The 72,089-nt window shown below is 40.5% G+C and overlaps 3 protein-coding genes across 6 annotated transcripts in view; 2 read left to right on the forward strand and 1 right to left on the reverse strand.

Annotated features, from left to right (window-relative positions):
* The first annotated feature begins 7,208 nt into the window (after positions 1 to 7,208).
* On the forward strand, positions 7,209 to 21,535 carry LOC105896865 (D-amino-acid oxidase). Of its 3 annotated transcripts, XM_042708186.1 has the most exons (12): positions 7,219 to 7,337; positions 7,586 to 7,732; positions 9,602 to 9,797; positions 10,185 to 10,299; positions 11,343 to 11,419; positions 15,489 to 15,554; positions 15,723 to 15,777; positions 17,700 to 17,804; positions 17,918 to 18,000; positions 18,110 to 18,227; positions 19,243 to 19,341; positions 20,948 to 21,535. In XM_042708186.1, exons 3-12 carry the CDS (start codon positions 9,604 to 9,606, stop codon positions 21,071 to 21,073), a joined length of 1,038 nt encoding a protein of 345 aa, XP_042564120.1. In that variant the 5' UTR covers positions 7,219 to 7,337; positions 7,586 to 7,732; positions 9,602 to 9,603; the 3' UTR covers positions 21,074 to 21,535. The 3 variants fall into 3 exon arrangements, with proteins under 3 accessions (XP_012679127.1, XP_042564120.1, XP_031425903.1); XM_012823673.3 differs by lacking the exon at positions 7,586 to 7,732 and having other exon boundaries at positions 7,209 to 7,337; XM_031570043.2 differs by lacking the exon at positions 7,219 to 7,337 and having other exon boundaries at positions 7,379 to 7,732.
* A 2,062-nt stretch (positions 21,536 to 23,597) lies between these two features.
* Positions 23,598 to 55,789, reverse strand: svopa (SV2 related protein a). Of its 2 annotated transcripts, XM_031570044.2 has the most exons (16): positions 55,221 to 55,786; positions 54,267 to 54,427; positions 53,861 to 53,946; positions 53,490 to 53,588; positions 53,227 to 53,298; positions 52,948 to 53,072; positions 44,646 to 44,709; positions 44,299 to 44,424; positions 40,607 to 40,735; positions 37,535 to 37,608; positions 26,529 to 26,608; positions 26,315 to 26,416; positions 26,120 to 26,231; positions 25,259 to 25,340; positions 24,769 to 24,858; positions 23,598 to 23,997 (listed from the first exon to the last, which is right to left on the reverse strand). In XM_031570044.2, exons 1-16 carry the CDS (start codon positions 55,253 to 55,255, stop codon positions 23,770 to 23,772), a joined length of 1,665 nt encoding a protein of 554 aa, XP_031425904.1. In that variant the 5' UTR covers positions 55,256 to 55,786; the 3' UTR covers positions 23,598 to 23,769. The 2 variants fall into 2 exon arrangements, with proteins under 2 accessions (XP_031425904.1, XP_031425905.1); XM_031570045.2 differs by lacking the exons at positions 23,598 to 23,997; positions 24,769 to 24,858 and adding an exon at positions 24,923 to 24,967 and having other exon boundaries at positions 55,221 to 55,789.
* A 2,486-nt stretch (positions 55,790 to 58,275) lies between these two features.
* usp30 (ubiquitin specific peptidase 30) overlaps positions 58,276 to 72,089 on the forward strand; it is a 16,711-nt gene continuing 2,897 nt past the window's right edge. The window contains exons 1-11 of the mRNA XM_031570046.2: positions 58,276 to 58,594; positions 61,151 to 61,260; positions 62,988 to 63,161; positions 64,611 to 64,714; positions 68,239 to 68,337; positions 68,422 to 68,467; positions 68,556 to 68,650; positions 70,353 to 70,412; positions 70,524 to 70,610; positions 70,755 to 70,835; positions 71,807 to 71,993. Coding sequence (XP_031425906.1) covers positions 61,158 to 61,260; positions 62,988 to 63,161; positions 64,611 to 64,714; positions 68,239 to 68,337; positions 68,422 to 68,467; positions 68,556 to 68,650; positions 70,353 to 70,412; positions 70,524 to 70,610; positions 70,755 to 70,835; positions 71,807 to 71,993 — 1,036 coding nt within the window. The 5' untranslated portion in view covers positions 58,276 to 58,594; positions 61,151 to 61,157. The remainder of the gene's footprint in view (positions 58,595 to 61,150; positions 61,261 to 62,987; positions 63,162 to 64,610; positions 64,715 to 68,238; positions 68,338 to 68,421; positions 68,468 to 68,555; positions 68,651 to 70,352; positions 70,413 to 70,523; positions 70,611 to 70,754; positions 70,836 to 71,806; positions 71,994 to 72,089) is intronic.

Raw genomic sequence — 72,089 nt, forward strand, 5'->3', positions numbered from 1 at the left:
CCGGATGCACACCCGCTGCCTTGATGTTCGGCCACGAGCTCCGGACGCCTGTGGATCTGGCGTTCGGACCACCCCCAGAGCCAGCAGTCGAGGGCGCAGCAGGACTGAGTTACTACTACCTGCTGCGCGATCAACTCCGGAAAGCGCATGAGCTCAACCGGGAGGCGCTGCACACGGCGGGTAGACGGCAGAAGCTCGCCTATGACAACCGCTCTACTGGACAAAACTTTGCCACTGGCGACCAGGTGTGGGTTTGGGGCCATGTGGCCATGTGTTGTGTTAGATAAACTGTCGGATGTGGTGTACCGGGTGCAGCTAACAGGGCGTAGAAGAACTGTAGTCCTTCACCGTGACCGCCTAGCACCCTACCGGCCTTTAGCTCGCCTCAGTGGGGAAATAGAGACTGTGGGGGAATCGTCCACTGGGACTGTAACACCTCCGCCTGCAATGAGGACGCCATCAAACCACTCAGGGCGTACCCGCAGGGCCCCTGCTCGTCTTCAGGACTTTGTAATGCAGGCTTGGGTTCATGAGGATATGTAACCCGCCTGGAGGGGGCTATGTAGCGTAGCTCGGATTCCGCTACACGGACTGGTGGTGTTGTTATGCCGCGGTGTATTGTGGGAGTACTACACCGCAGCTGTTAGCTTAGCCACAGTGCTATCTGTTGTGTATGTCCCATTGTTGTGTGTGTGGTTGATGTAGAATTGTTCCTGTTCTGTATTGATGTGTTTTGTATATATGACTGAAGTGTCAACCGTGTTTATGTGTTATAGATGTTGTGAATATAATCCTGTGTATTTAGTGTTAATCTTTGTACGAGTATGAATGAGTGTTCGAGAACCAGTAAAAAGTTCTAAAACCATTCAAACGTCTCGAGCCCATTCTTATCTTCGCCACAATATTTAGCTAGACGGATAGTTTGAGAGTTGAAAGTAGTGCCAATGATAATAACAATCGCATAAATAGACAAGGATATGTAAACAAATCACATATTCATTTATTTTTTCTTGATTAATGTCATGCGTGGCCTGTCCTATAGTCCATTCTGCAATGAAGGGAAAGATTACATTTCCCAGGATGGCTTGCGAACACCTTGGTAACCGACTGACTCCAAACATTTTGAAGAAAGATGGCTGCCAGTGCAGAAGAAGAAGTTTACAAAAGTAGTATATCTTCGCAAATAACACATCGGGATATCTAGCTGATCATTATGCAAAATAATATTCCTTACAGTTGAGTAGAATATGATTGTTAGAAAAAAATCGCTATTTCACAAATGCAATGCGTTTACTAGCTAGTTATCGATAGCTAGTATAACTTAGCTATGCTACCTCATAGTTAGCTAACGTTAGCTAGCTAAACGTTTTGGAACTCATTTGCCAAGCCAAACGGGAGGTTTCAATCGAAAATGACTAGCTAGTTATCCAAGCTGACACAACCTATACACTCAACTGCCCCTTTGAAGTTAACTTAACGTTGGCTAATATATTCTAATAACTAGTTAACATTAGCTAATTATCATTGACAGTTACTAGCTAATTTACCTTGGCATAAATTGCAGGGTTGTAATTGTGCGCTTTCAGGTGCCTCTTGTTGTGTTATTCCCACCTATTTTGAAGCCACAAGGTTTCTCGCCGGTTATTGCGGTGCATTGTGTTTTATTTTCTGTCAAGTTATAATTAAAGACTGTCCAGATATCTATTCTTATTTTTCTTCCAGTAGCCTACCGAGTGCCTGAACTTCAGCCATCATGACGTTTGTTAGGGCGTCACTTGCATGTCTGTCTGGGCATCTCAGGGAGTGGAGGAGGGATAGATACAGGACCGGGCAACATTCAACCAATGATGTGCATACAAGTTTAGAAAAAAAAAACGATTGTGACTTAGTCAACCACCAACATTTTCGTCTCGTCTCGTCAACGAGAGTTAAAATAGATTTAGTCATAGTTTTTATTTTTAAAGATCAGTTTTCGTCACGTGAAAAAGGTCGTTAACGAATATTTTTCGTCATAGTTTTCGTCAACGAAATTAACACTGCTTTAACACCAACAATCTCCCCGTCTGAAGATGGCAGTGCTCTGTTTGCCAAGACTTCCCACGGTACGCGTGGAGCTGAGGGAGTCTTCACCTACAGCATGAAAAATAAATCTACAGGAATAGATGATAAGATATTGGCCGTCATGTTCAGTGATCCTTTTGGCGCTTACCTTCCCGCTAACTCGCACGCAGTGGGAATCTTTTGCAACGATACAACGTGCAATAAGTCTCTCTTTGAAGAGATGAAAAAAGACAACCCGAAAGGGTGTATCGGAGGTAGAGCTAGTGGCCCTCCTTTGATTTACAAAGAAGGTGATGTTGCCATTGAGAGCACAATGTCAGCCGATTTCAAATGGGACCTGACGGTAAAAGTAAGCAGTGAAGGAGAATAAGTTGCACATGTATATTATTACACTAGATGTAGGACTAAATGAACTGGGTATTTAAAGTGAAGGTAGTCAAAGGACTTTCGAATATTGTTTAGCCAGAGACTCACACACTCTATGTGTGTAGCTATCATCCTCTGAGCAACCAGATATGTTCATTCATTCATACTATCTGAATGTTTGGATGTTTCATGTCTTCTCTCATGTATTTGTTACTTTAGATTGTCCACTTTAGCCTTGTTTGAATGTGTAACTGAATGTGTAACTTGCACCTGACAAATAAATTGTGAAGCTCTGATCCACTGTGGCCTCTCAAGAAATTCTTTACAAGAGAAGTTTTACTAGGTAATGGTGTTTCCGCAACGACTGGCTAGGATAAGTTTCAAACCAAAAAAGCAGTGATGTAAGTCTTGAGGTATCTGGCTAATCACCTGGGTTGGACACGCTGCAGCAGAACTGTTACATTGTATTACACAGCGGTGGGTTGCTGACCAGCCTCTGCACTGGACTGAATGGTTATAATGAGGTCGTACAGCAGCCTAACACTCAGTCCCTGAACCGGTTGGGTCTAACATGCTGGTAAGCCCTGTGGCAGCACTGTAGCCTCTGAGCTATTCTCCAGAACTAGTAACAGGATGTGTCCGTGGAATATGCCCAAATATAGAAAAACGACCGTGGCAATATCCCGAGCAACACTAATCCTAGAAGAAATGCAAAATGTTGTGGCCACAACCAAGACCAAGGCTCGGAACAGATTAACAGCAACCCTTTGACTCAAATTTGATCATTATTCTAGTTTTATTTACTTGCTTGTTTGCTGTGCACAAATGTCTTTGTTTCAAAGCTCTTTTGGATAATAAATCCATTTTGACAAAAAAATGCTCTGTGTGGTTTTATGTTGTTTTCTGGTGCACAATACAATTTTGATGCAATATCTAGAGTTCGATTTTCTTGTATTCATTTTTAGGCTTCCACCTGTAGCATGTGCTGATGTTGCTTTTTGTGACACATAGCAATCGCTTATTAATTAGAATGAATGGATTATAGATTAAATTATCCTAATGGAATATAGATTAGCTTAAATAAGCGGGGTGTCTGTTGGGCCCCGACCTGTTACAAATACGAAAAGTTGGGCCTCAGAGCCGAAAAGGTTGGGAACCCCTGGTGTAGAATACATCTGTGTTTTCATCACGCACACCTACGGACTAAAGTCCTTTCTGTGGAAGATACAGGCAATTGTAAGAATTGCACTATCTGAACCACAAGTTTAAATATGCACTGTCAAGTTGGTCAACTCCTATCCATAGTCAAGTTCGAAGTCAGCCCATCTTGACCCATGGCCCAAACACCCCTAGGCTACACTTGACCCTGTGACCCCAAGCCGTTGCCATTACCTTAGCGTTTGACTCTTGCATCAGAGCTACTCAGCACTAAACAAGAGAACGGCACTGTGAGGGACCGTGTCTGTGTGTGTTTGTGTGTGTGTGTGTGTGTGTGTGTGTGTGTGTGTGTATGTGTGTGTTTGTGTATATGTGTCTGTGTGTGACAGTGAGTCTGTGAGGGAAACAGGGAAACTGAGAATCTTCCAAACAATGAGTGTGTCTGTGTGTGTCTCGTGGAATAACAAGGTGCCAAACAGTCAACCGAACTGAGACAAAGCAATCCTCAACACAACCAAATCTGATCAGCATGAGGACAACAGGAGAAAAGAACAAATGAGGGCCAATGAACTCCACAGGTCCCTCATCACAAATGAGAAGATTGCAAGTTCTTGGGTCTTGGACAAGATTTCAAATGTTATTTTCAGACAGAGAGGTAGAGGGAGAAATGAAAATGAAAGATAGAAAGAGAGACATTGAGTTAGACAGTTGAGTTGCATACAAAGCAAACAGAAGCAGAGACGATGCCATCTCCAACCTGCTACACACCACTCTTACTCACCTGGATGGTGGGGGGGGGAACTATGTGAGGATGCTGTTCATTGATTACAGTTCAGCTTTCAACACCATTGTCCCCCTCCGCCTGATTGTCAAGATGAGGTCGCTGGGGATCAACACCCAAATGTGCAACTGGGTGCTCAGCTTACTCACTGACCGCCCCCAGGTGGTGAGAGTAGAGGGTGGTGTAACCTCTGGGCCGCTGACCCTCTACATAGGTTTCCCCCAGGGGTGCGTTCTTCTACACCTATGACTGCACAGCCTCCGGAAGCTCAACCTCCATCATTAAATTTGCCGACGACACTGTGGTGCTGGGTCTAATCTCCGATAACAACGAGCAGCCCTACCAGAACCAAGTGGCAGACCTGGCACTGTGGTGTCAGTCCAACAATTTGGCCCTAAACATCAAAAAGACAAAGGAAATGGTGGTGGACTTCCGGCGAAAGCAGGACAGCGGGTACACCCCCCTCACCATCAGCGGGGAGCCTGTGGAGAGGGTCCCTAGTTTTAAGTACCTGGGGGTGCACCTCACTGAAGACCTAACCTGGACCCTCCACACACAACACGTGACAAAGTCATCTAGGCAGTGGCTGTACTTCCTCCGTAAGCTTAAGAAATTCAAGGTCTCCCCTCCCATCCTAAGGACCTTCTACTCCTCAGCTGTGGAGAGCGTCCTCACAGGATGCATCTCCGTCTGGTACGGAAACTGTACCGCCCAAGATCAGGCCAACCTTCAAAGGGTAGTGCGCTCAGCCGAGCGGTCTATCAGAGCGTCCCTACCCAACTTGTATGAAATTTACCATAAGAGGGTGGAGTCGAGGGCCAGAAACATTATGAGGGATGACACACACCCCAATGCCAGCCTCTTCACCCTGTTGCCGTCGGGTAGACGCCTACGTAGCCTCAATTCAAGGACTGAGAGACTAAGGAGGAGTTTCTACCCTCAGGCAGTAAAACACTTAATCTCAATTTTTTTTATTCAGCACCTTTTTTTAATTTATTTATTTAAATTTAATTAAATTACATTTATTTTGTTTGATTTTATTTTATTTTTGCGCAGTGTGGAGCGTAGACCCTTTTACGCTAGCTGTGACAGTCACTGCACATGATAGAAGCAGTGCTATAGCTCCCCCTGGATTAGCCATAGCACCCCCATGAAAATAATGGTTTATTTATTATTTTTATTTAATTTCATTCTGTGTTATTTATTATGTGATAATAATATTTCACTCACAAAAGAAAATAATAACCGAGATGATTGAGAACAGGATAAATCGGTTCGTCCACTGCTGATCCGCGGTCTAACCGTGTCGTTAATTTGAACCAGACTAAATTTATCAGGGCAAGTGCGCGTGCCCGTCCTACTTCAAAAGGGGGCAGGGTCGATCACCATGAATTTTTTAAAGGTACAATGGCTACTAAATTTAAAGAAAGAGGCTCTTTTTTTCTCCGCTGGTGAGCAGGAGATGATCATAAACGCTTATGAAGTATACAAGATCATAACCATGGCAAAATCCAACACCACCACCGCTGCGAGAGCAAGACAAGAAGCTGTGTATGGGGCTGTGTATGGGTGGATATCTATGTATGTATAAATTACAAGTGTGATCTGGTACAGTGGGTAGCGTTGTCGGTTAGTAGTTGCAAGGTTGCGAGTTTGATTCCCCTCACCTCCTTACTAAGTGTAGTTTTACATTTCCTTGTAAGTCGCTTTGAATAAAAGCATCTGTTAAATGACTAAATGTAAATGTATTAATAAGAAATGCAATAAATTGAAGCAGTGAAAAGAAATTGTGTGTATTTCTCTCTATTCTTATCATGAGTCCACCTTAATCATTTTCTACAATAATGATATGCTATGGTGTACTAATAACACTGTCATATAATTACGAGTGCTTTGTTCTCCACATCGCCTACACTACAAAAATGTACCACTCGCAAAAAAGCGCAAGACAGTTAATGCTCGGCTGTGGTGTTTGTAATAAATGGCTCGAGAAGGTCTTGTAAGTAAATGATTCCTTGTCGGCTGAATCTGTAGCGCTCATACAAGAACTCATCATTATGGAATAATGGATCTTGGCGATCGCAAAGAACTCTCTCACTATGAAGCGCCAATCTAACTAATATCGCTCCTTGGTCAATGGGATCTCTCCTTTTTCCGGGGGTGTGGCAAGCTTATCAAGCTTCGCCTAAATTAGCCTGCGCTGGAGCAGGTTGGAGCTAATTGATGTGTTGCTATGGTGATTTATCCAAAGATGCTTCCACGAACCGAAAGGAGGGACTTATATTATCTCATCCTGAAAATTATCTCGGTAACCTGTTAAATGAGCTACGACGAACGGAGCCCAGGTTGGTCCGAGAAGACCAATACTCCAGAAATATCCACCTTGCATGTTTGTGATTATTGATGATTGTGAACTGAAATAATATATACTTTTTGAACGCATTTCTGACTCTGACTTTTTTTGTTAATTATATCTGCTATTTAATTTGCCCTCTTTAGTCTAAAATGAATTGAACTATTTGTGTTTAGTTTAAGTCTAGTTTAATTTCAGTCTGTCTGACATGGTAGTGGTCACCTGGCGCCCAACTTTAACCCCCACTCACTGAAGTAAGTGAAGTATTTGGGATAGCGGAATCTATAACATGCTGCATGCATTTTGTCAGTGACCGTCGCAAATGAACGCGGCCATGTGCACGTCCGTCGGAAGTAGCCTAATGATAATAAAAATCGATTTGTATAGCACTTTTCATGGACCCCAATGACGCTTTTGAGAGCAAACATGTAAACAAATGACAGACGATATGGTGGGGAGGTGCTGTAGTGGAGAACCATGTGACACATAGGCTATCACCCACATTTCATAGCGCTGAGCTCCCCATAGCACCTGCAGAAAAAAATCTCTGGCGCGGCCACCGGATAGAAGTCGGATTCTGCCAGGGAATTGTCATTCAGCGCCACAGTTTAGCTGATGGTAGGTATTTCCTCTGATTTTAAACTCTCACGTGCGAGCTGGGTAGCCTCCTTGTCGAGGGGTGGACGCACGTCATACATTAGAATGATCGCTACGTTGTGACTGGTCAGTCGTAGCCTACATTCCATGTTACATTCGTGAAGCAAGTCACTGAAGTGGAAACTCCGAACTGGATCATGAGTCCTTTCCCACCAAGTAATGTTGCTTTGGTCCCTGAACACTCCTTACAGAGTTGTTTTTTCCCTAAGGAATCATCTAACTTCTACGGCTGGACTTTGATGTCCAGAACGGACTTTGCCCCAGTAAATTATGCTGTAAACTAGCCGACTTATGAACTTAATCATTTGATCGCCTACACTTTACACTTCTACTTCACCACTTTACTAAACGCACTGGTAAGTAATAAAACAGCTTATGTTATGTATATTCCTTATTTGACTCCTTTTTCCTGCGTCCTCCATTCTCCATTCCACACTTAAATTGTGTGACAGGCGCTGCGCTGACACGGTCGCTAACGTTTGATATTCAGAATCAGAATCAGAATCAGGTTTTATTGGCCAAGTAAGTTTTCACAAACAAGGAATTTGACTTGGTAAAGTGGCTCTCAATGTGCTTACACAAAATATACATTACAACACAATACAAAACAAACAGTGCAACGGTCTAAGAAGTTTGAGAAAGTATATACAAGGCGGAATGGCTATATACAGTAGCTGTGAATTGTTACACAACAATAGTGCAAAGAAGAGGTGGAGAGTGCAAGAAGTGCAGGGATAAATATATATGCTACAGTGGGTTAGCTGTTGATATTAAAGGGTAATTATCGTTTAGGGCCCATAGTGTTTTGTCAGGTTTCAGAGTATTAGCCACTGAAACACGATATAGGCTTAAATGTCTTGATGAGGATGTAGTAGGCCTAGGTGAAGTATGTAAATTGTAGATTTGTGTATATTTGGATCTGTAATGTGGAGGGGGTGGGGGCTCTGTTGTTTCAGGGTTGACATGGGTGCACACGCAACAGTCAGCAACAGTGACGGGCTAAATATTTTTGCACACAAAAGCCTACTTTTGAATGTAAAAAACCCCCACACAAATCCTTACTTTAAATATAATTTAAACTATTTTATAGACATTAAATAGCAGGCCTATGATTGCAAATATTTGACAGACTTGTTGGCCTACAAAAAATATATCAAGGTGTGCTCTGCACTGCCAAACCTCTGCTGTGAATGTGGTAGTGCGTGAAACTATGACAATAAAACTCTTTCTGTAAGTGCATTCTCCTGTCGATCAGTATCATATGTAGGAATGGCGGTGTTAGTGCGCTAAACTATGACAATAAAACTCTTTCTGTAAGTGCATTCTCCTGTCTATCAGTATCATATGTAGGAATGGCGGTGTTAGTGCGCTAAACTATGACAATAAAACCCTTTCTGTAAGTGCATTCTCCTGTTTATCAGTATCATATGTAGGAATGGCGGTGTTAGGCAAGCCTACGACCAGAGGAGCATATTAATACGAAATTATTCATATGAACGGACCAGTCTTTTAAATAATGAAATTAAAAGGGAATTAATTTACATCCAATTTACAAAATTAAAATACACACAGACACCAATTAATGGTGCCACAGCTAGGAAATAATCAACTAGCTTGCATTTCCTACCCATGATGAAATTTGCATTGCCTTTGTATTCTGCTCAACCATTAATGTAATTAGTTAGCTAGCTTGCGAAGATTCCTCTCTGGCATCTGCGCTGTCTGACAAAAGAGAGGGTTAATCTGCAAGGTGTCTTTTGGGGAGATCTGTCGACAGTTTGAAGGGAAACCCCTTGAAACCTATGATGTTGCTGCATAGCAATCTCTGCCAATAATCTATGGTTACTAGACCTAATGTAAACAGTGAAAACGTGTTTTAAATGATTGCAGTCATAAAGTCTTAAGTCTCGGACAGCCCCGTCCCAATGTAACCCCTTGTTATAGACATGCTTAAGCCTTGTTCTCAGTGGACATGTGCAGTTGGCAGACCACATCAGAAAAACGTTTTTGGCTGTGAAGCATTAGGCCTCCTAAATGTCAGAACCTGATGAGAAATTGTTGTCTCTTTGAAAAACAGCTTTACAAATACCCTTTGGGTGAGTTTAGTGTCGTCCCTATGGAGGATTTCTCTCTGTGGCTAGTGACCGGGCTTTGTTGCCATCTTATCCTTGCAGGATGTGTAATGAACATGCTGATAATGCCATGTATTTATTTGTCTTTTTCAGACATGCGTGTGGCAGTTATTGGTGCAGGGGTCATTGGCCTGTCAACCGCTCAGAGCATCTATGAGCAGTACCATGAGCGGGTTGCTTCGCTGACCATAGAGGTGTATGCCGACTGCTTCACCCCTCTAACAACCAGCGATGGAGCCGCTGGCTTCTGGCAGCCATACCTCTATGACAAGGGCAACCATCAGGAGACGTGAGAACATTTGATCCGAATATTGTAAAATTCAGTAACAGAATATGTTCTGCAGAAGAGTTGATCAAAAATCATAATGCCTCATCAAAAATGTCACGTGTTTTGAAGTAGTAGAAGTATCCCTACTATATTTATTTTTATCACACAAGTCATTATTATTTTTTCTGTGAAGCCACTGATAAACCGCCCCATATGGAAAAGGTTTGTTAAACATACAGGAATCACACTTGTAATGTACAGCATTGTAATGTACAGCACTTACAGACTGTTTCCATATGAGACATTTTGTTTTCAAAGAGGTTGCCGTTTTGCCTTGTATGTACTGCACTGTTTATCCAAGAGGCATCTCCATGGATTTAAAACATGTTTTTGGTAAATATTTTCCAGGAAGTGGAATAAGGAGACCTTTGATTATCTGCTGAACTGTCTGCGCTCGCCAGATGCCATCAGAATGGGAGTCTTCCTTCAGTCTGGCTACAATCTGTGCACGGAGTCAGCCCCTGTGAGTGCTACTATCTAGTTCCTGTGGCTCTTGTGTAAATTAATAGATCATTAGATCTTCTGAGCTAAGGTGCAGTTGACTACAGGGTGTTAGCATGCGTAGTGTGGGGCATATTGGCAGTATATCAAATATGGCTTAAAGATAAACTTTCATAAATCCCCTTAGGGATTAATCTTCAACTGGCCCTATTTAAACCAGTGGCACGGCCAGAGGAGTGTCAGGGTGTACCTGGCAGCTACACTTGAACAGACGAGAGCAACAAGCAGAGGTTTTATGGCAAAAAAGAATCCTGAAGAGAGATGCATGAGACTGCTAACTCTAACTCACTGAATAGGACCGGAGAATGAAAGCAGTGCAGATATGTGTTGTTTTAGTACTTTGTTGTGTTTGTCACACACATTCAGCCTTAAGATGAGACGCCAATAAATACACCTTTATACAGCAGAGATCAACGTGCACATATCACACTGTACCCTCACATCAATCTAAAACATGAAAAGAACACAGAACACAAACCCCTTATTTAGGACACAACCATTAGTGCTGTGCAGCATTGATGTCAACCATGAACACAAAGAACGCATTAGTGTATTAACTGATGAATCACATGAGTCTAACACAACCATTTAACACTGTATTTCATAAACCTTACATTTCTGTGGCAGTTTCCTAACCCTTTCTAGAGGTGTCCAGTGTCCTGCAGTTACTGAAGTGAGATCACTTCAGTGGAGTAGAGTCCATAGACACGCTCAACTCCTCCTGACACATTGATTTCTTTGTTGGCGGTATGGTCTCTCAGACGTCTTATTGTAGTCAGTAATGTCAGGTTTATGGTCCTGCCACTTAGGCCCATAAGAGTTGAGATTGGTGTGAGCATTTGAAAGAGTATGCTGTTCTTGGCGAATCTTTGATGAAAGATGAAACGCCAAAGTTGGTAGCTGTTACCTTTGATTCTTGTTCATACGTCAATCAATTTACCTTAATGGGATATACGTATATCAAGTTACATTTGTGTTTTGTGTGGTTTTTTTTTTTCTTCTCAGGACCCTTCGTTTAAAGACATTGTGCTGGGTTTTCGTCAGTTAACAGAGCGAGAGTTGGAGATGTTTCCTGGCTATAGGTATGGCATTATCTTATTCCTACCACATCCATACTCACAGTGCGTCTGTGAGAATAGTGCATCAAAGCTGCTAGAAACACCCAAAGGCCTAGAAACACCACAATTTTACACTCAATATTCGAATTTTCACCCATTCAGGTAATACTTTAAAATATTTCAAATAAGCTGTATCTCTGCTTCGAGGGGTTTTAGAAATTGTCAAATTTGGCAACTTTTTTTCCAACAATTATTTTTGACATTTTGATCAGGAAAACTTTCCCAATATTTTAAGTTTTTCATAAAATTCCAATACGTCAAGGCTTTTTTTAATCAAAATGCCTAAGGACAGCAGATGTTTTGTATCTTGAGAAGGCATCGTCACAAAAGTTTGCATATTCGGTTTTCACGATATTCTGTGGATGATACAAATGGACCACTAACAGGCACTATAACTAAAAATTGCTTATTTTTCAGTGATCAATTTCCGTATTAATTTCTGTACCCAAATACCTATGACGTTCAAGGTTATATCTCTTCCGTCCAATAACTTGTTTTGGTGGTTTATGGCGCAAATGGTTTTGGAACCCAAACAAAAGAGTCAAGTCACTGCATTTGATGGGAACAGCTGGGAGCAATCTTTCCGTTGTTCATCTTTATTAGTCTATTTCTGGAGCCTTTATCTTAATTTAGAGAGGAGGTAAAGAGTGACAGAACATTAGTGGGAGAGAGAGATTGGGAGTGGGATCGGGAAATGACCGTGGGTGCCCGAATCCGGGTCCCCGTGGACACTTGGAAAAAGTTTGAATCCTAATCCAAACATGCAGTGGATCAAATTATAATGTATAGATGTCATCACATTGCAGTCCTGAAATAATACACTATGGAACTGAATACAAAATGAACAATAAAAGTTGTCATTCCATTGAATGGGATTTATTATAATGATAATATTAGGATATTACTTTATCTTAGGTAGGCTATTTGAGTTGAAGACCTGATACACTTTAGAGCCATGTAGCCGATGGGCTACATCATACACATAGTTCACTATAAAAGCTAGGCTACAGAGCATTTGTTTGAAACACTCGGCACAACAATAATTCTCAATGGGATCGCGTCAATTAAATGAGCTGCTAAACACAGCTAAAGTTAATGGTCCAGTTTTTACAATTTAATGGACCTACTGGACTGATTGCTGATTGCTGCGCTGGCAGATATGTTGATAAAGCCTGAAATGATTTGAGAGTCTACTTGTGTCTGTATAATAGGCAAAGTACACGTTTTCATAAAGATAAGAGAAATGACTATAGAGAGAGAGAGATAAAAAACAGTTTGCATGTGGGAAATACATTGCTGACAGCTGATTATTTTCTTCCATCCTTCATCTTTTGTTTTGTCATTATGGGGTATAAAGTGTCGATTGATGAGGGGAAAAATTAATTAAATTTTTTTTAGCATAAGGCAACATTAGCAACATGACAAAATGTGAAAAATCGAAGGGTCTCAATGCTTGTACCGAATTTCCATCACATCGTAAAACAGTGGCACTAGAACAATAGAGGACGGATAAAATCTCAAGACGGTGAGATATCACGATATGTCAACATTTAAGATGTTATTGATACAAAGGTGCCAAGTAATGATCCATTATTTGGTTGTGTGGCAGAAGGGGAAGGGATACAATTGCATGAAGTAAAAGAAATGTTGCTGTAAGAGATCACCAGGGCCTCCGAGTCCTATGAGACCATCACAGTACATTTCATTGACAAGGAGCAAGTGTGCACTCTTCATACTAGAGTGATGAATGAATGAATGAAAGTGTGCACTCTCCAGACTAGACTAGAGTGATGAATGAGTGAAAGTGTGCACTCTCCAGATGAATGAATGAATGAAAGTGTGCACTCTCTATACTAGAGATGAATGAATGAATGAAAGTGTGCACTCTCTATACTAGAGATGAATGAATGAATGAATGAATGAAAGAAAGTGTGCACTCTCCAGACTAGAGTGATGAATGAAAGTTGTAAATTAATTACAATTTAAGATAACTGAATTCAACCAAGCCAGGGTTTTGTTTTGTCATTATGGGGTATAAAGTGTAGATTGATGAGGGGAAAAATTAATTAAATTTTTTTTAGCATAAGGCAACATTAGCAACATGACAAAATGTGAAAAATCGAAGGGTCTCAATGCTTGTACCGAATTTCCATCACATCGTAAAACAGTGGCACTAGAACAATAGAGGACGGATAAAATCTCAAGACGGTGAGATATCACGATATGTCAACATTTAAGATGTTATTGATACAAAGGTGCCAAGTAATGATCCATTATTTGGTTGTGTGGCAGAAGGGGAAGGGATAAAATTGCATGAAGTAAAAGAAATGTTGCTGTAAGAGATCACCAGGGCCTCCGAGTCCTATGAGACCATCACAGTACATTTCATTGACAAGGAGCAAGTGTGCACTCTTCATACTAGAGTGATGAATGAATGAATGAAAGTGTGCACTCTCCAGACTAGACTAGAGTGATGAATGAGTGAAAGTGTGCACTCTCCAGACTAGACTAGAGTGATGAATGAGTGAAAGTGTGCACTCTCCAGACTAGACTAGAGATGAATGAATGAAAGTGTGCACTCTCCAGACTAGACTAGAGATGAATGAATGAAAGTGTGCACTCTCCAGACTAGACTGGAGTGATGAATGAATGAAAGTGTGCACTCTCCAGACTAGACTGGAGTGATGAATGAATGAAAGTGTGCACTCTCTATACTAGAGATGAATGAATGAATGAATGAAAGTGTGCACTCTCTATACTAGAGATGAATGAATGAATGAAAGTGTGCACTCTCTATACTAGAGATGAATGAATGAATGAATGAAAGAAAGTGTGCACTCTCCAGACTAGAGTGATGAATGAAAGTTGTAAATGAATTACAATTTAAGTTAACTGAATTCAACCAAGCCAGGGTGTAATGTATATTAAAGTTAAAATAATGTACATTAAAGTACACTGTATGGAAATGAGTCATTATCCAATGTATAGAAATGAGAAATTATTTTAATTACTATAAAAAATTTATATTTTAAATTAATTGTACATGTGTAACGGGTGACTGAAACAATCTGCCATAAAAAAACGATCACAGTATAAGTTGCAGATGGCCAAAGTGGAATTGAAGCTAACTTAAAAGATCCAGTGATCGTAACTGATAATGCATTCAATATTGTTGGGTTCCAGCACATACAGTGCTTTGCACACATTTTAAACCTTGCGTAACAGCATGCCCTGAAACCGCCTTGCTGTTTTTCGGCTGCTGGGAAGGATTTGGAGAACCTGATAAACTGCTCTTTAATGGAATAGTGCCTACAAGATGCTCCCTCGTTTTCTCAAAAAGCAAACTGCCATACGTGCCATAGATACTTATTGACTACAAAGTATTTGTCAAGCACTGAAGTGAGTACAAAAAAACCTAGTGAATGCATTGTTTTTGTTTATGTATCAATTTTAAGTTATCTGTAAATGTTAGTTTTTGTTTTTGAAGGAAATGCTTTTTTTTTTGTTACATTGGAAAATAAATAGGTCACTAAACCATGCTGATCTTTTCCTGAATTTATGAAAAAAATCTTTTTAAGTGCTTTTCTTCTTCAGTTACTAAAATTGTGATTTATTGTAGAGGATTTTGTGATATATTTAGCATTGAAGATTTGTACTGTACTGCCTGTTCTGTTCTATATTGTTATCATAAGATAAAGATACTGTGATTATATCATGAGATGATGGATGATTCCCACCCCATACAACAAGCCACAACACGCTCCTCTGTTGCTCCGGCATGGTTATTTCCATCTTCAAAGTTCTTTTTGCCTTTAAATCTTTACCAAAATTCAAATTTTTCTCTTTCACTTTGTGAAACGGTGCAATCTATCAACTTGGTGCGCTTCATGCACTCCGGTTGGACCCCGGTGATTGCCGCTTGTGACTGTATTTCATTAGTAGTAGTAGTAGTAGTAACAGCAGCAGCAGCAGCAGCAGTAGTAGTAGTATATCCTACTACTAACTATTAATAATAATTCTAAATTTCTTTCAGTTATGGATGGTTCAACACTGCACTTATGATCGAGGGAAAGAGCTACCTACCATGGCTTATGGACTGGTAGGTGAGGCTGTTGTACTAATGAAGTTTAGTAATCGATTCATTGTACTTAAACAATCACTGCAAGGCATGAAAGGCATACAATCTGTGATTTCATTTGAGGTCAGTTTCTACATTTGATGCGTTGGAACATAGAACCTTTGTGATTCTCATTTTTTTTATTTTCAGGTTAAAACAGAGAGGTGTCAAGTTTTACCACAGGAAGATAAACTCATTCCAGGAGGTTAGTTTGTGATTGAAAATATGCCTTCAGCTGAAGAACATGTTATATTTTACTGAGGGACTCTGGTTTGGTTGTGATAAAAAACAGCTCAAATATCCCAGAAAAATGGTGAAAAGCCATGGAATGTGGAAAAGGTATTAGCTTGGCAATATGAATGTTGATCTTCACAACATTTTGTGAGATTGGATCAGCCTCCGACGTGCTTATAATTTGATGTCCAGACACATTAAATTGTTCTTTTCTACAGTGTCTTGCAAAAGTATTCAACCCCCTAAAAGTCATCGCCATATTCTTGTTTACAAAAGACACTTACACATATTTTCCCAGTTAGCATTTTTCATTCTGAACACTTATACTGTGCTATATTTCTAAAGGCTAAATACGTTATTTCTGTACTAAAAAAAAAATAAAACTTAAATATTGTGCTTGCATAAGTATTCAACCCCTATACATTACTACATGCTAGAGAACCCCTTTTAAGTAAGACACTACCAGCTATACACATTGTTCTGCAGTGTCTCCCCCCATTCTTCTGGAACATGTAGGTTGATTTACATTTACATTTAGTCATTTAGCAGACGCTTTTATCCAAAGCGACTTACATATGTGCGACTTACAATGTATACACATTTTACATTTTACACTGATGGCACACTGCACATCAGGAGCAATTAGGGGTTCAGTGCCTTGCTCAAGGACACTTCGACAGGGAATCGAACTAGCAACCTTCTGATTACTAAACGACTTCTTTACCTCCTGTACCACTGTCGCCCCTAGGTTGATAAGATGGCTACCTTGGACTGTAGTGCCAGATTCTCAGTAGGATCTTGGGGCTTTCACTGAACCATTCAAAAATGTTTTTGAGCCACTTCAGTGTTGCTTTAGCATTGTGCTTTGGGAAATTGTAATGCTAGTAGATAATCCCTCTCCCAAGCCGCAGTTCAAGTTCAAGTTCAAGTTCAAGTTCAAGTTCAAGTCTTTAATTGTCAGATGCAGAGAACAACACCGGGTCAGACTGAGCACTGAAATTCCTTTGACAAGACGCCGCACAACAACCTAACATAACATAACATTTACAGTTTACAGTTACATATATAATAAACATAGAAACAGATAATAAACCTATACTAATGTAGAACTAAAAATATTCTGAATGTACTAACTATACAAAATAAATATACAATACAATATACTAAACATATAATGCACATATAAAAACCTATACTAACCTAGAAGTTACAAACTGGTCTGTTGGGGTTCTTAGTGGAGGAAACCCCTTGTGAACACGGGGAGAACATGCAAACTCCACACAGAAAGGCCCGGGAGATAGCCCACCTGAGCACTGAAGGCCTGGGGAGAACCTGTCCCCCAGAGCCAACAGCGATCCATGCGGGAATCGAACCCATGACCTTCTTGCTGTGAGGCGGCGGTGCCAGCACCTGAGCCACCGTGTAAAAAGGGGCAGTATAAATTTGGACTGTAATAATACATGCAAAAGCATAGAAACACTGAAATGAGGGTCAGTCTGCCCATACAGGTGCCTTAGATGTTGTGCCTGGTATGTAATTGCCAAACTGACTTTGCTTGTTAATGAAATCAGTGAATGTTCCTTGTGTGTATACTTTGCCTGCCATTGAAAGACCCTTGATGTGTTCTTAACATTAGTAAAGCCTGTATTTAGCCAACATCTACAACTGATCCGACTGAGAGGTGGCCAGAGTCTACATAGAAAGATGTTTATGTTTGCAACAGAAAATGGAAATCAACAACACAGAATGTGTCCTTTTCAGCCAGACTTGAGAAAGGAGTAATCATTCCCTCGTACCGTCCAAGTTCCATTGCACTACCACTGCAAGGCCTAACCCAGTGTTTTGTCACTTCAAACTTCAACTTTCCGCACCCTATCTCTTGTACCTCTCCAGTTGGCTGACAGTGGGGCTCAAATCATCATCAACTGTTCTGGAATGCGATCTGGAGAGCTGCAGCCAGACCCAGAGCTCCAGCCAGGACGAGGGCAGATCATTAAGGTTAGAGCTGGAACTTCAAAAGATGAATGACACGGCACAGGACACTTCTAAATTCCTCTGCAATATAATCTGGCGGTTGTTACTGTGCTTTATCAATGTGCTATTGTCACTAGGTGGATGCTCCTTGGCTCAAGCATTGGATTCTCACACACCACTTCACAAAAGGCACTTATAACTCACCATACATAATACCAGGGTATTATATCTCTTGAAGATCTTAATTCAATTCATAGTAACATTAACAGATTATGAAATATTTGGTCATTCAGAACCATAAAAGAACACTGTGTCTGATTGGGGTGTAGGAGTCGTCTGGTGACGGTGGGAGGAGTCTTCCAGCTGGGGAACTGGAGCGAGAAGAACCAGTCCAGTGATCACAAGAAGATTTGGGAGGAGGCCTGTCAGCTGGAGCCCAGTCTGACTGTGAGCGCACCTGTTCGTTTAGTTCACATAGTTTCATAAAGTTCATCAAATGGTTTAAATCTATAAATCATTACCCGTAATTTCCGGACTATTGAGCGCACCTGAATATAAGCCTCACCCACTGAATTTAAAAAAATTATATTATTTTTAACATAAATAAGCCGCACATGTCTATAAGCCGCAGGTGCCTACCGGTACATTGAAACAAATTAACTTTACACAGGCTAAAAGTAATACAATAGTGATGCATATTATTAGTTTTGCCAGTTATGTTAAGTGCACTGTTGCTTTAAGAGAGCACAGTTGCAAGAGTCTATCAGAAGCTAGAACGTTAGATTGAAGACAGCGAGATAGAAGAAAGACGCTAGTTTGAAACCAGTGAGCTAAACAACTTGAAAAGACTGGATTTGTATTGTTGTAAACTTTTTATTTTATTTTCTAACGTGTTTTGAGTTGTGTTCTGTCTATGCCGGTAGACTGTGGTTATATTGACATTAGTTAAGTTATTGAGAGATACTGAGAAATCGCGTGGAGCTAAGCATCCATGCGGCTGCATCCATGCTAGCATCCTAGCTCCACAAAGCCACCGTAAATACAAAGACACCGTATACAGTCACAGGTATCATAATCCATAAATTAGCCGCGTCATTGTTTAAGCCGCGAGGTTCAAAGCGTGGGGAAAAAGTAGCGGCTTATAGTCCGGAAATTACGGTAAGTGTGTCTTACCCCTTCCACCAGACACATAACATACACTCCACCATAGTTTTAAAGTTGCTTCAAAAATATCAAAACATGTCAGAATCCCTTACGCATGTCAGAATCGGAGCATAAGTGCTTATGCGAAGTTTAACTGCTGGATATCAGAAGATGAAATGGAAAGAAAATAAGATGGGTAGGGAAATGACACACCCTTGATTAGATGCACTGTAGATAACTGTTGGTGCAAAAGATGTTCAGCCCTTTAAAGTGTGGCCCTGTTTCATGTTCTCTCTTCAATCTCTCTCTATCTTTACAGCATGCCCGAATCGTAGAGGATTGGACGGGATTAAGACCTGTGCGCAGCAGAGTTCGACTTGAAAGGGAGTCCATTCAGTCTGGTCCAGCCACGCTTGAGGTGAGGCGTCCATGCCATCATTAGCAAAGTTAGTTTACCATCAGAATGTTTAAAGTGTTTATCCTGTTGAATTAAAAAAAACACATTCAACCATTTTCATTTTTACTGTGTAGGACTTCAGTTATGTTCATTCTATCAGGATGGATTTGTATTCAACTAACATTGACTATTTAGCTTTTTACCCTTTGAAAGTAATTATGTGGCAAAATCTGAGAGTACTAGGGATGGACATCCCTCTCTATCAGTAGTCAACCTATGAGATGTGGCTGTGATGAACTAGTCGAACTGTTCTATTTCGTTCATATTTCGCAAGGCAAGCAATACTATGTGGTACATTATGGTATGTAGTGTGTAATTAGGATTTTTACCCCACTGGCCCAATTGTCAGTTTGATTGATTCTACAAATTAAAAGACTAAAGTTTGTAGACTGGACATACTTTCAGCATCCATACAAAATATTCTAAACCTGACATATATTTAGATGTGTTGAAGGTCACCAGTCCCATACGTTACAAGAAGAAATATTTTCCTTTGAAAAGTGAGAGAGAAAAAAGCCACGGTAACAGAGTTTGTGTGAAGGAAAATGGTGGATATAAAACAATTGCTGCAGTATACTCATTGCCTTATACAGTATACTCATTGCCTTTTCGTGAATCACATATCAAATCAAAGGTCCAATGATGCTACTTGCTAATCTGTGCATGAAACTATTGTGAAATAGTCCAGTTTTGAAATGTCATGACATTTCAGACATCGTAGAATGCTTCCATCTCGGCATCTGTCTCCACACTTCTCCAAGTATGAGAGAGTAATTCAGTTTACAGCTAAGTTCAGTGTTGGTCTCCACACTTCTCCAAGTATGTGGAGTAATTCAGTTTACAGCTAAGTTCAGTGTTGGTCTCCACACTTGAAGTATGGTAGAGTAATTCAGTTTACAGCTAAGTTCAGTGTTGTTGCATAACATTTCTTTTCAAGTTGCTTCATCATAGAGTGTCCCACCACCATGGTGGGGGTACCCCCAGATTACAGATATTCTTGTCTATTCATATCTGAAAAGATATCCTCCCTGACATCAATATCTTTTGAGATATATGTAAAAGGATAACAATTCAACAGATTATCTGTCCTTAATAGGAAGTCTCATATAAAACGAATCAACTCTAACCTTAACTAGACCTGCCCAAATGAGGGCAGGTCTAGATAGTCCTGACTCCTGAAAAAAAATCAATATATAACATGTACGGCCATTTCTTATGTTGGCCAATTTTATAGGTGATGGTAGTGAAATTATGCTGAAAATAAATGACAAAATTAAAAATAGATATCCAAGTAATGATGATGGAACTGCAAGGGAAAGTGATTTATGTTGCGACAATAAAATATTAGCCATGAATAACAGCACATATCATTGGCACAGGTGATCCATACTATAGTCATGAATAACAGCACATCTCATTGGCACAGGTGATCCATACTATAGTCATGAATAACAGCACATATCATTGGCACAGGTGATCCATACTATAGTCATGTATAACAGCACATCTCATTGGCACAGGTGATCCATACTATAGTCATGAATAACAGCACATCTCATTGGCACAGGTGATCCATAACTACGGCCATGGAGGCTTTGGGCTGACCATCCACCGAGGGTGTGCCCAGGAGGCTGCAAGACTCTTTGGGGAGATCCTGAAGCTGAGACACTGGGAGACAAAATCACATCTATGACCCAGCACATCACCGGGGCAACATTGTGTTGACATTTGAATAATGTTAATATAAGTATACTAATCATAGTTCTCAAAAACTTCATTTTTGCAATAATTGTTGATAAGACTGTTAAACTGGGCAAAATGGGAAAACAACATGGACAATGTATGAAGAGTAAGTGGCAAATACAAATATTTTTGTTTTTAGATGAAACTAATATCTTTTATGTCTTTATCTATAACTGTAACATTAATTCAACTAAACTGTTAATGTAAGATGTAACTTAAGAGAAATTAGAGTATTTTATCAGAAAATGAATGAAAATCCAGGAGTAGGCGTGATGTTCATGTGTGTATACATGGATTCATACTCTATCCAAACATCTTCTATTGACATAGAGGGACATATTACAAAATATATCTTTACAAAATATCTTGAAATGTATGTGTCAATATATCATTTAATAAATAAATAATTATGTGTCTTATTATCGTTCATTATGTAAGTATAGATGCGTCTCATAGTTTAGAAATGTATGTCATGTGCACTTACAGGATAAAATAATAATATATAAATAAATAATTAAGACCTTTGTCAGGTTTTTAATGGCACACACGACACACTGGAACACACACGTGCATATATGGAGGCGACACAGGGCACACACACACACACAGAGCAGTGATTATATCCTTGCTGTTTTCCTCGTCTTTGAAAAAGGTGTTTGCTACAGCCATTGCCCTTTTCACAATCTTGCCATCAGAAAAACGTTCTGTTTTTTTTGTTTTTTTGCCAAGCAATGCACAGCCCTAAACGAGGCTTGAAATGCAATTGGTGTTAAACTGCCTTGAACTTCAACCTTTTCTCCTCTTAATGTGCTGTCTGGTGGGTAGCTGGTGTTAAGTCTTGTGGCATGTAATACCGTGTGTGGCCACACTGTGTCTCTTAGCCATTCCTACAGCAGCCTCAGAAATAAGTCATATAGTTTTTTGCTTTTATATCTATAAGGAACTCCTCCTCCTGGAAGTGCTACAACTTCTTCTCTGCCCTTATTCACTGTTGTTATTATTACACTCCAGTTCATCAATCATTGTCATGGTAATCATTGTCATGGCGAGCTACCAATCACATGAATGATGGAGGAAGGGAAGTTAAACCAATAGCCATTTGTAAATCATTACAAATATGAATGTGATATTTTAGATTTAGATATTATATGAAATCTCTCTAAACTTAGTAAAACACAAATGGTAAGACTTTCAAAAATGACCATTGTTAAAATGCTCTATGAGCACCCTAGGACTTATTATAACTAACTCACTCAAACTAAAAAAACATTATAGTTGGAAACATTTTAAATAATTTCTTATAGGCAATTTAATTTCTTATTTTGGGGTTCCGGAGACTAACATTGTCAGCAAGGGGTTTGATTGCGGTTCTACAGGCTTGTTTTTCTCTGCCCAAGACTTAAATATCTGAAAGCAGCTTTGGTGTCACTGTAAGACATGCTTCCCTCCCCTTATTCCACACACATACTAGTCATGTTCTTGGCACACCAGGGCTGTGTCATCCTCATGAGCTCCATAGCCATCAGCCCTGCTCCTTGGTTACTATGGTCATGTCATGGTCTTCTTCTTCCATCAGCCCTGCTCCTTGGTTACTATGCCCTCAGGGTCATTGTAGGGAGCATGTGGTCATGTCATGGTCTTCTTCTTCCATCAGCCCTGGTCCTTGGTTACTATGGTCATGTCATGGTCTTCTTATGTCTACGATGTCTTATGTGGTCACATTCATATTGAGTTAGTCATTTGTGTGTTTAAGTGATTTTTGGTCTCTTGGCATATTCATATTTCTAGTGCTAGTGAATTCATAAATTCAGATTTGAAACGTCAGTCACAATGGAAAAGCACTAATGAGAACTGATTGTTTCAAGGCGCTTTTTTTAACAGGAAGATAGATACCTGTGTTCCTGTTCCTGACAAGATGGTCACACGAAGCTCTTCAGGAAGAAACCTGTGTTCCTGTTCCTGACAAGATGGTCACACGAAGCTCTTCAGGAAGAAACCTGTGTTCCTGTTCCTGACAAGATGGTCACACGAAGCTCTTCAGGAAGAAACCTGTGTTCCTGTTCCTGACAAGATGGTCACACGAAGCTCTTCAGGAAGAAACCTGTGTTCCTGTTCCTGACAAGATGGTCACACGAAGCTCTTCAGAAGCATGATAGTGGGTCAACAAAGAGAAAAAAAAAACACTGCAAACATGTTACCAGCTACCACCATGGAGGATTTATTTGAATTTGGAAAAGGGAACAGTTAACTTAAATTTGAGATAATATCTGAACCTCATTAGATTTTCTTTTGGATGGTTTCTTGTGGTCAGTCCATTTTGGGGTTGTGATGGGTTATGTCACTAAGCATTTTTGTACAAAAGATGAGCATAGGGTCCAGTGACGAGGGTGTAACCCCGAGGGTCTCCACTGGTGTACGCTACCAACTCCCTACACTACTACATCATGGCTGAGGATGGACATCCCCATTGTAGACTCGAACGCTCTGATGCTGATGCTTGAATATCAAATTACACATTATACTGGTTGACAAGAATATATTACACTTGACAAGAACAAATGAATGAGCAAAAAATCATACACATAGAAACAAGTACATGCTCAAGTGTTGTTTCTCTCTCTCTCTCTCTCTCTCTTGTGCTTTGTTCTATTCCTCATCCATTCTCTTTCTGGAGCTGTAGTTTGGATTGAGGACCCCAGTAGGGCTGTGGGCCGAGTCTCGTCCCATCATCTCCTGACCCCACTCGCAGCGGCTGGACTCCTGCAGGCCGCGGCCTGTGGTCTCAATGGGCAACATGCAGGAGGCAAACGCTGCCGTCAGGCAACAGCAGCAGTACACAGACAGGGTGAGATACACAGATGACTCCAACATGACCTGAGATCAGAGAGAAAGAACCACACAGAGACAGGGTGAGATACACAGATGACTCCAACATGACCTGAGATCAGAAAGAAAGAACCACACAGAGACAGGGTGAGATACACAGATGACTCCAACATGACCTGAGATCAGAGAGAAAGAACCACACAGAGACAGGGTGAGATACACAGATGACTCCAACATGACCTGAGATCAGAAAGAAAGAACCACATTAAAGAAGCAAAAGAAAGGTCACACTAGCACAGAAATGTCATAAGTGAAGAGTATTTATGATGTGTGTACTACAATATTCAAATAAATGCTAGGGGTCTCATGTACGAAGGGTACAAATGATCCTCTACACTGGTGTCAATATTTATGAAAAGGTAACTTCAAATGGAAAAGTGTGCACACCTTTGCATACTATCTGGTTTCCAGGGTGTTTGACATGATATACTGTTTTGTGAGTACAGATTCCAAAGACGTTTACTCTGTAAGTATGATTGCATTGCAATGGAAGGTCATAGTCTCAAACACGCATGCCGGTTCAGTCGCTACATTCTGAATACATGAGACAAGTTGCACTGCTCTCTACTCTACAAAACTTAATTTGGATTACTGGACATTAAACATGCTGCTGTATACCACATGGACATGTATCATTCCAGTCTAGAGTATGCTGTGATGGGTAGATCTTAGGTTACATATCCATGTTACATATCCATGTACAAAAGAACTTTAAATCAGGAGGTAGACGTTGTAGGAGGTAAATGTGAGATACTGCACCTGTGCCACAAAGGGTGTAATGAGGGCGCCGACTCTCGCCATTCCACTGCAAGTACCCAAACCCAGGGCCCTGGTGGCTGTGGGGTACACCTTTAAAAGCCATTACAATCAGGTCAGAAGGCATGATGGGACATGGTGGGGTACACCTTTAAAAGCCATTACAATCAGGTCAGAAGGGACTGGTGGCTGTGGGGTACACCTTTAAAAGCCATTACAATCAGGTCAGAAGAGATGATGGGACATGGTGGGGTACACCTTTAAAAGCCATTACAATCAGGTCAGAAGGGATGATGGGACCGGGACCATGGGAATGATTACAGTTTTAAACTGAATCTATGTAGACTTTGGGATGGAAGCTATAAAATGTATTTGTCCTTATTGTTGATGGGAACAGATATGCCATGGTGTGCTAACACTTGTGTTTACAGACTTCACCTTCCGTAGACTATAACATAGATATCAAAGTGGTGAGAGTAGGTAAGCAGTTTACCTCGGGGGTGTAGACATAAGCAGCCTGGAAACCTCCGGCTATGAACGCTCGAGCGATGAAGATCAGTACTGTCAGAGAAGTCCTGCCACAGACAGATATGACCTACTGTTACAGGCTATATAGTAAATGTTGTCATTATTTTAATAAAAACTTAAAATACAATATTTGAAAAGGTAGCTTCAAACAGTGATCTGGGGGCCAAGCAGTTGAGCATGGCCCCCCTGGTGGTGAAATGGGGGCAAGACTCTCTGAGGGTGGGGAGGCCAAGTTTGGTGGAGATATATCAAACCATTACTTGGATATAGCCTCACTTCCCGTTTGGAGGTTTCACCATCAAATGTGATTGCAGAACAAGAAACGGCAACATGGGCTGACCTCAGGACCACAAAAGACTTGACTTGACCATCATGATTTTAGATGATTTTAACAACATGAAGAGTAATGACCAAAATCATCTCTTGTTATAGCGCCCCTGCCCAGTGTTTTCAGAATCTCTAAGGGGCGGGATCTTGAGTCAGTTCACGGAATTTGGTGGAGATATATCAAAGCGGTGCTGAGATATGGGCCTACTTCAGCTTGGGCCTTTTTGGCAGCTTGGTGCTTATACAGCTTGGTGCTTATACAGCTTGGTCTGAACATCATCTGTGACAAATCTGGTGAAGATTGGACAAAATTTGAGGCCTGTGAAACAATTATTTTTGAAAATCTTCCATTTGGTTCGGAAGTTACATGCGTAAATGTACCTTCAAATTTGACCCCTTGGTGGCGCTACAGTGTTTGAGGAAGATGTTTAATAATAATAAGAAAATGTAGAAACACTTGCACATCTTTGCGGCTTGGCCCCCAGCTATGTATGCTCACCTCCCTACGCAAGCGGAGAGCAGCAAAATACACATGGAGAAGATGAAGAAACACAGCGCCATGGTCCTTCTTCTACCAAGACGATCAATTGCCCATATGGTCACAAGCAGACCTGTGGAAATCAGAACAGTAGGTTACAAACTGTCCTGAAGAAAAACATGTTGTATGGAATACGCTTGGAATGGTTGGAATTACCTGGGAATTCAGAAAGAGTAGTCCACAGTAGGTCTTTGTAGTCATCTGCGTTTAGGTATTTACACTCCAGGCTGCAGACTGGCTCTTTTCTAGTTCTGGAACCTGGAAAGGACATCAGTTTTTCTAGTGAACCACTCAAGGTCCTGCTACAGAAGAGTATTTTTTAGATGATTTGGGACACAAATACTGAGACAGCTCTCTCTTCAAGACATACCTCCACATGTCTCCTTTCCCTCCTGGAACAGCTCAGTAGTCAGCAGAACCAGCCCATAGTAAGAGAATGCATTCGAGAACCTAGAACAGATATAGTTTGAATTGTAATATTTCAACTGTCATTTACACTTGGGCTTAAAGGATTCACAAATTTCGTGATTCGGTATTATGGGATAAATAGCATCAGGCCTCAAAACATAAAAAATCTCTAACATTTTTCAGTACATTCCTGAAAATTTGGCAAAAGAAAATCTGTGCACATTTCCATCAGCTGTGTTATGCAAATGATTCCAGGGAAAGCTGCAGGAGCAGTTGTGTATTTGGTGCTCTCTGAAATAAACACACCTATAACGTTCCCAGGAGATGTCATGTGGAGCTAAAAGAGGGACTTTAAGTTTTCAGTTGAAAAACAAACCAAAAGAAAAGAACTGAACTTGAAATGAAAACAGTGCAAGGAACCCCCCCTTCTGGAACCTTCTGGTCCCTCCACTCCACAGTGCAGATTCCCCCTGATGCATCCAGACACGCCATGTTAAAGCAACATCATCTAACAATGTTACCTTAAAATAACAGCTTCAAAATCATTTTGGTGGTATACTGACTTGAATGGCGTCTGTGCCACTGCCATAGCAGGCCAGGCATATTGCACTTTGTAACTTTGGTGGACAGGGCGCCAGACCGCTCACAAGAACTACATAATGCTTTATGGCACCACCTCACACCAATACAACTAGACCCATCTGCTAGCCATAAGTAGCAGTATTCTCTGTATGGATATCATGGCCAGTGTGGCCAAATTAGCGACATTGTCGCTATATCTGGCGACTTTCCAGACCCCCTTGGAGACTTTATTAGCAAAAATATTAGAACTTTGTATTCGCGCGAAAATTGACCTCTCCCAGAATTGCATAATGTGCGCATGCACAGCTTATTTGCATATTATGCAAATTAGTTGATTACGTCGTCTAGCGACTTTTGGGAGAGCTAACAGCTACTTTCCTTACAGAAAAGTTGGCAACACTGATCATGGCAGAGGCGACGGAGAAACCGAAGACGATGTTGTTGGAGGAAGAGAAAAAGAAATTGTAACCGAGCAAAAGTCGGTCTTGGACCGGCTTTTACTCATTGGTGAGAGGTAAAAGAGACAAAAGGATGCAAGTCAGATGCCGAGTTTGACTTCTTTCTGTTGGACTATTCCGTAATGGCTTATTAGCTGTCTTGGTATGTCTTGTGTTGCGCTTGCTTGATGTTTGGCTGTTAGGAAAGTTAGCATCCAAATAAACTCATCTCACGCCAAAATGTTTGATCAGTCAATCTATGCAGCCTTGAAAACCTAGCTCAGCTAATTTTTTTCTTATTCTTTTGGTCTTGTTGGTGTTTATCTCCGATGTCGATGTCAATAAATAATCTTGTAATATTACTCTACATTGTCAGTCAACATGCTTCTTTGGCCTCTACCGTTGTCTTTGCCGGTTCCATATCCTTCAGCTTGTCAACAAATACACGTGTACCACTGTCCATTAGGGGGTAGAACAGTTGGCATAATTCCAGTTACTGATGGCTGGGGTATGCCTATCTGGTCACCAATTTCACTTTGGGATGTTCCTGTAGTCAGGAACCCAAAGAAGGACAACAATTGCACCTCAACGGGTATGACCTGGTAGCAGTTGGTGCATCTTTGTAAATGTGGCTACCTGCTTTTCAGCCATTCGTTATCATGCACAAAGAAGTATGCCCGATATCTAAAAACGTTTTCCCCTCTTATTGCGTGGTTGACAATATATTCGAGGAGTGCCAATCAGTCCGTCCTCAATTTTCCACAATTGCGGGTTGCAATATTCTCTTATTACTGCAATATTTCTGCAATAAAAACATAGTCATGGAATTTCTGCATTACTTGACATTGATTTTATTTAACTCAAAGTCACAGCAAGCTGCAACAATCGCAACAAACCCTATCAAGCAGATGGCTCTACCCTTTTGAGCTCAAGGTTTCAATCCAGCCTACAGCAGATGGGTCTACCCTTTTGAGCTCAAGGTTTCAATCCAGCCTACAGCAGATGGGTCTACCCTTTTGAGCTCAAGGTTTCAATCCAGCCTCAAGCAGATGGCTCTACCCTTTTGAGCTCAAGGTTTCAATCCAGCCTACAGCAGATGGGTCTACCCTTTTGAGCTCAAGGTTTCAATCCAGCCTCAAGCAGATGGCTCTACCCTTTTGAGCTCAAGGTTTCAATCCAGCCTACAGCAGATGGGTCTACCCTTTTGAGCTCAAGGTTTCAATCCAGCCTCAAGCAGATGGCTCTACCCTTTTGAGCTCAAGGTTTCAATCCAGCCTACAGCAGATGGCTCTACCCTTTTGAGCTCAAGGTTTCTTCCTAAAAGGTATTTTTTTCTCGCCACCTCCACCTGTGTACGTATTCTGGGGATTCAGGCCTCGGAGCTCTGTGAAGAGCTTTGCGAGTGCGACAATGTTAATTGTTTATAGTGCAATATAAATTAATAAAATTAGACTGTATTATGACAAAGTAGTGTTACAACATTTATATCCTCTAAAATGGATTATTGTAATTGTTGGTTCTTCAGCTCCAGTTAATTCTTACGTAAATTATTATTGCTTTTCCCACAATGGTTTTACGTCTTTACACTGCAATGCTATTTTCATATATTTTTATACTACAGGATTTAAAAAATAGATATTTTGGCATATCAGTTTAATTTGTTTTGTTTGGTAATGCTCCTTGTGAGCCATACAAATTCAGATATTATTATTATTATTATTGTTGACATGCATGAACTTTAGATTGAATTAGCGGGTACATACTGTTTCGATTTTAATTCTGGCCCTGGGACCTCACTGCTCTACGTATTCTCAGTTTTGACTCTGCTGGCCCCCACCTGGCTGAGCATTTGATTAGATGTCACATGGTATTGACATCACAAATGCAGGGACCACAGCAATTCTTTATTTGACAGTGAAAGTATGCTCAAATGAAAAGATGAATATGGAGGGGGAGCATAGCCACCGATTTAGCAGAGGATATACGCTGATTAACCTCAGCCTTCCAACTTCCCCCTTCTGCTAACAAACAGTTACACATGCAGTAACGTCAGTCCTTTAATATGTGACAAGTCACTATCTTAGGGAACCATCTTAACAATTGGTAGCTACTAGCATGTGTTAATATGAACTCATCTTAATATGTGTGAATATGAACTCATATTAATAAGCTGCACTATTATTTTAAAGTAAGTTAAATTGAGGAGATTGTAATATGCAAATGGCATCTGTCATTTAAATCGTTTAAGGTCATTTAAATGTGTCCTTAGCTAGCTAGCTTGTTAGCTAGCATAGCAACTAGACAACCATAGAAACCAGGAAACACTGTTTGCTATGGAGGTAGAATAGTTTCAAAATATATGTCACAAATGTATTTTGTGATTCACAAATATAAACGCGGTTACAATTATTTACAGAATAACGAACGCGCCTTTACAAACGGCTCGCCATTTGTGAACATCCCTGCAGTTATTTGTTGACTTTTGAGACTTTCCTCTATACGTTGTGTAATGGATTGTTTGTATATGTCCATTATGGTGTAGTAGTCCACATAACTGTACCACAGTGGGGCCACATCCAATCATACCCTTCAATTTCCATTCATGTGATTGGCTGAAATTGTCAGAGACATCTGATATGCTGCAGAATGTTAGCCTGGGTACCAGACGAACTTAGCCCCGCCCACAACATTTGAGGTCTGGAAGTTCGGTCTGGCATTGCTCCGTTGGAGAGAAAATATGCCTGACCAAAAACTTGACCAGACCAATCAAATTGTCAGGGCGGGTTTTATAAGATGATGGACAGATGATCAACCGTAACGTAATCAACCACGTCACGGGTTGAATTCGTTTTCAACAAACATGGCTGCCGCTGGAGAGCTGAGATGTAGATGTGTAGATAGAGATGTTTTAGAAAGACATCGACAGCGCATTCATTTTGAAAGAGGAACAGAGAAACGCGATCAAGGCATTTGTCGATCGAAAATATGTTTTTGCCGTCCTTCCTACGGGATTCGGTAAAAATTGTATTTATCAGCTGGCCCCGATGACGACTACGTTGCTCTGATTGGTTGTAGGTGTATCCAATTGAGCGAAGAGGCATTATTTTTCCTGGTTTGGTTGAAAAACGCCCCATAGTCTTTAAGAGCTTCTTAAAGGTAAAGAGGGACGCCCCTGCTCTGGTAGTGCTAGGCAGCTCTATTAAAAAAATAAAACTTTTTTCCGGCGTCCGCAGACTCTCCTCTTAGAGTTAAATGGACTCTTATGACAATGAGTCCCACTCCTGAAGCAGAGCTTAAAGGGGACATATTATGACAATTTCACTTTTTCAGTGCTTCTACACATAGATTTGGGTATCTGGCATGCCTACCAACCCAAAGACATCCCACTTAGTTGGTTATTAGTAGTTGGCCATTTTGTTCTTGCAAGCATTGGATACCCTGGATACGCTAGCTAGCTCCATGAAGCAAATTCGGTACTCTACCTGCTCAGTAGTTGGCTGCACAGAGCAGCACACATCTTTGTGCACTAACTACATTTCATCTGACTGTTTTGCCAACCTGGGCCATTATTATTAGTATAACGCTGGACTTTCGATGAGATTGTGCTTTAAAGAGGGATCGTATGAACTGTCTGTCGCAGAACTGCAGACGCCGGAAAAAAGTATTTTTTTTTTATAATTCTGTTATTTGCTTCTTTGCTCATTTACACACTAACACTAACAGCTGAGATAGTAACTTAGGATAGATGTATGCTAACGTCTGGAAAAGTGTTAGGGTCCTTTACTGCAGGATCTACAGAACCATTGGCGAACATAGTTTGTTAGTTGAAGGTCTGCCAGATGAAGGCACTTTTTGTGGTGTGTGGGTATGTACGTTAGGTGTAGCACTAATGATGTGGTCAGTGTCGAGTATTATTTCGCTGTTGGCTGTGAATTCAAATAAATGTGTCAAATACTTATGAGAGAGGAGAGACATACACATGTGTGCCATTAAAACCTGACAATTATATGACAATTATGAAAGCAGATCCAACCTTCCGTGAGTGCCACAAGCTTTTATTGAAAATTCCATAAAGTAAAACAATCTACAGACAGCCATTATACAACAAGCGAACCATAAATAGCATATAAAATAATTGGATCTAAAATCTTTTTATTTTTTCTTTGACAAGGTTTTTCATGACCCGGCCTCCTATATGGATGAGGTTCTGAGGATCCCCATCTCCAAAGATCTCTCTGCCCAGTTTGACAAACCAGACAAGCTGGAGGTGATAGCCAGCTACGTGTCCTTGTTCAATCAAGGGCAGGTCTGAACCCCACTTACCTTCCTTGACTGTCAGGGAACTCTCCATATCCACAGCACCACGCAGGAGGGCAGCACCACTCAGATTCTCGGGCCCAGAAAGCCGGCTTACAAAGCTTGTGTATGCCAAAGACCTGTAATGGCTGAGCAAAGTTTACATCATATTTAGAGAACAATAAATGCTGACACATATTATAGTGTGTGCATCTTTTTTCTAGAGTGGGTACTGATATTTGTCTTTTTGTATTTAATACCTATAGAAAATCAGCTCTTCCATACCATACCATATTCCGTACATTGAATAATAACTATGTTCCAAAAGCTCTGTGGCATTCGATATGACAAGCTTTCTGACAATAAATGTCTATTTAAGGTTTTGTGTGCTTTCAGTGTTCAGTATGTAACATGTTAACAGTAGACACATGTAAGATGAGCAGTAAACAAAGTTAGATGAGGGAACATTCATTTATTGTGTTTTCTTCCTTAGTCATTTTTGTAGTACAGACATGACTGACAACTCATATGCATAAAGACATGTACTGCTGTATTGCCCTTAGACGTAAAGGCCAATAGTTTGCTCTGTAGATGTTGAATGCATTCTGTAGTGAGAACACATTCAAGCACACAGGTTCGAGGCCAGGCCAGACCATGCATGCTGGTTGGTTCTGAAGCTGCATAGTCTTGTAACCTTGAACATTTGAAAGGGTAAGTGACATGGAATATAGAACAGATGATGACTGGATAATTACAATGTCATTGAATTCATTCTACCTGTGGTATCTCCCTGCAGCATACATTCCCGGGCTCTGTAGTCATTTTTTCACAATTGGCACAAATACACCTGTATCAGGAAAGAGATTTGAAAATGTGACAACATTGCAGGTGAAGGTTATTTGAATGCTGTGTTATTATTAAAGACATAGGTCACCAAATGCAATGATTTAATGAGAACACAATGTTTAAACACTGTAATAAATGGAAGTAAACATACATTACAACAAGTTACACCCCCAGCCTGGCCCATTACTGTTGTCAGATAACATTGCTGGCTGTGATCTAACTTAAACGTTACATGTAGTAGGTATAACCTAATAACGTTTGCGGTACTTGCATTTACCTAAACACCAGAAACCTAGCTTTTCACAACCAGTAACTTACATGAACACACGGTATCTACATATTTGACTCGCTAGCATTGGGTTGTCTTTGACACAGCCAGCAAGACCGTATGACCTTAGCCAATGTACAAACATACAAAAGAAATTGTCAAAGTGACATAAAGTTAACTTACCATTCACAAATGTCCTGTTGAAGCCTAAATTCTCAAACTTGTTCAGGAGCCTCTTCTTTTTCATGGTCTGACTGGTCAAAAACAGTATCAGTGCACCGCTGTGTCCAGCCGCCATGTTTCTCCCAAGGTACATGCTCAACAGTTGCCATGGGAGTCATGGTGGTTGCTGTCGTAATTGAAGTGGTTGCTATGCTAGTTGGTAGGGGGTTGCTAGGGTAGTCACTGTTGTAGCTATGGTGGTAGAAAATAGTCATTCAAGTAGGTCTCTAGCATGTTGCTAGGGTAGTTGAGGTGGTTGCTAAGGTTGTTACTAGCGTAGTTCTGGTGGATATTATGGTCAATTAAGTGGTTGCTATGCTTGTTGCTAGGGTAGTTATTAGCGGTGTGCATCTCTCCCTTATAAGACGATCCAATACGTATCTAGTTAGATGGGCTAAGATACCATTCAGGAATGATACACTGTAATACGTAACGTTTTGGTGCGATGCGATACAATGTAATCTAATAACGTTCTCATGCTTAATGTAGACATTCATTTTCTATTATAAATAAAATGTCGCTAATTCTATAAAAGTGGCGTTGCTTACTTTGAAATAGATATACTTCCTAAAATACCAGGGACTCTTTATAGCAGAGGGATAAAATGCAAGACAGATGTGGCCGATCATTTTAGAATGTCGGGTTTATGACTTTTCCAAAAGACACAGTTAGACAAAAAAGACTTACTGGATTAACAAACATTTTGACAATTTAAGTCTGTCTCACCCACCCATGCGCCTCACTTTGGCAGTTAGGGGGAGAAATATGATCAAATATTATTAAAATTAGCAAATGAATAGGCTATTAATATTTAACAACAATTACATCGCCCTTCTAGTCAGCTGCTGAAATAAAGCCAATCAAAACAGTCCATTGGTATGCATAGCCGTAGCTTCGGCTGCGTGTCCACACTACCCCTGAAGCCATTTTGAAGGGTTTGCAGAGTGACAGGATGAGAGGAATCTATGTCACCTGTACATTCCACAAAGCGAAGATCAGCCACATCAGTTTCCATTATATTCCTTTTCTTAAAGTAACATTAAGCAACAATTTTACCGTAAAATAACAGCTTCATTTTGGTGGTACACTGACTTGGAGAAATGGCTTCTGTGCCTCTGCCACAGCATGCGTCTGGTGCGTCTGGTATGATATTGCACTCGCAGTGCGCCTGGTATAGAGTGCAGGAGTGACCGTCGGCATTTTGTATGCAGCGGATTAGTATTATTGGATGTCCCGTTTTTAAAAAGAAAATCCCTTTGAAGGAATGAATGGAGTTTTGGAAAAGATAAGATAACACCCATGAAAGATAAGATAACACAAATGAAAGATAAGATAACACCCATGAAAGATAAGATAACACCCATGAAAGATAAGATAACACCCATGAAAGATAAGATAACACCCATGAAAGATAAGATAACACGAATGAAAGATAAGATAACACCCATGAAAGATAAGATAACACCCATGAAAGATAAGATAACACCCATGAAAGATAAGATAACACGAATGAAAGATAAGATAACACCCATGAAAGTGAAATAACTGTGTGAGAGATCCCCAGGAATGCACAGGAATTTTGAAGGGCAGTTGCTCTGCCCCGGAAAAAAAGGGCAACACGTTCATTTTTGACACCGCCGCCGCCGCCACTCCCCCGTCCCCGTCCCCTGGATGCATATTTTGCCTATATCACTTCAAACTCTCACTAACCGCCACCGCCACACCCCCGTCTCCTGGACGCTTATTCCGCGTCTGCAGCAGTAATACTATTTAAAAAATATATATATATTTCCTTCCGAGGGGCAACTTCAGTCGAGGAGGGCAAACGGGCAGTTGCCCGAGCAACCTTAGTCCCCTCCTGTGCACGTCCCTGCTGCTGTAGGTTAGAGGTGCCTGACTTTATCGTATGATACCTCAACCTGAACTTCCCACTCGATGGGAATGGGTGACATTTACACCAAGGTTCCATGTTGTGCGCAATACATTTCACGTGATTATATTCCAATTTGAATTAAGTGGCCTACCTTATATTTTATGGGGATTATGGTGACAGGTCAGCGTTAAAGGGATTATGGTGACAGGACACAGGACATCCTTAAAGGGATTATGGTGACAGGACAGTCTTTAAGGGATTATGGTGACAGGACACAGGACAGCCTTAAAGGGATTATGGTGACAGGACAGTCTTTAAGGGATTATGGTGACAGGACACAGGACAGCCTTAAAGGGATTATGGTGACAGGACACAGGACAGTCTTAAAGGGGATTATGGTGACAGGACAGTCTTTAAGGGATTATGGTGACAGGACACAGGACAGTCTTAAAGGGATTATGGTGACAGGACACAGGACAGCCTTAAAGGGATTATGGTGACAGGACACAGGACAGCCTTAAAGGGATTATGGTGACAGGACAGCCTTTAAGGGATTATGGTGACAGGACAGCCTTAAAGGGATTATGGTGACAGGACACAGGACAGCCTTAAAGGGATTATGGTGACAGGACAGCCTTTAAGGGTGACCTGGTTCACGCCCACTGGCGTCTCTCAATTTCTTCTTGAAAAATGATTTGAAGGCTGTGCTGTGCTGTGCTGTGCTGTGCTGTGCTGTGCTGTGCTGTGCTGTGCTGTGCTGTGTTGTGCTGTGCTGTGCTGTGCTCTGTTATGCTGTGCTGTGCTGTGCTGTGCTGTGCTGTGCTGTGCTGTGCTGTGGTGTGCTGTGTTGTGCTGTGCTGTGCTGTGCTGTGCTGTGCTGATGTGTGCTGTGCTGTGCTGTGCTGTGCTGTGTTGTGCTGTGCTGTGCTGATGTGTGCTGTGCTGTGCTGTGTTGTGCTGTGCTGTGCTGTGCTGATGTGTGCTGTGCTGTGCTGTGCTGTGCTGTGCTGTGCTGTGAATGAGAAAACATGTCCAGTGCCCAACAATATGCCTAGACTGCATGGTTAATTACTGCTAGCAATCTGTGGGTTACCATGGTTACAGGTTTATCTAATTTGGTTAGAGCAATTGACAGACACGAGAAAGTTCAACTTCACATCTAGTGTTAAATTAAAGCTAATCGGCAAAGTAAGGATTGACCTTATCAAGCAGTTGCTATAAGCGTCTAAAGGACAATAGCCAGGTAACTAAGAACCGTAAGATAATGAAGAGAAATCAGTGTGGTATTGTACATGGGAGAGCAAGAAGTGGCATTTCGTGGGCATGATGAATCTGTCTTAGTCTGAACAGGGGTCATTTCATTGAGCTTGTAAATGCCAAATACTCAGAGATCGTTTCGACTCATTGAAAGAGAGAATGCCACTGTTGTAAATTGGCCCAGTTCCCGATTTTCAGTTTGTGTTGTACATAGTCTGAAGGCAGCCCATTTGTCCAATCATTCATTATTTTGATAGCCTCAATCCTACCCAGCATGCATTGCAAGACATTTGTGACGTGGATTATATCATTTTTAGTTTCAGCTTTGAAAAAATATTTTCTTTGTTTTATAGTAAGTCATGACTTGATGATGAAACTGACAATATTATATTAAACACCTGATTATAGTGGTGCGAAGTGATCACCGTTACTGTGAAATGTATCACCGTAGCATAAGCTTACCACCGTATTGCTAAACATTGTGTACCTGAAGAAGAAAATAATGTGTTGGGCCTCCAATTTACCCCATAGTTTCAGCCCTGGTCTTATTTATGCCACATGTTGTAATCCAGAAAGAAATACACCAAAAATGTCCTTTACATCATCCTATGCATACATACAAATCAAAATATGTATGTGTGTGTGTGTGTGTGTGTGTATATATATATATATATATATACATACATGTCAAAATAAGTTAAAAATGAAATAATTTAAACCCAAAAATATCCTAAATAAGTTGGTTTTATAGTCCATTTAAATGCTATTGGCATGTAAATTAGGTCAACCTCTTTCTATGTGTTTTTTGGCAATTTCAATGTGAAAACACAGCTGCTGAAATGAAATGCACTTATTTGCTGCCTGTAGGGCCGCTTTGCTGTTCTACTGAAGCAGTGCTTCCAGTGTCCTTGGCCAAACCATGCCTGCCACCTCTGGTAATCCATAGAAAATACACTGAAAAATGGCCTTTAGATTGTCCTTTGCATACATACAAACACATTTTGCATGTTCAAACATAAGCTTTGAAGACATCATTTTCATGTGCAAAATGTATTTGTTTTCTCAACTTGTCTGGTGCCTACAGTAATGTACCTAAGCATAATATAAGTCAGCTGTTGCTATTATTTACTGTTTTCATATGATTGCCATTGTCTGGAGCATTTATATAGAAGAATGGTATGTCTTACCAGATGAACCATAGTAGAATGGTAGTCCAACGAAAGTGTGGGGAAAATAGGTCCTGGAATTTCCCTCTGTCCTCCTTTGGGCAAAATCACAATAAGATTATTAATAATGTCAAAGTAAGTAACACAAGATCAATAAGATTATTAATAATGTCAAACTAAGTAACACAACCAAAACTGGTAAGATCAATTTTCCACTCCACCACTTCTTCACTGGGTTTCACTGTATACAGTACACATACAAAAGCATAGATTTGAGTGAGTATGGTTAGGACCTATCCTCACTAATTGAGTGAGTATGGTTAGGACCTATCCTCACTAATTGACACGAAGAATCCCTAGAGGGCTTAGCTTTCTGCACATGACCATCATTTTATTCTCGTTAATCTCAAGTGTTCACTTTGACCCTTCCAGTTGACCTCAAACCTCAGAATTTCCAGTTTTTGTAGAAGTACTACGTACATGGCCTAGCAACATTCATCAACACAATTAGTCTAAATGAGAAATGAAATAGACTCTTCCAGCGCTTCTGTGCAAGCTTTGCACTTCAGCCGTTAGCCTATTTCACGTGACCGTGAGCAGTCCAAAAAAAGGTGAGTGTACAGCACTTGCTCAACACGGTCAATGCTAGCCTTATCTGCAATGTCCCCTCTAGAAGAAAAATAGACAGTCACTATACATCCTCAGCTCAGACCAGTCCCTGCCACGTTGGAGGACACAGAGAGGATTATATATGAATATATATGTATTATATGAAAAAGAGTATGTATTATGTATGAATATATATATATGTATTGTATGAAAAAGAGTATGTATTATGTATGAATATATATATATATGTATTGTATGAAAAAGAGTATGTATTATGTATGAATATATATGTATTATATGAAAAAGAGTATGTATTATGTATGAATATATATATATATATGTATTATATGAAAAAGAGTATGTATTATGTATGAATATATATGTATTATATGAAAAAGAGTATGTATTATGTATGAATATATATATATGTATTGTATGAAAAAGAGTATGTATTATGTATGAATATATATATATGTATTGTATGAAAAAGAGTATGTATTATGTATGAATATATATATATATATATGTATTGTATGAAAAAGAGTATGTATTATGTATGAATATATATGTATTATGTGAAAAAGAGTATGTATTATGTATGAATATATATATATATGTATTATATGAAAAAGATTGACACTCGTGAGGAACCCAGCATGCTGCTTCCGTCATTTAGGAGATGATATCACTCCTCCATCCCGTCATGTCACGTCATACACACAGGCACAACTCCGTCACACCACCCCTCCCCATCTCCTCCTTCCATTCTGATATTGAACTCCCAAACAGATCTACTCACACCACCCTTCTCCATCTCCTCCTTCCAAACAGATCTACTCACACCACCCTTCTCCATCTCCTCCCTCCTTCCAAACAGATCTACTCACACCACCCTTCTCCATCTCCTCCTTCCAAACAGATCTACTCACACCACCCCTCACCATCTCCTCCTTCCAAACAGATCTACTCACACCACCCCTCACCATCTCCTCCTTCCAAACAGATCTACTCACACCACCCCTCACCATCTCCTCCTTCCAAACAGATCTACTCACACCACCCCTCACCATCTCCTCCTTCCAAACAGATCTACTCACACCACCCTTCTCCATCTCCTCCTTCCATTGAACTCCCAAACAGATCTACTCACACATATCATAGGGGGTGTCCACAGGGATAGCTAGCTAGATCACTCCTAGGTATTTCAGGACCCTGCCCAGTTACCCAGCCAAACATGTTTTGCCTTGCCTGGATAAACTAATCATTGAGATGTGTGAAGTGGTGCTCAAGTGGTTGCCTTCATCACATTTGCATACCATACCACTTCACCACCCAGTTGCAGATGTTTTTTTCTGACATAGTGGCAATTTCATGGTAAAATAGACAATCATAAACACCAGACACCTACAGAATTTGGAAAAAACGAAATTGATTCTCTACACTGTTTGAATATAAAAGGTGCTGCTGTAGTGATGGCCGGTTAGCAAAAGTGCTTTGAAATACTGAAATGCAGTTTAAGTTGAACCTAGACCCTTAATTTAGATGATAAATAGAGTTTGTGTTCAAAAATTGCCATGTCCTTTTCTTTAAAAACTTGCAGATCATTAGACATGGTCTTCGTAGAAAGTGTTACAAAATATGCTTATAAATTGTAAATGATAAAAAAGTTGAAGCAAGTCTTGGCCATTCTTCTAGCTTGGTTTGCATACACCTATTTGGCGATTTCATAACAGTAACTGAACCAAATTGCTAGATCTCCATATGTGGCTGTTTTAAATGGATGGGGAAATCTCTGCTCAGGGGTGGATCGTTTTCCTTCAAGGAGGTTTGTCAGCTGTTCTAATGTTTGCATGAGTGTTTAAGCTAAACTGTACATTCCTTGGTCCTCCTGTGATGCAGCCCAGGTAGTGATATTAAGTGAAATAGTTGCGTGCAGATGAGCGCAAATATCTGGGCATCCATTTTGAGTCAGAAACAAACACAATGTCACTATGGTGGAAATAGGGCATCATTCATCATTCAGTGCATCATTCATTTTGCTTTGAGCATATTCCAGCTTTAACCGGAAATGAAAAATGTGATTGTGCTGCCAAGTTCTCTAGCTGTATTACAAGGGGATGTGGCGGTGCTATTCAGTGGCAGTCCAGATGGACAGAACCCCAATATTGAAAGAAACAAATAAACATAAAATAGTTCAATTCATGAAGATCACATTCCAATGCCACCTGTAACTAATGTTCAGTGCAAACAGGAATAATATTACCCCAAAGTGAAAAACAAACAGGAATAATATTATATTACCCAAAAGTGAAAAACAAACAGGAATAATATTATATTACCCCAAAAGTGAAAAACAAACAGGAATAATATTATATTACCCCAAAGTGAAAAAAAACAGAACAGACACCAAACACCAAGAAGACCCTGGAATTAAATGGAGGCACTGAGAGGAGCCAGCCTAAAGCAGTGATCATATTGTATTACCTGTCTGGCAGCGACCAGCTTGCCCAAGGGCATGGGTACTTTGTTCTCCTTAGCAATGCGCTTAAGGGTGCTCAGAGCTTTCTCCTGGTTTCCCGTCAGCATGTCATAACGAGCACTTTCAGGAAGCCACTGGAATGGGAAATGGGAACACACACACACACACACACACACACACAAACACACAAAGAAGAAAAAAAACAGAGGTTAAATTAGTAATAGTAATACAAATATTGAAAACAGTTCATATATGAGGACTGCTGTGCAATGCGGTGCTTTGTATAACAAATAGTCACAACTGAAAAATAGGCATAGCCCATGACCTGGATTTGAATATTTACAAGGCATAGTTTTTAAAGTTGATGCTCAAAACAGAAAACCCTAAACTAACTCTGAAAAATGAAAAGCAGAACACTCTTTCAGATCACTTTTTTTTTCAAAACACTATACAATTAATGTTAATTTTAAGGCAAGAAACAGGACTGCCATTCTATATGCTGCACAAGTTACAGGTAAGGCTGGATCATTAATCACATCATTATCGCTGCAATGTGTTCATCATTAGGAGTTGTGATCATAATTAACACTGCAATGTGTTCATCCTTAGGAGTTGTGATCATAATTAACACTGCAATGTGTTCATCCTTAGGAGTTGTGATCATAATTATCACTGCAATGTGTTCATCATTAGGAGTTGTGATCATAATTTCAGTAATGCACAGGATAAGATGTTCAATTCCTTCTGCTATTGTTTGGAGACGGCCAGACCTCTCAACATCACAAGCATGTAATGATACAGAAACAACCTGTACTCTGAACTATAATAGCTCAAGGTTCACCACCACCACCATACTGACACTTAACAATACTTAACATGACACAGGCTCACCCTGGCCACCTTCCTTAATCTGTGTTTCACTGAATTAGACCCATGACCCATCTGTAAGGCAGTGCCATGGGCCACAGCAGTGCCTGACGTCCTAGTCCACCCACCACATACTCCATAGTCCATACTCACGACAGCTTAAGACACGTACTTTAAGCAGCCTTTGACAAGTACACTAAATTTACATTTAGTCATTTAGCAGACGCTTTTATCCAAAGCGACTTACAAGGATGTATACACATTTTTACATTTACACTGATGGCACACTGCACATCAGCAGCAATTAGGGGTTCAGTGTCTTGCTCAACGACACTTCGACAGGGAAGTGAACTAACAACCTTCTGATTACTAAACGACTTCTCTACCTCCTGTTCCACTGTCTGCCTTCAAACTCAAATGCCAATTCCAATACCTATTCCAAGTTAATTCTCTAAAGGTCACTAGAGGTTAATGATGCTACTGACACTCTTTGCTCCACATTGAGTTCTTGTCTGGATGATGGATGTCCTCTCCACATGATCCGTCACCCTTGGCATATTGATTATATTCACAAAGTATGAAAGGAACTTAGAGATGCTGAGTGGCATAAATCCAGAGATGACACTGATCTTGGTAACTATTAGTGTCTGCTATCTGCCTTTTTCTTCCACAGTCACAGCTGCTAAAAAGGCATTCTACCAAGAAAAGGTTGACAATACCACAAGCAGTAGTATTACTTTTAAGAATCCCCTTAAAGGAATACTTTGAGATTTTTCAACCTGGGCCCTATTTTTAGATCTTTTTGGGTCCAAACTTCTACTAATGACAATTAACGATAGATCGAAATCGGTCCAATATTGACTTAAAATGTTAAAGCCACCAAATGCAAAATGGCTATAGTATACTGTAATACTTTGAGGCAAACCAGCACATCAAAGTAAACCACTAGCTTTTGCCACTGACAGGCTCATAAATGGGTCTAAGGCAGGGGTTTTCAACTGGTTTTGTCCCCGTCAATGGTGAACTGATCAACATAGGCTCATGTCGCGGACCCCCTGCAATGCCGTCGCGGACCACCTGGTTGAAAACCCCTGGTTGAAAACCCCTGGTCTAAGGGTCTGACAACATGGAAAGGATCCCGACAGAGACATACCTGCGTCTCTTCACCTCAATAAGTGCCCACTCCAGCACTACACGGTACGCCAATGGGCTAAAGCGCCTTGAATGGAGTGCTACGTCAGAGGCTGGAGGATTGAGACAGGACAGACTGTACAAACTGTCCTTTTCTACAGCCTGTCAGTGGTGAACATGTATGAGCCTGTCAGTGTCCATGCTGGCTGGCCTCATAGAGTTTGATTGTACAGTCAATGCTTCACTCAGTTCAAAGCTTCACTCAGTCAATGCTTCACTCAAGTTCAATGCTTCACTCAATGCTTCACTCAGTCCAATGCTTCACTCAGTTCAATGCTTCACTCAGTTCAATGCTTCACTCAGTCCAATGCTTCACTCAGTCCAATGCTTCATTCAGTCCAATGTTATTCAAACAGGTTTGGGTTACTCATTTGAAAGTTTCACTTAACCCATCTGATGTGAAGAACTATAGACCTGTCACCCTTCTTCCCATTTTATCAAAGACTGTTGAAAAGGTTGTAAGTTTCCGATTTCCTGTCTCAAATAATTTGCTAGACCCTAAAAAGTTTGGTTTTAACAGTGGTCATTCTACTGGAATTGCTCTTTTATTTGTGACTGAAGCCTTGACCACAGCAGTAGCTACAGTTCTGATTTGACTAGACTTTTCAGCAGCTTTTGACACGGTGACCATGACACTCCTTTCTACACTGTCCAAACTGGGAACTTTGAGGGAAAGCACTCAGTTGGTTTGAATCGTACCTCAGTGGACGATCTTTCAGGATGTGTTCCAGTTAGCAGGGACAACTCTTCACTGGTGTACCTCAGGGATCATTACTGGTATGCAGATGCAGTCAACATCGGACTTGGTTCATCTTCATTGACCCCAACTAAAGCTGCACAAACCTTGGGTGGTAATGATTGATGACCAACTTCATTTCTCTGAGCATGTGGCTTCTGTCTCAAGGTCGGCTCGCAATATTCAGAGGATCAGACCTTATCTTGCACAACATGCCTGGTACACGCCTCTGCAGTCTCAATTCAAGGACTGAGAGACAGGCAGTGAGACTATTGATCTCTATTTGAGTTACTCACTGAGTTTTTAAATTCAGCACTCTTTCCTTATTTTATTTATCTATTTTATTTTGCATATTGTGGAGCGTGGACCCTTTTACATTTCACTACATGTTCGCATGTATGTGACAAATAAAGCACTTGAACTTGAACTTGAACTTGGTAAGGATTAAACTAGACTATTGCAATGCTATTTGAACAGGCCTGCCTGCATGTGTAGTGACACCATTGCAGATGATAAAGAATGCAGAGGCGTGTTTGGTCTTTGGTCAGCCAAGTTCACATGTACATCATCTGTTAGTCATGCTTCATTGGCTCCCAATGGCTGCTAGAATGAAATGGAAACCTAAATATAGGACAGCCATTGGATGGGCACCAGCTCATTGAAAAGCTCTGATTCAGCTCTATACCCCCTCTCAACCACTTTGATCCTCTGATGAGCAACTCTTGTCTTTGCCTTCTCTCAGCAGCAACAGATCATTCAAGACTTTTTGGTCTTTTGCCAATGTTCTAGTTTCCTTTTTAGTCTCTGTTTTAGCTGGATATTGATCCTGCATGTTAATCACCCTCCTCATAAATATAATATGTATGTAATACCTGTCCACCTGTCAAATGTAGTTATACTCACGAAGCAGAGGATAGCAAAGAGAACGAGAGGAATCGTGGAGAGCACAAGCAGCCAGCGCCAGCCCAGGGTTGGCATAACCATCATGGCCAGCAGGACTTCAAACACCGTGCCAAGTGCCCAGAATATCTACAAGTCAGAGAATGCCACAGTGAGTCATACTTTATGTCAACACTTTAGGAAGACTGCTGGACAGCGCTACCACCGAGTACCTCAGAAACAAATGGACAAAATAAAGATTATTTTAGTAAGAGGGGATGATAATACTGGTATATTATTTAAATCTGAGTCACAGCCTTGGAGTTAATATACATCTGTAAGCATGTTTGTGCTACGGAACCAAATGATACCTCAATCAGGAGAATACAGGTGGCCCTGGACCGCATGGGTAAGAACTCTGCATACAAGGTTACTCTGTGGGGAGAGAGTAGAAAGGTTAGAGCGTGTCCTTCACTTTTATACACTTTGACCCACTCGACTGACTGCTGACTGTTTAAAACCTTGTATTATTATTTTAGTATTGTATATCTCCAAACTGAACATTTAAATATGGACAGCAGCTGCTGCTAGTTTTGTAATATCTAGCAAGATAATGACATCAAAAAGCATGTGGAAACTTTGCAATCTCGAACAATAGCAAAGTTGACCAGGGATATAGGCTTGGTAGCATGCTGCTAACTGCTGTGTTTTGGTCGTAGGCCTATAGTTGGCCATGTGCTGTGAAAGTGTAATAAGACAGACTGTGACATCAGCATATATGCCCTTCAACAAATGAGTGTAATGCCTAGTTTCTGCAATTCAGCATATTCACGCAAATATAGCCAACCTGTCATCATTAAGGCAAGGCAAGTTCATTTATATAGCACAATTCATACACATTGGTATTTCAAAGTGCTTTACAAATGAGCAGAAAAAAGAACATAGGAAAAAAGGTTAATAAAATAGTAAAGTGCATTATAAAAGAACATAGAAAAATAAAGATTGAAAATGAAGCAAAAATCAGAACCTACAATCAGAATGCTCTCTCCCCACCTTACCCACTCTTAATCTTCTAGGTATCATGTACTGTATATACCATGTTATGTTTGCATGTATTGTGTACATTTACCACATGTATGATAGCATGCTCATCCTGATGCGTGTGTGAATTAATCTGCCATGTTTCTGATTCTCTCCCCTCCCCTTCTTTCCCCCTCTACCTGACCGGCTCCAAGCAGATGGGTCCCCCCTTATGAGCCCAGGGTTGACCTGCTCAGGGTTTATTCCTGTTTACAGGGAGTTTTCCCTTGCCATTGTGCTTGCTCTAGGAGGGTTCAGGCCCTGGGCTCTGTAAAGCTCCTTGAGACAATTTTGTTGTTTTGGCGCTACACTGTATATATACGTACATTTGAATTGAATGTGCTACAGTGTGTGGTGTTTGCTTCGCTCTGGCTGGTGTTGCTGTGGTGTGTTCATTAGTTTTACCATGTTGTTATCCACTACTATCTGCTCATTTAACATGCCTTTGAATCAGGTATTAAAAAGCCATTATGGAGCAAATGATTGCAAATACCCAAAACACCACAGTTGGCACTGAAATAACTCCCCTTTACATAAATGAATTTGAGGACGTTATGAAAGCTAGTTGCTTCCAAAAACATATCTTTAAAGAATGTATAAACCAGCATTATGTGGCTTTAATTTGGTCTTTATTTGAGACAGCTGTGATGAAATTATTGTTGCGGTTATAATATGCTCTTAAGCCTTATGTTCTTTAAGAATGTTCTCAAATATCCATAGTCATTTTGTATATTGTCTGTATGTTATTTATTCAATCAAAGCTGGTCTACCTAAAACCTTCTCCTTATATTAGGAACACAGTTCCTGAACAGGCGTATACTAATGTACATTCAATAGAAATCAGCAAGCTGTAGATTTGACTGATTTCCTTACATTAGTCGTCTTGAGCAGTTTAACATCCTGAAGTGGAATGCATTGGTGAGGATCCAGAGAAAAATGTGATACATTTTGTCTGGGATCTCAATTCCAATCTTCACACCACATTATCATACCTATGCAATAATATCGTTGTCATAAATCTTAACAGCTTTTCCTTCCAATAAAATCACTGAAAAGTACCTAAACCAGTATGCACATCTTTCAGTCACTGCACCAGGAGAACAGCATAAACACCCACTCATTCATTAGTTATTGTATTCACATGCTAACATGGTCATTACCTCAGAGATGAGAGAGACCACATGAGAGAAAATCAATTGGAAACAAAATGCCACTCAGGTCCAAGCACAATTCCTTTATCTTGAGGCAAGCCCTGCCTTTTGGAAGTAGTATGTACAGTATATCCTGAAGGAGATGAAACACATGTCCACTCATGCAAGCAACATGTGAACAGAGAGAACTGGGAGTAGAGAGGGAGTAACTGGGAAGAGTAAAAAAAGATTGAATCTAGTACGCAGCAAAGCAATGTGGGTAATGAAGTCAACTGGTTGAGTCAACTTCGACTGTTCATCCTTTTTAATTTTGAACTAGAGTGTAGCTGAGAGAAAATGATCCAAGATCATCATAATGAAATAGCCTACATAAAACTGAAGATGTTTGGTTGAGGAGGCTACATTGTGTGAGCACACTGCATGTATGGATGGATCAAACTCATTTTATATAGCCTAAAATCTTAATAGCCAGGGATCTTTTTAAATATGCTTACTGTTACTGAAAGAAAACAGACACTTGGGGGAAAGAGAAAGATGGAGACACACACACACACACACACACACACAAACACACACACACACACACACACACAAACGCACGCACGCACGCACACACACACACACACACACACACACACATACACACACACAAACGCACGCACGCACGCACGCACGCACACACACACACACACACACACACACACACACACACACACACACACACACACACACACACATTGCCACCACTATTGTGTAGGTTTAGGGCTCTCTTTCTAAAGACATGGACCTGTATTCCAAAACATGACATTCCAAGGAGCTGCAGTGCATGTCGTGCAGAGTGTTAATGATGACGGGTATGGACCAACCGTGATTGGATGCTGTTGCTGATTTTATACTGGTTTTGCGTTTGCTCAAACATTGAAACATTGCTGAAAGTATTCACGAATAATGCGGTTATGCAAATATTTTGGAATGATTTGGTATTTTAATTTTTTTTTTATATTGCGGGCATTAAACAAAGATGTATGCGTGTGTGTAACCAAACAAACGTAACTAAGATGGTCTGGCACCTGACGGACCTCCGGAGAGATGAGGCTTACCTTCTTTCCCACCAAAGGATAGCCTTCTTCAGCACGCCCCGTCAGTCTTGCCACACACAGAGAGAGTCTGCAAGGCTTTATTCCTTTTGTTTTTTTTCAGTGCGGTTTGCTTAGTCTTTTTTTGGGTAGTTTTATCTTCTATCATAAAATAGTGGCTTGTGCTTCCAATTCCTGGTATCCCTGTGCGGTTTGTGAAAAGGCAATGGTGTGTGAGTCACTTCTCACGGTGTGGCTACAGGTGATTAACTGGCTTCAAACAAAAGAGAAAGAGAACACAAAATAGCCCCTCTGTTCCTGAGGAAATCCTCCTTTCTGGAGTACACCAACACCGTCCTTATTCATCCATACTAATATACAACTTCTGCTGCAGCAACTCTATTGATACCCCACACAGTCTCTACACCATCGCCATTCATTCTTCCTCTCACAGGCTCCTCATTATTGTAATTAAAGGGATGGCCCCTACCCTACTGAGGCTCCTCATTATTGTAATTAAAGGGATGGCCCCTACCCTACTGAGGCTCCTCATTATTGTAATTAAAGATATGGCCCCTACCCTACTGGCTCCTCATTATTGTAATTATTGTAATTAAAGGGATGGCCCCTACCCTACTGAGGCTCCTCATTATTGTAATTATTGTAATTAAAGGGATGGCCCCTACCCCACTGAGGGACCGTCAGCTGCACACGTAAGGACACAGTAGGTGCCAGTCATTACAGTTTTTTCCAATCATTTTACCTCTTGTATCAATACCATGGACACTTTTCCCAAACACTTAACACAGTGGGCTTTACAGACACACACCTCTGCATATCAGTTAACCTTTGGTGCAAAATGCACTACAACAACCACACCACAACCAATGCTGCCGTAACTTTAACACATGTTCTCTCTCAGAGTACAATGACCTAAAAAACACTAACAACTTGAAGCATTGCCAATTGCATATATCAAATGTTGCTGTGTCCTCGGCATAGATTACTGTAGTGTTGCATTGAAAAAAGAGAAAAAACACACACAAACAAACACTTCTTTGGACTACAGTAATAAAGTAAACAGTAAACAAATAATTCTAAAATGCTGCAATATGTTTCATTACAGCCATATGCTAAAATACAGCCATATGCTTAAAAAAAGCACTATATAGGCTTACTACATTACAACAAAAAGGCATGAATATGCTACGTATTTACTGCAGTATTTCCAATGGAGTAAATTACATACATCAACACAAGATACAGTCTACCAAAGTACTGTAATACCACTAGAAGTCTGCTGTAGCCCTACAGTAATGCTGATCCATTCTGTCCTCTGCATTTGGTGTCAAACTTTTACATGTTTGAACTTTGCATTTACGGTAACATTCTCCTCTGCATTGCATCTTGGAACTACGTCAATCCAAGCCAAGTATCTGAAGACAGTGTTCATATGTCGGTTTGCCTCTCACAATAGATGTCACAATTGAGTGGCAAATTTACTGTAATTGCATTCTTCAGTCACTGTCTTTCACTGATAGCCTATGACTTACATGTAGAGCAGTCCTGTAATAGTGGAAACAACTCTTCAGGAACAGTTAAATCTATGTTTGCCTTCTGTAGACTCTATTACTATTAGAGATAGTAAGAAGTCTGCAAGCCAAAACAAAATAATAATCTAAATAATTAAAATAAAATAAATAAACTATCTGCTGAAATAAGAATACTACATTACTGTAAGTTAGGTTTTGAACTGAAAGTTAACTGTTTTGAACAGAGTATCTAAACATTGGTAAAATATGCTGTAGTTGCACAGCGTTTTGCCAGTAGTGAACATTGACAGGGACAGGTACTCTATCCATGAATTTTGGAAGAAGGTGTCATTGCCAGCATTTGTATCTAAGCATAGGGGCAAGTATCCACAGTTTGGTTCACATGGTCTACTGGTATGCTCGATGTGTTAAGTGTTTTGGGAATGTGTACATGGTATTGGTACAAGAGTTAAAATGATTGGAAAAAACTGTAATTAAACAAAGAAATAAACAAGTGTACTTATGTGTATGTATGTGCACGTAACATGTAGAACAATCCAAGTTCCCTAAACAGAGATCCGATGTGGAAGGTTTTTTTTTTCAAGATTCATAAAACAGCACATAAAATCCTGCTTTTCCATGCCTTTTGCCACACTGCCTTAGGCACACGTCTTCTACTCGAGTGGAGTCCTGACCTGTGTCTGTGTTCCTGTTTTTCTCTGTCTGATTTTCTTCTGCATGCACATGTGGTACTGTTTTTGTTTTGCTTTGCATGTGCTTTTATTTATTTACGGTTTGATAAACTCTCTCCTGCTATCTATCATCACCATATGTGTTCCTTCTGTTCCTTCTGTTCCTCAGTATCTTGTTCCTATTTCCATCTTAAACCTGTGTTCAGTTCTCTTCCCCAGCTTGTTGTCCCTGTCTTGATGTCTGTGTGATGCTGCTGTACTCTCTCCAGCGTATCTACCCTCTGCCTACGCCTACCCATTCTCACCACACTGGCATGCATTAATTATACCCCACTCAGGATACATCTTCATACTCTGTGCACCCACTAAGCTGGTCTACAATACATGCTCTCTTCCCATCTTATCCACTATACATTTTGTATGTGTATATGTTGGTCTAGATGTTGGTGGATGCTGAGGGTGTATTTGTGGCATTCCAAAGGCCCTTTCTCCTTTCAGCTGAAATCTATGTCCATGCAACAGAGCTTGCGGAACGCATGAGATTCATCACTGCTACTTATAGGTGTTGGTCGCTGTTGCATTCAGCAGATGTCTAGCCGGACATCACTCTAGCTGGTGTTTTCAATGAGAAATAACAAAATGACAGAACAGATAACATTAAATATTACGATAATATGTATTCAATGCATTTAAATTCCCATATCTAAATGCCCAAAAGCTGAAGGAATCTAACATCCTACAAATGATCAAATATCGATACATTCATAAGTCGCCCACTACTATCAATGACACCTGACACTGACCTACAGTATTTGGTGTGTGATACATCAAAATCATTTAGATTCAATGTTGCAGGTCAAAGTGGAATCTGACCTCTCTCGTGAGTGAGCCACCTTTCTAAACTGAATTTTCTGAATTGAACTGAACTAAAGTTTTGTTTCATGGAAGCTTGTGGTAGATATAATCAGAACAAGTTCAATTGGTCATAAAACTTGCATTAGGTGTTATGGGTATATACTGTATATAAAACTTTTTGGGACACAAGACTAGGGTAGTTTAGCGTCCCTAGCCAAGGGGAAGCACAATGCTAACACCTAACGGTTTAGCTGTACAGTGTATTACCAATTTAAAATAGCTGCATATAAGATCTGCTCATGTTCACATAACTTGGAGCTCCTATAGACATTTACACACCTTGTCTTCCTGGCTCAGTAGGAGAAGATGTTTGTGCTTCAGCTTCAACCCCTTTACTGGTAGAAAATCTGCATAGGCCTTGGCATAGTAACCCCATCAATTGAAGAGAGATCTTTTAGCCAATAAGACACAAGTATTTCCACATTTTTTCTGTAAATCCTTTCTGATTGGCCTTGCCTCTGTTCAGTGAGGATAGAAAATGACAACACAGCACTAGATGCTGGATCCAATCAATTAGGTGCTGGTCTTAAGCTGGGAGGTTTTGGAGCACGCTCCATCACAAATGAAGCCCTGGCTAGAACTACTACGCCACTAAAGCTGATATACTAGGCTTTTCCTGAACCCTTTTCACAGAATGGCAACATTGTCGTTGCTCTCAACTAATCATTGTACGCATTCTTCTTGCTCCGGCTTCAGTTCTTTGATGTTTGATAGCGTTGCTACTACTGTTCGTATCGCTGCGTCTAGCTCTAGCACTGCAGCCATTGTTGGAACTACATTTCACACAAACGCTTCATGGGGTGGGTGGAGCCAGGCTACAAGCTTTATGTTTTCAAACATTTTTTATGGGTACAAACAGATTTATATTTTTAACATATATAGAACTGAAGTGTCCTTTTTTAATCAATTGTTTGACCCTTCGTGACATACACTTCAGTGCACCTACATATTAACCCTACAAAATTTCAAAGCACTTTCTCAGAGCTTTTAAAAAATATATAAATTGGCATACTTATCAAATATTTTGGACATATGCTATATAGTCGAAGATCATTTTTGTTTGTAAAAATCCTTGATGATGAATCCTAGATACCAGGACAATAGTAGCTCTCGGGTTGTTTAGGGCCAGTGGCACACTTTGGTGAAGGAGGGGGAAATGGTAGAAGGCTATTTTTCGATATTAGGGTGAGACAAAAAAAACGTTTGGACCCTCCCACATTACCTTGTGCACAGAATGAGGTCCATAAAGATATTTTTTTTATTTGGTATGAAAGATCGTGACTGGCCCTGACCTAAGCCACACCTAACCCCTTTGGGCTGAAGTGGAATGACTAGTGTAGGTCCGTCTTTATCTCCCTCTGGGGTGAAGTGGAATGACTAGTGTAAGTCCGTCTTCATCTCCCTCTGAAGCCAACCTCACACATGCTCTAGTGAATTATGGGGAACAAAGCCCTGCATTCAAGTTTCAAAATCCAGGGCTTGCAAAGCCGCTAGCCTGACATCCTGAGGCAATCATGTTTTCCCATCAGGCTGAAAAACTGTAGCAACACCCTATCTGACGGCAAGAAATGAGAAATGAGCCCCTGAGTGAAATCAATTCTATCCTTTAATTTCCTTTTCGGCTCTTTTGACTTTCTGTGGCGTTTGGCATTCAATGCAAAAGAGTGCGCCAGAAAAGCTGAGATCCATACTATGTTGTGCACATAATAGGCCAACGTGTATATCTCATTTACACCAGGACATGAATACGGATTGAATTCAAGGTAAATCACACCTTCATCCATTTGTTCTTTCACAAATCTACACAGTGACAGTCCACGGACTGAGCACTGAAAGAGCACTAAGTCAGGTTGGTTTATGCGCAGTGAAGGAAGATGCTACCCGTGAAAACGCTCACTGGAGTATGAAAATCAAAATGTGACAGTTGTCAAGGGGAGATAACGAGCATGGAAACGGAAAAAAGAAAAACAGCCATTCTTACATATTTCAGGTGTTACCCATACTTTCAGTCATCTAGACTATCTTGCCAGATATAGATTTGCCAATTTGATCTCAATACTCAACAGTTTTTTTAATATGTATCTTCCTACCCAGAACAACCACCACTGCTAGCATAGAAGCCAATACTGACTGGCCAATGAGCAGTGGGTCTGATCAGGCTGCCACTCTCTAGATTGATACCCTGATCCTGTTTGTTATTGTCTAGATATTCCAAAACAACACTCACGATTGCGGTGCCCCTCCGATTCCAAAGCCCACCAGCGCACGGAGGACCAGGATCCAGGCGTAGATGGGAGAGAATGCGCTGAGAATGCTGTAAAACAGTGTCCACAACACACTCATCCTCAAGCCCTGGTACACACACACACACACACACACACACACACACACACACACACACACACACACACACACACACAAGAATGAATGGTCAACTTTGAACTCATTAGTGTATTATTTCATATAACTATGTGCATGCAGCTTTCCTTTAGAGAAGAGAACTCACTGTTTTCCGGCCATACTTATCGGATATGTTCCCCCATAGTGAAGAACTGATCATCATTCCAATAAATACAACCTAGTCCAAAATATAAGATGTTGAAATCAGTACTGTTGAAAATTAAAAATCAATTCTCCAGTGGTGGTAATCTAATAACATATTAACACATTCAAACATTAATTTTACTCTATTAACATTTAAGGTGAACCAAGGGTGTGTTAGCTGAAAGAGCAATGCACAAACAACACAGATGGAGAAAGGTACTGTACCGATGTGAGCAGTGCCACCTCCCAGCTGGGCAGTCTCCACTCACAGTGAAGCTGGGGAGCCAGTATACTGAGGATCATCATCTCCATGGCATCAGCCATCTGAATCAACCAAAAACCAAAAAAGAGGAGGGTTTCACAAGTGGAATGGGGAAGGCTAAACAAAGACTTGTGAGGATTTGCCTCAAGTGAACTTAAAGAAGAACACAACAAAAGACGAATGATGAAAAGTTGATCAAATGTGAAAACATATGATGCCATGAACACATGTAGTGCACTACTCATGTTAAGTGATTCCGTTCTCTTATCAACGGACTGGTGCATTGTCTGCTAATAAACACCATGTGCTCCTCTGTTTTTAAAATACCTCTTACCCATGATAGCCCAGTGAGGATAGACAGCTTCAACTGGAAAGTCCCAAAGCCTATGGCCTCAACTGCATCTTCCACCATAAAGGTATCTGAGATGAAAGCAGATAACAATCATACTCCATTCTCCCTGGAAATGTGTGTGGTACACAGGATTTTAGGATTTGAACATTTGAAAATATGACTATGTTTTTGTATTATATTGTGCACATTTGTACTTGTAATATTTTGAAGTGATCTCCCAGGTTATTCCACACTCTAAGCAGAGACGTATGCATCTACACAATGTCAAAATAACATTAAAAGTCATGTTTGTTTTGTCAGAGACGTATGCATCTACACAATGTCAAAATAGCATTAAAAGTCATGTTTGTTTTGTCAGTGCCAGATAATGATTTAATTTGGGTTGTACCGTCAGTGGGATTAGCAAATTCCCTTGGAACTGAATTGCCTTCAGCCAGGCTGATAGGGTCCATATCCGTCTGGGAAGTGTCCATCTGGACACCGTGGTCATTGACTGCATGGCCGTCCTCTGAGCGAGAGCTCTCACCTGTGCGGCGAAACTTCACCACACTGGAAAACAGCAACAAAAAATAAAAACAGATATTCATACAAAAGCTTTTTCCCAAAAGGTGTCCACCAGCTTACTGAAGCTAATGACAACAAGTGAGTCTCAGCTTATAGTTCTGTTACTACTCAAAAAACATTTTGTCACTTCTTGCATGATTACAAGGGTTGTTGATCAGTGAAGGGCAAAAGGTGAATGGATGTGTGAAAGCCTAAATGACATATACTGCACCTTGTTTTTCAAGAAAAAGAAAGGTCTAAAGCATGAGGTGTAAGGAATGGTTGAAAAATAAAAAAGTAGATGTGTAATTGTTGTCGGAGTGAATTTGCCAAATATAATTGACTACTAATGCTATTGGCTTTTAATGTTTCATGCCAACTCTCTATTAGATGACAACTAGCACTAGTGTTTACGGACTGGAAGAGTGAATATAGCATCACTCAATAACATGGATATTGTTTTCATTCATAGCTTTTCAAAATACTCATCATCTACGTCCGTTTGAGTCATGAACATAAACATAACATAACGTAAACATCAATAGTTGGAAAGCTAGCACCTATTTGGAGGTGATCTTTGGTGACCTGGTGTGAGCGCAATCAAGGTGTAATATTAGTAGGGTTGGTGGGGAGACACCTTGAACACTGAACGAACGAACAGGCTAACGTTAGTGCAGCTCCATCAATCCTCAAAATAACCCAAACCAATGCCCAGAACCCACAACACTTAACAGGCCACTATTTTTCTCATCTATTCTCGATGCCTGCGTGAATAAGTAATTATACGATTTGCACTCACGGAAGCTGTCGTAGCTGGAACAAGTCTTCATCCATTGTAGTTACGTTTTTCAGGATAACCTTTCCTTTGATTGTAATTCCGTTCGTCTACATTTTGATGCGAGCGATGGAGCGAGATTTCAGCACCATGAGCTTGCGGAAAGGTAACAATGTGGACAGTGGCCAAAACAGAGCCGCCTTCGGAGCGGCGGTGTAATCACAACGTGCTGTCCTAGTCGTGTAGACTATGTACGCCAGTGTAAACATCACGAAACATGAAAGTGAATGTTTTATGTATTTTCAGGTGCTGCATTTTAAAACATCTTTAACAAAACTACTATCAGTTTCGAAATGGCGACAGGAATTGAATGCATGTTCATGAAACATTAACCGTAGGCTGCGTAGCAATTTCTTAAAGGCACAGTAGGTAACCCGTATAAAAATAAACTGTCACTATGTCCTGTCAGTAATATATGAGACAGATAATCTGTGACAGATAACCTCCTCGGGCTCCACGCCATGCTCCTAAAGCCATTTACAAGAATCCACAGCGAGCAAATCAAAAGAACCCGTCAGAGGCCGGAGTATGTTCTCCATCCTGTTCCATTTGTTCCCCTGTAAAATGGTGTGCGGTGTGGGTGGACTTGGCTTCATGTCTGAGGCATACTGACACTAAATGACCAAAAAGAGAAATGTTTCTGCATATTGCATCTACTTTGTATGAAGTGTATGAATGTTGAGTCTTTCTGTATATTTGTTTGGCTCTTGAATCCCTGCATAGACATGCGTTCTGTTGAACTGTTGAAGCACAGTGCATTAGAAGGGGCCTGACTGAGGGAGTGCACACACTGCCCATGTCTGCCCAAATCAGTTGTGTATTGGGGAACAAACTGCAGGCGATGTACAGCACAGGTCTGCCATGTGTGAATGCCATCTATTAACGGTGTTGGGCAGTATGTACCATCAGAGGTCTGTAGAGGAGCGGGGACCCAACAAGAAGACTAAAGACTAAAGCATTGCTGTTTTCTAACACATACAAGGGGATTGACCAGTCAGTTGGGTCATACACATTGAAGCCATAAATCAGAATAACACCAATGCTCGGTTTTAAAATCTACTTGATGTGGCCAGTCTCAATTGATACATGCTATTGACTGGCCAGTATCGTAACTACCATCCAGATTTGTCTCAGACGTGAAGGCTCTTCCTAAAGGAGCTCCAAAGATCCAGTGTTGTAGCACTAAGAACCATTCAATCACAGGGGACAGAAGAAAGTATGCTGATGTGGAAAAGGAAAGCACTGTGCTTAGTGTCCTTGTGGTAGGGAGAGACAATTAGCCTTTACCTGTTTGAAATGAAGAGATACTACCCTCTCTACCACAGTAGAAGCAACCACAGCAGCACCTCTCTCTCTCACACACACACACACACACACACACACACACACACACACACACACACACACACACACACACACACACACACACATACACAAGTGCATGCACAAAACAGATTTAGATTTGACTCATTTTCATCTTTAGGAAAAAAAGTGAGGTATTTTCAATGATTAATAGAAATAGGTGCCCTTTTCCAGTTTATTGTATTTCATAAATCTTCGACATACGTTAAATCGTTATTACATTACGTTATTTCTACTCATGGAATATAAGGTAACATATTGTGTTAAGTATTTGTTAAATTGAAAAACGTTTCAATCACATGACCTTGTGATCAAGCCTGGTAAATTAATTACATTTGTATGAAATGCAGTTATATCAACTTGTTGGAAAAAAGCTTGCCAAGTGCAAGAAGATGGCCGTGGAGTTTACTGAGGTGAAGCCAGTCCACCACGGCCCTCTGTGAAGAGCAGTCTGTCACAAGACTTTAGGTCACCATGAATGGAATAGAAGTGTAGAGGTCTCAGGCAGAGAGAGGAGAGATTGAGAGATGCATAATGAATAGATATTGACTGTTGGGCCAGCAGTTATTTGGTGAGTGTGAGGATAATGTATAATCAGTAATTCAGTAACTTTTTAAAGAATTAGGCTACATGTATGCATTTGTGTTTTTTGTGTGTATGTGTTTTAGGGTGGAATGATGTACAGGGGGGCTAGACATGAAAGCTAGACTTTGGTAGTAGATTAAATGATGGTCTCTCTACAGCAGAAGTAGCAGCCATTTGAAGTGCCCTTCAGTGGGCAGAAGTTATGCAGACTCTTCTTCAGTTCTGCATTGTATAAACAAACGAATATCTAGGCCTAATGCTGGACTGGACTGAGGTGTTTTCAAGTTTGTATCATCTCTGTCACTTAGGATGTGAGTTTATGTGTTCCAGCTCACAAAGGCAGCATAGGTCATTAAGTTTGCTCATTGGTTTGCGGGCAGTCCACTGGTGAGTTACAAACAAACGGCCCAATGTTTTGACACTTGCTTTAAAAAAAATAAAAATAAAAGTCTTTAATTCTTAAACTCTTTAATTGACCATGTCATTTTTCACCTTGAGAGCTTTCTGCCCGGAATCTCTACTGCGGCTGATATTTTAAATAGACTATACCAAGGATTTAATATAGAAATTCCAGGAATTGCTATCATTTTATGTTATTTTCTTAATATCCACACCCAGTTAAATTAAAGATGATAGAGATCTGAGAGCGGGCCAGAAGTGGCACACACACACACACACACACACACACACACACACCAGTGGGGTGCCCACCAAAATCCACTGGTGGACCAAAATAGGCTTGCTATCTGGGAAGTCCAGTTGACTCGTCTCAGATTGGGGCATTGTGGGCCGATATATTGTCTTTAAAAAATAGGTTCTAAGGTTCTGTGAGAAATGTAGGGTTCCTGAATCTGTGTATCATGTATTAATTAACTGTCAGAATTATATAATGAAGCAAGAAGAATACATTTTTATAAGCTTTCAAAGATGTTCTCACTTTATCGCTGCTCTCTGTTTTAAATTTAAAGAATGTTGCCTTCTTAAATGTTGAACATCTTTGAGCATTTTGAGCAATGCCCGAATAAACAGAGCCATGCCGAATCGAATTGATTGTATGCTGTAGGTGGCAGTAATGCGCCAAATGGTGGCTAATCTGCCAATAACCCGAAGAAGAAGGAGAAGAAGAAGAATTACTATTTTGGCAGTTATGTGCAGGAGAGTGAAGGAGCTAAATTGGTTGTTAGGAACTGCTCTGAGATCGTATTAAACCACTTACGACAATCAGTAAATTAGTACTGACAATGTCACAACATCGCTCCAGAATGGTTTGAGAATGAGTTAACGTTACGTATGGCTCTGGTGAAATGCGACAGACCAAGGTCCTAAGTGCTCCACGAAACGTCTCTGAATTTACCCACCCTGGTTCCAGGAAGTAGCCTAGGTAGACACAAGTAAGTGTAGTTGGATTGATTAAGCCACCGTTGATGTGACTGGGTTGACTGATAGACCATGCGTATCTGTTCGAATGTTGCATTCTATGCATACTATGAGTGCATTCAATGTAGGCCAACTTTACCGTGTTTACTAACTGAGCACGAAATCTGGGTACATTGCCGTAAAATAAAATTAAAGTTTTGTATTTTATACCAGTATTTGGGGGTTGGTCAAATTTGGGCTACAATAGGTCTACAGCTTGAGCCACAAGTAAAAATTGTGTTCCCTACATGATGTTCAATGACATTAATTTAGGTAATGGATAAATACATCACTAAATACAGTAATATTTATAATGTAATTATCCATTATGTATAGAAGGATGTATACTCAGTTACTAGTTTATTAGGAACACTGGGCTTAAACTAATGCAGTCTAATACATCAGCCGTGCAATAATTCATGAAGGTTATAGGCTATGTATTCAGTATTTCAACTGTGTTCATTTTGTAGGCTGCAGTTTGTGGGGTTGAAATACTCACAAAAGCATCTTTGTTGTTGTCAGTATGTTGGTTGTGCACTCTGTTGTGTTATAATATTAAGGCTACGTTGATGGGTATGGGGATAGATACTTGCATGTGAAGTCCACAAGGAGTTTAATATCTTTTCCTGTTTATAGGCTAACTGAAAAAACAGCAGTGAATGTAAGACGGCAAAGGTCAATCAATGCTGAGAGATAATCTAGTTAGCTTGCTGATCAGAGACTGCTGAATAGGTTATGTCTGTGTGGACCCACTGCTGTGACTTGTAGCAAATGTATAGGCATCATAATAGATTGGTAGCAAATGTTGCTAAAATAGGCCATTGGTTAACTGTCAAACTTGGAACTGCCAATTGGAATGATGATATATGCTTTAAAGCCAACCTATGTAACAATATTACCTTAAAATAACAGCTTCAAATTAATTTTGGTGCACAGTGTTGCAACTTGGAGATTAGCATGCATGCTGCTATTCACGATAGGCATCCCGTTCGCCTGAATTGGCACTATTTAATTGGCTGAAGCAGGAACAAAAACCTGCGAGAACACAGTCACGCTACATCACACACCACCAAATATGGCCTCTGCTACAAGGCCTTGCCTCCTTGGCTGAACCAGAGCACCAGCCTCAACCTCACGCCGATATGCAGATTATACACCACCTTGGATGAGTGTGATGGCCACAGTCTCTGCATACTTCAGGAGTTTAACATCTGGGTCCTTGGAGGTGCAGTTGTTGGTGTAGAACAGCTGTCTCAACCTCAAATTACAAGAGGGCAGTGCGATTGGGAATGAGACATATATTTCTTCTGCATTTCTTTTCCTTTGCATTTCTCTCAGAATGGTCATTAATTAATCACATTAGCTAGCTGAATTGAGGGACGAAGGGTATTTAGGACCGAGAGCGCACGCTGTATTGTGTAGGAGGGCCTTAACGGATCCCGGGTACAGCATGCGGCACGTGTTGCAGCTGTCACCAGCCAGTTGTCACCAGCCTGTTGTCATGTCTTGCCATCCTTGTATAACTCAAATTCTCATGCACCATGTCAGCCAACCATAACTAAACATAACTCATCAAAACTAAACATAAACAAAATTCCCATACACCTTGCCAGGCAGCCTCTCCCTCTTTGCCTCCTTCTATATCATATTATGCTAAGTATTATTTATCAGTAATGCACTGATAAAGTGGCCATAATACCTAATGTAAATTGTTTACGTAAATGTATCTCTTTATCTGTTTTTGACATTTATGTTTACTAACCACATTTTCTCTCTTATACCCTTGTAATAGTAACCTTACGAGCACATTGTATACCCACTAAGCTGTTCTACAATACATGAATGGTCCGCTATTCATTTCTTATGTGTCATGAATATACCATCTTATGTTTGTAGCTAGCGTGTACATTAGCCACATGTATGCTAGCATCCGTATCCTGATGCGTGTATGAATTCATCTGCCTTGTTTCTGATTCTCTCCCCTCCCTTTTTCCTCCCTCCTGCCAAGGAAGTTGGGGAAGGACAAATACGAATTAAAAGGAAAACAAATTAAACAAAAAAGATAAATCAAATTAACATAATAAGTAAGCAAGCACGACGGAAGAAAAACAGAAAAGAGAGGAAATATGGATTAGAGAACGAAGTAAAATACCAATAGAATAAAACACAAGAAAAGCTATTTAGAATTAAGAGTGAACTTGACCAAAAATCAAAGAGCACAAATCTGGGCAGGGTGTCCGTGTGAAATGTCCCAGGATGGTGTTCCTGGGATGGTGTTCCTGGGATGGTGTGGGGCTAGTTATTGTTAGGATTTGATTTAGTTACATTGTTGAACTGTTGACCTGAGACATGTCTACAGCAAAAAAGGGCTGTTTGTTTAACTTGCATTAAACTATATAAGGTTGGGAAATATAACCTTTTTAAGTTTAAAATGTCTAATGTTCAAACATAATTCACAATTTAAATCTCCTCATTAGTCCTCAGATTTTCTTCTTAATTGGTCAAGATTGTGTTGTCTTGTTATATTTCAGGGCCAGGATGTTGAAGAGCTGGGGCCTCATTGGTGGAATAGTGGCAGCTATGGCAGCTGGAGTTTATGTCCTGTGGGGGCCAATTTCAGACAAGAAGAAGATGAGAAAAGGTATTCCTATTTCCATTATTGTTTTGGTGGACCAAAGTGAGTCATTCTTACTCGGCACAATCTGTACTCGTGTAGACAAACTATAATATAACGTGAAACTGTGCAAGACTAAGCACTATTAATAGTAAGATAGTTAAATTGGTACTGACTGATTCAGCCATGTTCTTACATCATTGTGTAGTGTATCCTGGATTAAATAAGAATTTCCAAATGTAAAGATCTCTTCATGGGGGGGCTTGGGACAAGCAGGTTATGAGTTTGGGCTAGTTATCTTATATTCCTAGTTGCCCTGCTGACAAATGGACTATTTTGTAAATTCAGTGTCAGACCATCAGGCATCTGATTTAGTTCAATCTGCTCTCTAAATCCCCTCAGCGACATCAATATCCAATCAAAAGATAGGAAAGGGATCATCAAATGCAAGCCACAACATTGAAGAGTTTTAAATCTGTGGCAACATGCACCATAGTAACATTAAACACAGATAGCCAATGATTAACGCACAATGCTGATTATAGATAAAGACAACAGATTGACACAACCAAATGATGAGTATATATAAATGGTTTAAGCTTATCTGGTGTGTGTGTGTGTGTGTGTGTATCTTATTTCATTGAGGTACAGAGGACTGCGTATTGAAGTGAGGGTGCCCATACTTTAACATTGAAGTAGCCGGTGTCAATTATTTGTATTATCATTTTGGCTAATATTAGCTAGAATAAGAATAGCACTAAAAACAACCATTAGGCACATTGTTTCCCTTCTGCCCAAATGCCAGAAGATTCATAGCTGATTTCCATGATTGAATGGTGATTTAAATTCATGTTTAAAATTCACTGTACCGAAAGGTGCTACCTTAACATAGCCTATTATTCCTTTTATTTGTTGGTATTGCAACGTTTTTAGATGAATCTTTGTTGCGTTTAGTACAAAGCATTTTTGTGGAAATGTGGAAGCGTGATAAATAAAAATGCATTTTCAGAATTGAGTGAAACATGAGATGGTTTTGTAATATATATAAGCAAGAATGCCTTAATGTATGTGAACCTGTGAGTGTTTTTGTAAGACACTCAGTCAGTGTCCACCCCTGGATTTATTCATTTCGAGGCGGTTGATGCCAGTCAGTATTTAGAGGACACAAATGTAGAATACTACTATTCAAACTGTTGGCTGGCCACCTACGCTAATGTAGAATACTACTATTCAAACTGTTGGCTGGCCACCTACGCTAATGTAGAATACTACTATTCAAACTGTTGGCTGGCCACCTACGCTAATGTAGAATACTACTATTCAAACTCTTGGCTGGCCACCTACGCTAATGAGCCTACTGTATGTTTGGCCTCTGTTGGCTGGAGTGGTCTGATCAGTCTAATGGTGCATCTAGCTGCTCACATTTTCTTTGCTCACATAGGCGCCAGGGTATCCCACACAGCTTTCGGTTGTCCATCACTTTGGTCTAGCCTTGTAGACTATTAATGATGTTAAACCTCACACAGTCCGAAATACATACTAAACAGATTCAATTGTGATTAGCCTAACATCCAAATGAATCGGTCTGAATCGGCTAGTTCAGCTCATGGCTAAACCAATGACGTTGTGCTATACATACATCTATTGCTTACAATATTTATAAAAAAAATAGTACCATGCAGATACTGAAATTGTTTGGAAGTACAAAGTTGATTTGCGTTGGCTTTTCTCTCACTTTGCTCTGGGTATCTCAGGTTTGGTGCCTGGCTTGCTGAACTTGGGGAATACTTGCTTCCTGAACTCTTTGCTTCAAGGCTTGGCATCCTGTCCTTCCTTCATAAGATGGCTTCAGGAGTTCTCAGGCGCAGGGCAGGGCAGGCTTGAGAAGGCCAATGAGCTGTCCACAACTTTGGTGCAACTACTCAAAGGTAAGATTGACTTTACAGGAACAGATGAAAGATATGCTAGTAGATAAACTAGATATGCATTTCCTGAAGGAAATACCAGTGCTTGCAAAGCAAAAAATAACAAAATCACAATAAATATAAAGTAAAAGATTAAAACATTTAACACAATTCAGTGCATGCAGAAAGTTAGAGAATATTCAAGTAAGGCAATATTCAGTGTAAAGACTGATAGATTGAAAGATAGAGAGATTGAGAGAGGACGGAAGAGATAGATAGGATGGAGTGTGAGACTGAGAAGGAGATAAGATAGATAGAGATAAAGATAGGTAGGTAGAGACAGGGAAAGAGAGTGAAAGAGCGAGGATATACAGTTTAGATACAAACGAAATAGAGATGGCTTTGTTAGATATCAAGATAGAACGATGGAAAGAGAGAGATTGTGGTTGCTATGCTGGTTGCCAGGGTAGTCATGGTGGTTGTTAAGGTTGTCATTAGGGTGGTTGATAGGGTAATTGAAGTGGTTGCTAGGGTAGACAATGTGGTTGTTATGGTAATTTAAGTGGTTGCTATGCTGTTGCTAGGGTAGTCATGGTGCATTTCCTATGGTGGTTGCTAGGCTGGCATTGTGGTAGTGGTTGCTTGGATGTTGCTAGGGTAACTATTGTGATTGCTATGTTGTTGTTAGGGGAGTCATGATGGTTGGTATGGTGCTTGCTAGGTTGTCGTTATGGAAGTGGTTGCTAGGGTAATTGAGGTGGTTGCTAGGTAGTCATGGTGTTTGCTATGGTAACTGAAGTGGATGCTATGCTAGGGTGTTGCTAGGGTAGTCATGGTGTTTGTTATGGTAACTGAATTGGATGCTATGCTGGTTGCTAGGGTGTTGCTAGGGTAGTCATTGCTTTGCATGCACTGTAATAAAATGCCTAGAAGGAACAATACAGTGTAATTATCTTGTTCTTACATACTCACACAATTTTAGGCCAATACCTAAATAATGTTGTAATGTGCAACCTGTATGTGGAAAGTAGTCCTACCACTTAACACCAACTGACTTTGACAGAAGCATCTGAGCCCCAGCTGTCTGTGAAAGATATGAAAGTTGTATCGGGCAAATCAGTGCTTTTTGAGTTGTTTATGTATAATTTGATAGTCAGTTAAATAAAAGATGACACCTTGAATCTGTAGCTCTGTCCAGCCATAACCCTGATGAGGATGATGTTTTAGCTCTGTCCAGCCATAACCCAACTCTAGAGGATGATGTTTTAGCTCTGTCCAGCCATAACCCAACTCTAGAGGATGATGTTTTAGCTCTGTCCAGCCATAACCCAACTCTAGAGGATGATGTTTTAGCTCTGTCCAGCCATAACCCAACTCTAGAGGATGATGTTTTAGCTCTGTCCAGCCATAACCCTGTAGAGGATGATGTTTTAGCTCTGTCCAGCCATAACCCTGTAGAGGATGATGTTTTAGCTCTGTCCAGCCATAACCCTGTAGAGGATGATGTTTTGGATGCGGGGTGCCTCCTGGATGTCCTAAGACTCCACAGATGGCAAATCAGTTTATTTGAAGAACAGGTGGGTACATTTTTAAGTCTCTGAAACAAAACATTATTTAAACCAATAGAGGACTGATTTGTTAAGACAGTGTTATTGGGCATTGTAGGCCCATTGTTTTTGCTGGTGCCCCAACAGTAGCATATGTGTTAGCTGGTGTGAACTTTTTGAAGCATTTTGAGATAGGTCTGTTTAAACTAAATCTAAATAAATGCAGTCGCAAGCAGTAAAGCAGCACATGCAAGTTGCATCAAATGGCAGAATTCTCAATAATTTGATTGGTGGACAAAGACCAATGTTAATGTTGCTTTGAAAATAAATTCAAGTACTTCTCATTTAAAATATATCGAACTGGGCTTAAAGGAACATAGTGGGCTTAAATGGTCATTAAAAAGTCCAAATACCGCTTTGTATGTTAGATTTGTTGGGGTTAAATGTAATAATGGTTAGGCATTCAGAAATTCAGTGCCTTACAGAGTTATTGGCACCCTTTCTAAAGATGATTAGAAAGTCTTATCATAATCTTAATATTGAAAATCTTACCTTTATTTTGAGGTAAATTTAGTCTGAGAATTAAGCAACCATTAGTTCCCCTTACCCCTGTAACAGTAAACCTTTGAGCACAGTGTATACCCACTAAACTGGTCTTGTTTGTATCACGTATTTACCACCGGATGTCTGTATATATATTATGTACACCTACCAAATGCAGGATATGTACAACACCTGTTGTTTCCCATCCCCTTCTGCCACACAACCCTCCCCCCATCCCCCTTCCTATCTCCACCCGGCCGACCTCAAGCAGATGGGTCCCCCCTTATGTGCCGTGGTTCTGCTTAAGGTTCCTTCCTGACTAACAGGGAGTTTTTTCTTGCCCGTGTTGCCATTGTGCTTACACTAAGGGGGTTCAGGCTCTGGGCTCTGTAAAGCACCTTGACACAATTGTATTGTTATGGCGCTATATAAATAAAATTGAATTGAATTGAATTAGTGAAAAATAAATTTTATTATTTTATTGGCACCCCAAGAAGATTTTCAATTAAAGAAATGTAAATTAAGTATGATCCCACGCATGTTGAATTAATTTGAAGGGAGAAGGGGAGGGGAAACAACAAGTGAAGGATGTACACAGCATACACGGGGTAAATGTACAAAGCACGCATGTGGCAGATGTACATAATAAATATACAAACATCATATGGTGTATACATGATATATAGAAAACCAGCTAAGTGGGTATACAGTGTGTAATAATATATATTGCATATAAATGCTAGCATCAGGTATGGGGTAGAACAAGTGTAGTACGTGGTGATGGGTGCATGTTGGTTGTGGGTTTTTACAGGTAGATCGGGTGGAGAGACTACAGCAGCGTCCCATAGCGAAGATAATCTAGACTAGGAGAGGAAGAGAGAGACAGAGTGAGTGGGTAGAGATCGGCTATAAGGGAGACAGAACATTTTTGTTAGTAGACGTCAATTTGGGAAACAGATAAGGAGATACTTTTAGGTAGTCAATTAACAGTAGGCAATATGGCCATTTTATCAGTATTAATATAGGCATTAGCAATGTCATATAAAAGGAGAGGGACAGAGTGAGGCTGCCTGGCTAGGTGTATGGGAATGTTATTTAGCAGCGTCCCATAGCGAAGATAGTCTAGACTAGGAGAGAAAGAAAGAGACAGAGTGAGTGGGTAGAGTTTGGCTGGCCATATGCGTAGATGAGGATTAGTGGTGGTGAGGAGCAATGTTTCCACATCCATCAGCATTTGCATCATGCTATAAGGGAGAAAAAGTTTGTTAGTAGACATCAATTTGATAAACTGATAAGGAGACACATTTAGATAGTCAATTAACAGTAGGTAGCCATTTTATCAGTATCAATATAGGCATCAGCAATAGGACAGCATGGCCAGGTGTATGGGAATTTTACTAGCATTTAGTTTTGTTATGCTATGTTTAGTTATGGTTGGCTGACATGATGCATGCAGATTTGAGTTAGGATGGCAGGATACACAGCGGTGCCTAACAGGCTGGAGACCGCCGCAACACGTGTCGTGTGCTGTACCTGGGATAAAAAAGGCCCTCCTTCACGGTACAACATATGCTGTCTGTAGTCCAGTTTTATTGATTTGGGGATTGAGTCGTGATGAGTTATGGTCACTTGACACTTTGGTCAACGTGAGTTGTTTTTAAATGTGCTTTATAAATACATTTGACTTGACTTGACTTATGCCCTCTTATTCTCTGGCTTCGAACTGCATTCCAGCGATGTTTCCCAAATACTACCTGCATCATTGACTGCAGTGAGAGCCTGTTGCAAAAGCCCAACAATCTTGATTTTAAGTGTGTATCTGTGTACGTTTAAAAAAAGATCACCACTGTCTTTATTCCATGTATCGAAAACTTCGATACGAGGTGCGATCAAAACGTTCCTAGGTTGTGCCTATAAAAGGCAAAAAAATGTATCTGATTTAAATGTGGCCACCATCTCCTTTAGGGCAGTCACATTGTGCAGCTATACACCACTCCCAGTGCTGACGCCATGCCGAGGACCTTCCTGGAAGCCCCGTTCTTTAAGCATATCCAGCACCATCTGCGATGGGGCAACTAAATGCTAGCGTGCCACAGTTCAAGCTGTTTGCACCGAATGTTCTCCCTCAGACGCCTCAGATGCTTCACATGCTTCTCCCCTGTACAAAAGCGTCGGCTAAATGACTAAATGTAAATGTAAATGTAATGATGGAGAAGTTCGTTTTTGAGAGTAAAATAAATCACATTTTACTTACAGTCTGATTTTGGGGGACATGCAAATGAGCTGACCTGCGGCGCACAGGCATGTGGGTGCTCCATCATGACAATGTGGAGTTTTCAACACGATTGTCACTCCCCACCACCCCTCCTTGCCAGATTTGGCTCCCCGTGACATCTTCCTCTTCCCCAAGATGAAGTTCAAGCTGAAGGGTCGCTGTTTTGACACAGTGGAGTAGATCCAAAGCGCACTGCAGATGGTGCTGGGTACACTTAAAGAGCTGTAGATGTGCTGGATACACTTAAAGAGCTGCACTTCCAGGGAGTGCCCGAAGCGTGGCAGCGTGGCAGGGGCACTGTGTCTTGAAGGAGATGTGGAAGCATGGCAGGGGGCACTGTGTCTTGAAGGAGATGGTGGCCCAATTTAAATCAGGTACAGTTTTTGCTTTCTAAAGGCGCAGTCTCTGAACGTTTTGATTGCACCTCATACATGACACTAAGCTAAGCTCACTTGAAAATAAGTTCTAGACACAAGTAGAAGTGGATAACCAGAATGAGCTATAAATCATGGGTCATTTCCGGAGTTCGCAAATAATGTGGATACATTTTAAAATAAACCCTACAAGGTTTCTGAAGATGCTTTATCCCACCAGCAGCAGCATAGCCAACTAGAGAGTTGAGAGGCGCAGTTGGAATGAGAGAGAGAGATTGTTTTTAAATCACCCCTGAGGGGCATCTTTGCATACTTCCCAGCTGTCAGCTGTATTTCATGTGGTTTCCTCACACCTCTCATAGGATGCTCACGAGCTCTTCCATGTCCTCACCTCCTCATTGGAGGAGGAGCGTGACCACCACACCGCGGTCATCCACCTGTTTGATATGCAATCTCTGGAGGTAACAAACACAAACATCCAAATGTTTCTTCATAGTTCATTTTTCTGCCTCTAAAATGTCCTCCTGCTGCCCTCTGAACTGTAGAGTTCCTCTGAGTCAAGAGAAAACAGTTTATCCTGCAGAGGTCGAGGTGAGATCCATTGGTCCAAGAGTTTTCAATCATATTAGGGAGATTTTTGTTTGGGCATGACTGAAGTTTGTTGTTAATCTCTTGGCAGGACCGTTGCATTCCATGCCAAGTCTGTGGAGGAACCAGCACCCTTTTCATGGCCGCCTGATGAGTTATATGGCTTGCAAGCATTGCAAACAACAGGTATGCTATAGATATGTGGGCTACAGTGAGGAAGGGAAATGTGGAATGTTTTTCTCACAAAGCATATACAATATACAGCATAAATGAGTAAACCCTTCTTAACCCGTGTGTAGTCTTAACTATGCATACTCCCCTTCCCCTAAGGGTTCAAAAATGACCCGCCCTAAAATAAAGCTTAAATGAATGAGTGCACTTCCCCCTAGAAGAAGTGGGCCACTGCTGTGCTTCACTGTGGCACCATGCACTTCTCATCGCACTCCTCCCCCAAGCAAGAAACACTCATCACAAGCCCAAAGCTTACTTAGATGACCTGAACATTTGTGTGAGCATGTCACAAGTTTTCTTACTTAAAACTGTGATTTACTAATCCTCTCATACCGTTGTCCTCTTTTGTGCATTGTACATTGTACATTGGACCTCATTCGCCAACGCAGTTAAGAAAAGGTTAAAAAGAAATTAAACATTAAGCATTAAACCCAATCGCGTGGATATAGCCATAGTGGAATAGAATGGACACATCTAAATTCTGTAATTAAACATGTGAATATCCATAACTAAAATATATCATATTGGCCTACATAATATAGATAGGGCCTATCAAGATCCCCAAGTAGCCTACTCATGTGCTTCTTAAGGTTGGTCTTACGAAGTTCGTAAGAAGAGATTTAAGAAGACATAAAAAAAAAAATCCAGAATGAGGTCCGAGAGAGAGAGAGATAGAGAGAGAGAGCCCGAGAGAGAGAAAAAACTATTGGAAAACACAAACAAAAACACAATTTTAAAACAGAAATTATGCTTTAGCACCCTATTTGACCCTGATCACAGACAAAAATCTGAGAACCACGTTGACAAAGTACAGACTCAGTGAACACAGCCTGGCCATAGAGGTGGGTAGGCACAGACAAACCTGGCTGCCCAAGGAAAACAGACCCCACTGCGAACAAGGAACAGTAGAGACAGAGCTGCACTTCCTGACACAGTGCACACAATAAGACATAACACAAAGTTATTTTAAAAAGATTGGTGAGGTCCTCCCTGAGTTCCTGCTTCCGAGCAGTGAGGAGAGGCTTTCATACCTCACCGGAGAAAATGAGGAATGCCTTGTCCTCGCTGCACAATATGTAACTTCCTGCCATAAACGGAGGGAGAGCCCATAAATTAATTAAATTCATGTATGTTCATGTCTGTTGTTGTTGTTATTGTTAATCCCCTGATAATTACTGTGTATTTGTATTATTATTCCTACTTCTCCCTTTCCCCTTCTGATGTACCCTGTGTAAAGATATATGTATTGTTTATGTAATCACTTATATATGTATTGTTTATGTAATCACTTTTATATATCCAACCCAAATGCTTTGGCAATACTCTACAACGTTATGGTCATACCAATAAAGCTTCATTTGAATTTGAATTTGAATTTGAATTTGAGAGAGAGAGAGAGAGAGAGTGGAGAGGAGAGGAGAGGCTTCTCCAAAGAGAGGAGTGAAGCCATCATAGCTCTGCTCCAGCCGCTCTGTAGGCGCTTACTTCCTGCTTCTCCCAGAATGCACTGTCTTGTGTAGTCACATGAACATGCCAAGTTATAGCTTGGCCTAATTGATAATAAATGACTAGGCTTAAGACTATATTCACTTTTTTTAAACAATGTATTGATTTTTGCATTTTGTGTCGCATTTGAACACTTGAATTTTGTCTGCAGAGCCCAGTTCGATTTGACTCGTTTGACAGCCTTTCACTCACTATCCCCTCTGCACAATTGGTAAGAGTCTGCATCACTACCCTCTGTGATTTATGGAATATGACTTAAATATGTGCATGTGTAGGCTCATAGATTTAATGCCTAAGACATATTGATGTGTTGTGTCTTTAGGGACGACCTGTCACTTTAGACCAGTGTCTGCAACATTTCATTTCATCAGAGACCATCAGAGAGGTGGAATGTGTTCATTGCACAAAGGTACGCTTTCTCAGAAATCACATCATAACGCCCAGATTAACATGTAAAAAGTGACTGATGTATTTCATGTAATCATGAGAGAAAATCTGTTGTATGATATTTTCCATTCCCAGTTATCATCTTTATCATCGTATGTTTCCATAGATGCAGGCAGCAGAGTCTTTGAATGGACATGTTGGTGAAAATCAGAGGACAACTTTCATTAAGCAACTGAAACTTGGCAAGGTAGCAACCTCAGACCCCTTTATTTACGTGAAGATTTGGATTTCTTGTTCAACTTTTCTTTTTGGCCGGCCACTCAAAACGAGTGAATCTATTTGGATATCCGACTTTCTATGTACACTTTGCATGGTTTGAAAACCTACATTTTCCTTATGTGTGCATATGATTTTTCGTAAACATACTTTCTGAGAATGTCTTAAAAGAATGTGTACATGTAACCATGTAACCACACAGACCATTGTCACTGATCACCGATCAGGTCAAAGAACCCAAATTGAAGTAATGGTTCAACAAAAGGCTGTTGAGTTGTGCCAATGAGGTAATGGCTGTACGTTGCTGAAGTTAGAGAATTACAGCAGTTGTAGTTTTCCAAACTATAGGTTAAAAAGCTTTCCAAATTACGATCAGACATACATAACTGCATGATTTTTTTAAAGATTAACAGAGAGAGGTCCTGGACAACTTATTTGGGTAGATCATACAGTATCTTGCACACTAAAATACCCCTGTACACTGAAATACACTGAAGTATGCTAACCCAGTAAATATGAATGAAAACTTCAATGGAAAACTCAATGGAAATTGGGCCTTTTTGAGTTTTGCAACAGGACAATGATCCCACACGGTTGTCAAAATTAACATAATCTTGCCTTTTCAACTCAAGTTTTCTGTCATTGGCAGATTGTTTTGTCTGAAGGTGTATGGCAGCTGTATCATTTCTGGTCCAATTTCTAGCCTCTAAAACTGTCTGACCCGGTGAGCTCTGTAGTTCACAGTCATTTATTTTTTATTTTGAACGTGTTATACTGTGCTCCCTGGGAATCGTCACACACTGGGCAGATCAATAATGACTAAATATGGGATCCCCTTCCAAGAGGCAGTGCATCTGTTAATGAACACTCAACTTAAGCTATATAAATACTGTACTTCATATATTTTAAATCAGTATTTCTGTTGACCTGATGTTTCACCAGCTCCCCCAGTGCCTGTGCATCCACCTGCAGAGGTTAACCTGGTCCAGCGAGGGCACCCCCATCAAGAGGCAGGAGCACGTCCAGTTCACAGAGTATCTGTCCATGGATCGCTACAAGCACACCGCCTCTCCTTCGAGCCTGCAGCAGACTAACTCCACCGCCCAGTCTGTTCATCCCCAGAGCAGTGGTGAGTGGACTAAAAGGCTGTCCTTTACACTGAGTTTACAAATGAACTGGACAGCTAACTAGAGTCAGTACTGACTCAAATCGGTTGTCATTTGCA

Source organism: Clupea harengus, chromosome 7, assembly GCF_900700415.2.
Source record: "Clupea harengus chromosome 7, Ch_v2.0.2, whole genome shotgun sequence".
Lineage (NCBI taxonomy): Eukaryota > Metazoa > Chordata > Actinopteri > Clupeiformes > Clupeidae > Clupea > Clupea harengus.

What these genes read in the sequence shown, in the direction of transcription:
- svopa (XM_031570044.2), bottom strand. Translation starts at nt 55,255, where the DNA reads ATGGATGAAGACTTGTTCCAGCTACGACAGCTTCC. An exon ending in ATTCTACTATGGTTCATCTG is followed by an intron (nt 26,609 to 37,534) that starts GTAAGACATACC and finishes TATCTGTTCTAG; the next exon opens with GTTCTCGAATGCATTCTCTT. An exon ending in CTCTCCGCTTGCGTAGGGAG is followed by an intron (nt 25,341 to 26,119) that starts GTGAGCATACAT and finishes TGTCTGTGGCAG; the next exon opens with GACTTCTCTGACAGTACTGA.
- LOC105896865 (XM_012823673.3), top strand. Translation starts at nt 9,604, where the DNA reads ATGCGTGTGGCAGTTATTGGTGCAGGGGTCATTGGCCTGTCAACCGCT. An exon ending in CTACCATGGCTTATGGACTG is followed by an intron (nt 15,555 to 15,722) that starts GTAGGTGAGGCT and finishes TTTTATTTTCAG; the next exon opens with GTTAAAACAGAGAGGTGTCA. An exon ending in AGCTGGAGCCCAGTCTGACT is followed by an intron (nt 18,228 to 19,242) that starts GTGAGCGCACCT and finishes CTATCTTTACAG; the next exon opens with CATGCCCGAATCGTAGAGGA.